General features: G+C 44.9%; 2 protein-coding genes across 15 annotated transcripts in view; one reads left to right on the top strand and one right to left on the bottom strand.

The window, feature by feature from the left end:
• Window positions 1–6,346: 6,346 nt before the first annotated feature.
• Window positions 6,347–53,357, bottom strand: LOC133137890 (protein tyrosine phosphatase type IVA 3-like). 6 transcript variants are annotated; one of them, XM_061256291.1, is made up of 8 exons: window positions 53,179–53,357; window positions 43,718–43,815; window positions 34,220–34,269; window positions 17,413–17,970; window positions 16,898–16,990; window positions 10,625–10,755; window positions 7,703–7,777; window positions 6,347–7,431 (listed from the first exon to the last, which is right to left on the bottom strand). In XM_061256291.1, exons 4-8 carry the CDS (start codon window positions 17,515–17,517, stop codon window positions 7,314–7,316), a joined length of 522 nt encoding a protein of 173 aa, XP_061112275.1. In that variant the 5' UTR covers window positions 17,518–17,970; window positions 34,220–34,269; window positions 43,718–43,815; window positions 53,179–53,357; the 3' UTR covers window positions 6,347–7,313. The 6 variants fall into 6 exon arrangements, with proteins under 6 accessions (XP_061112275.1, XP_061112272.1, XP_061112277.1 ...); XM_061256288.1 differs by lacking the exon at window positions 43,718–43,815; XM_061256293.1 differs by lacking the exons at window positions 43,718–43,815; window positions 53,179–53,357 and adding an exon at window positions 34,562–34,918.
• A 6,247-nt stretch (window positions 53,358–59,604) lies between these two features.
• The window catches only part of LOC133137980 (uncharacterized), an 8,773-nt gene continuing 6,797 nt past the window's right edge, over window positions 59,605–61,580 (top strand). For 2 of the 9 annotated variants that reach the window (XR_009709650.1, XM_061256413.1), the window contains exons 1-3: window positions 59,605–59,687; window positions 60,621–60,904; window positions 61,132–61,278. Coding sequence is in view for 6 of the 9 variants with exons in the window: in XM_061256413.1 (XP_061112397.1) it covers window positions 61,159–61,278 (120 nt within the window). In the remaining 3 variants the exon portion in view is untranslated. Of the gene's footprint in view, window positions 59,688–59,829; window positions 60,096–60,354; window positions 60,472–60,620; window positions 60,905–61,131; window positions 61,279–61,580 lie in introns of those variants that run through there. The other 7 variants (XR_009709649.1, XR_009709648.1, XM_061256417.1 and 4 more) reach the window with 5 other exon arrangements.

The raw sequence follows: 61,580 nt of genomic DNA, 5'->3' as shown, positions 1-61,580 counted from the left end.
AGTACTCTTAAATAATTAAATGGGCTGTTTTGTTCAATTGAATTATTAAAGAGATGATTGACACAGATCTTATGGGTTATGGCAAGGTGAGGTACAAAAGGATTAGGTGCGTGTACGCTTAGAATGCTGGATTGTCTGATCCATATTTATTTATTTCCCATGTTTAATGTGACTGGTGGATTTAATTGCCATCAGCACACATTAAGTGTACACTCAAGTGATTAGGTATTTATTTTTTTTAGACTTCAGTCTTCTGTTGCTGTAGTCCCTCTCAATAACAAGGTGTTTTTCTTTCCCATTCTGACAAGCTGAACCTCTTGACAATGTCTGCATGCTTTTATGCATTTAGTTGCTGCCACATGATTGGCTGATTAGATATTTGCATTAACAAGCTGGTGTACAGGTATACCAGTGATCACTGAGTGTGTGTGTGTGTGTGTGTGTGTGTGTGTGTGTGTGTGTGTGTGTGTGTGTGTGTGTGTGTGTGTGTGTGTGTATATATATATATATATATATATATATATATATATATATATATATATATATATATAAAATACCCAAGTGCATAATGTTTCAGAAAACTACATTTTTTGACATGGGTTCTTTGAATACTACCAGTCAAAATTATAGTAGCTGGAATTACGTTTTTATTACTATTTGACTGTTTGCCAGCTTGCTTAAAACCACATACATACTGTTTAATGATGTGATTCTTGCTGGTAAAATTAGAGGTGGTTAAGAGTGTAGGGTGAAGCTGGGACGGATTAGCCATTGTCTCCAGTGGGACGGTGGGGCAGACTTGCTGCCAAGTCCTCTTGTGTCTACCACTGCCAACTTTTGCGGTGTGTGTGTCCTCACTGGCTGCCCCGAGTCAGTTCCACGGGCTTGGCGGTCGTTATCAAAGCCCTGCTAACCTGGATCCTTATCAAGCTCACTCTAAGACGCATCTTTCATTTGAGTCCCTATTCCCGTTGGCAGCAAAAGTAATTGAAAATGGTCCAATCAGTTTGGTATCTAGAGGGACTACTCCGATTAATTTGAAAGCGAACAATAGAGTGTTTGTTATGACTGGAAAATGGGTATATTTGTGAAATGAGAATCCCCCCCAATGGGGCATGTAAACATAAGAGGACAAACGAGCCTACAGATTAAATCTGTTTCGAGTCCAACCAATCGGCTGATCCAAATTATTTCCTTAATCATTCTTTGATGAAGAGGTATAACTGTTTAAAACCGCATCCCCCCGATTCTAGTCTGGCTCCTCCCTGCACTGCCAGTTTCGCACAATGGGCCCAAAGCCGTGGGCAGCTCGGGACCCAAAGAGGAAAACACACCCATTACCCTTTGAGAGTTACCTCTGATATTTACAAATGTTGCCCAGGACCAAGATATGGGCACATAATGCTCTCATCCTTTTCCGCTGGTCTTTCTGTGGACCTTCATGAGGGTCTTTCCTGTCCTACTTAACCAATGACTGTGTAAGCAGTGTGAATGGATCCAACTTTCGGACTAAGGGGGGGGGGGGTGGGGTATTGGTGGCAGTGGCACAGCCGGTCTGTTTGAAGACAAAGTAGCAGTTTCACGTCTGGTTCAACCCACTCCCCAGCCATGGCAACCATTGAAGGTGTGTAACGGACACCGGTGTACTGGGACCATGGTGTGTTTGTGAGTGTGTGACTGTAGCCGCCTTCGCTAATGCTCTGTCTGGGTTTTCCTGTGAGGGGAAGAGCTGCTAATGGTAGCCCGCCCTGGGGAAGGTTTTCTGGGAGAACAGGGCCTTTGTTCGAACGCTCGGAGGCCCAGTTTCCCTGGAGGCCGTACTGACCGTCCGAGCGGACCCGGTCTCCCTTCGCCACCACAGAGGGGCTTTCATCGTCTTCGGTGTGCTCACTGTCAGTCATACAAGGTCCTCACCAAGCTGTAAAAAAGGCCTGTGATTCAAATATATAAAAAAGGTTTTCCTATGGATATGAATAGGTTGCACATGTATCCTTTTGTACACATGGTCATGTTTGACTCCAGGGCTGGACAACACATTCCCTTCCCTTGCTATCTTCCCTCGAGGGAGGTATTTCCCAACAAAATTTGACGTGCAACCAGCTAATTTAACAGGTGCTCTGCAAGGGAGGATAAACGATGAACAAACCAAGATGGAACTGAACTGCCCTCACAACTTATTTAGAAAGTAACCTCGGCTCCCTGAGCAAGTATTTTCTTCATGAGTAAATACGACCTCCCTAACCGATTATTACCAATTAATCCGATTATGTTATAAAACACTGGTGAGGATTTCTTGAACCTCACTCAAAAACACAAACAAAAAAAACGTATGCTAACATATCAGAGTTAAATACTCAGTTCTTAATTCCCCCTCCCATTCTTCAACATGTACTCATGAATTATTCCCAAACTCCCATTGCATTATTGGATTTCCCTTCTTGCTGGAAGCTTGAATTTTATATCCTTGGCAGGAAGCAGGAAAAACGAGGGAGCAGGGGAAATTAATTACTCCCTCCTCTTTAATAATTCGGAACGGAACCCCACTTGGCGTGGCCTCCATATTTCATCCCGGCATTTTGAGGATTACCCCCTTAAAGCAAGGGAAGGGAGCATCAGGAAGAAAGCATACTACCCCAGGCCGGGACTAGCTGACGAGCTCGTTGGAAGCCACATCCCTTTCCGGCGGAGAGTTTCTCGCCCAAAAGGAAGTTGTGGGAGGATGAGGGGTGGACGGAAGGTCGCGGTGGAAACAGGAGATGAGCGGAGGCCAGCTTGTGTCTTGCTGGGCTGCGGCAAAACAGGAAGCGTCACCTGCTGGTTGTTGGGCGGGAGTTTGGGTTTGAGGTCCCCACCCCACACCACCAACCAGCCATCCCTCTGAAACTAGCCTCTGACTACTCACTGGTGGAGACCCATGCCATCTGATTGATGGACATCTGGTCTGGTCACAAGATCTAGTGATGGTGAAAGCATTCCTACAGCTGTGGGTTAGTCAGCCAATCAGGCACTACCTCCTTGCTGGAAATATGGCCTGCATGCTGTTTTCTGGTCACCAGTGACCACAGAGGTTTCTAGAAAGTTCTTTCTGAGAGGGGTACCATTTTGTGATGTTGTGGAGGTAGATTGGATGAAAAAGAGATGACTGTCCAGCAAGTATTAGATTTTTGAAGAAAGCAGTGTAGGCGCTACAGGATGTTTTCCTGACACACCTCTGACCTGCACTCCATTTAGAGCAATATCCTGTCCTTAGGGAGCAGTGAATACTCTCCTTTCCATTGAGTAGGACTTGCATTTTTGCCTGGAAAATGGCTTCTAATTCAATTGCCAGCCATGGCTTGTTCTTGTTATGCAATAGACCAAAGCTGTTTATGGTTTAGAGTTTCGTGGACATTTAAAGGTGTGGTTTCATGGATTTTCATTCATTCAAATCAATTTTGTATTGCAATGATTGTGTAGATTAGATTAGTATCAGTAGAGGAATGCCAATTCCCCCTGGGAAAGGTAGAGGTCGTTGAAAGAGATGACCGGCGGGGATTAATCTGTTCTGAACTGCAATTTATGATTAAATGTCACTGAAATAGAAAAAGTAACTTATAGACCCATGGTTTCAGAGGAATGTTGGCACGTTTAATAGCGAGTTTTTCATGTTGGTCCATTAGACTGTTTAATGGTAGTTGCTGCACTGTACAGCACGGTGGGGGGTGGAATTTCCCCAGCTTTGGTCACAAAGGGGCTACAGTTGCGAGGAAAGCCCATTAATTCGATACGCAAGACCTTTATTTGTGGGGGGGGGGGGGGGGGTGTATGTGGGGCAGGCTCCTCCTCTACTTTCTTGGAACGTTCTGGTTGGCTCTCACTGCCTTGGGCGAGGAGGGTGAGACGCACGGCGCGGAAACCCAACCCCGGTCCCACCGCTTCCATCGCTGGGATGAATGGGGCTCAGATCCATGGCAGGTGTCGTGGAAAGTCCCGCACTCCTCCCGACCGGAACACAAGCTTCCCTGGGACGGGTGGCCACCATCCAGCCAGTGACCTGTTACACTGTCTCACTGCAGGGGTAGGCGTATACCCCTGTTAAACGTCATATAGACACTGCTGCTGTCAAACTTCAACCTCAGCAAGCAGTTCTTATTTCTGGAGTACATTCTCCATTCCAACTATAGGTATTGTTCACTACGTCAGAGTCATAGCACAAGTGGCCTTTAAGTAGATTGTGCTCATGCTTTTGGAAGTAAATGTGAATATTATCTAAATTATTTCTGTGTGTGTGGTGTGTATAATCTTACCCTTGAATTCACTTGGTTGTGACCTTTTATAGTATTTCATAATGTGATTTGGAAAATAACATGCATAAAAATACACGCATAAGGGTCTCACTTAACTCATCTAGGGGTTCTAGACTGATTTCTGCAAGGCTATAAAAAGGTCCGTTGACTGCGGCAGTGACAGGAAGGCAGTCCCAACCCCATGCCTGCTGACACCAGTCATCTCCGCTTTGGTGCCTGGGCTCCTGTTGCTTTGAGCTGTCACCAGCCTCATCAGTGCACCTGTCCACTCGGCCCAGGGAAGGAAGCGCCCGTGAGGGAGCGGCAGAGGCATTGATCCTGCCCTGTTTTTGAGCCCAGGCGACGACAGTCACCCAGCACCATGTCCAGCCCCTCAGCTGCTGTTGGTCCGATTCTTAGATTGGACTGAAGAATTGTAGCAGTTTTTCACCAAACCATGGGGCCTTCAGCTGGATACATATGTAATTATTTTGGATTCAAATACTGTTCTATGCTTTACTGAGCTTGTCTGGTGTATTGGAACCTATGAAATCCTCTCAGAAAATACAAATGCTGCCTTTTGGTCCTCTTGGTTGGCTCAAATGCCCCAGGCAAGATCAAATTGAGCAAAGAAAAGTATATCAAATCAAAACAATTACGTATTTGACAGTTTGGTTGAAAGGCCATAGTGACATGAGTCTGTAATTAAGCTGGGATGGCCACTGCTGGGAAGCAGCTGTACTGTGTGAGATCATTCTTTTGGCGCTTATTCCCTCTGCCTCTTCCAGACAGGGTTTGGTTTAGATGAAAAAGCACATTTTATGTGAATAACAAAGGTAGGGGGTTTTGGTATTTGTTGCAGGCTACAGGCTGCACATTGCTTTTTTTGTTTTGGTTGGGGTTTTTTTGGTCACATTGCCTGAAAAAGCTGAGGGAGGTTTTTTAATCAAAGGCTGAGATCTTTGGAGTGAACCTTCATCTTCTGAATTCTTCCAACAGCTGGGTTTTTCCAAAAGAAGCAAGGTCAACATCCCCCGGTGAAAGAGAACAAAAGGTGAGTGGCAGTAAGAGGAGGAAGAGGATGGGAGTACGGAGCAAAAGGGAAACCACCCCACCTCAATGACGTCAGTGTCCGACTGGAGGCCAAACGCCTGACGGTGCTGCGTGTGCTGTTACCTGACTGGGTACACGGCCTTTTCCAGTCAGTTACATCTGAGGAATGTGGAATTGAGGGAAGCCTAGAACTGTGGTCTCTGGGGGAGCATTTCAGGTCAAAACTGGGCAGTGTCACCTCAGAGGAAAAAAACTAAAACAAAAAATAAAAACATTGTCAAACCTTTGTTATACAGTCATGTGTAAGCCAGACAGGCTGACCTATTGACCTATAACATTCATTCATGTTTCCAGGTTTTGAAGACCAAGTTTAGACATGACAATGATGAATGCAAGGATGTTAACCAACTACCTAGAGAAGGCAGAAAAAATATCTACTAACTAGGGGCTAATTCTTGACCGCTGATACACCTGTTTTAGAATAGAATCAGCATTTGAAATTCCAGGATGGCCAATTCATCATTTTATTTTTGAAAAGCGTTGGTTACATTGTCCTGCTATGAGCTTGGTGGCTCAGTTTCTGTAGCAACAGGGTAAGAGCACATCAGGTGACTGCAGCTAATCAAAGCACAGGGTCCTGGAGGAATCTTGAATGCTGGGGTGAGAAAACTGAAAAAAATGACATTACCATAGAAACTACCTCTAATGAAATTGAATATGTTAATCTCCGACGAGTTAATAATGAATAAAATCATTGTCATTTCATCTGTTAAGGTCTGCCCAGGAACTACAAATGGAAATTGGCTGCTCAGCTGAATTTGGATCCTTTTGGCCAGCACTAACACGGATATGTTGATTGCTGTGCACTGTCCCAGTCCACTGAATGCTGTAAATAAACAAAAAAGGCTAACTGCTGTTCCTCGACATGGAGTTGATGGGTCTACTGCTCAGACAATTTGTCCACAAGATGGCAGCAGTTTGTTAATTCAGGGCTTCTTTTCTATGAGGTCCAGTGATGCTGAAGAAGGTGCATACAACAGAAATCCCTTTATTAATTTTCCCCAATTCACAACAAAGCCACACAAAAGATCCACAATTTAAACATGAAACCATACTTTATTATTTCTGTATATCTGAAGTGGCTCACTTTCAAGGCGATCAAAATTCAACAGGAAGTTGCCCTGCCGCTAGCGACGACAAAGCATGGACAGAACCACTTCCTGTGCAAAACGCCAACCCGTCCCCTTGACGCATTCAGCCACTGGGGTAAGCAGTTCTAATCCTTTAGCATCTTGTACGAAAAAATGTGGAGAGAAAAATAATCTATAGAAATACACATACCCCACTTGCCCCTCCCTCGCCACCACACCAAATAATTAGACCCCCACACTCGATACATCACAAACCCCGTGCCCCCAAGTCCCACCCTCCTTGCGATAACAAGGAAGGATTTATTGAGGCGTGCAAACTTGTGAGGACCGTGACGGTGGGTTTTGTGAAAACGGCCATCTTGGCAAGGAGAGGGCAAGAGCGGACCCACAGACGACAAGAAAGGTACAAAAGTCCCGCTAATTTCGCTAATTCATTTACCCTGTGCCTGCTGGCTAACGTAGGCTAGCGCAGGCGTAGCGCAGCATTGGAGCTGAGAGTTCATCAGTCCGTTGCTCGCCCGTAGGTGGACGGGTCGGCGTTGATGCGGAGGGGGAGGCGTGCGTCCGAAAGACCTGAGAGACGCACAGCTGTCCGGGTCCCCGAGTGGGGAGGTTAGCCAGCACTCGCGATTAGCTCATACAAATAAAGACTAAATTCCTAACGGCCGGTCTCCAGCCGGACCTGAGACGAGGAAGAGTCCGTTGCTCGCCCCGGGCAGGCCGGGAGAGAAGCTCTTCGGTTCAAATCCAGAGTTCCGAGTCAAAGTGCGTTGGGGGGGGTGGGCGCCGGCGGTCCGCTTATCCAAACGAGCGTCCGGTTCGTTGGGAGGGGAGCCGCGGGGAGTCACATGATGCAGCACTTGTTCTTCAGGTGGCGGGGGTCTTTGTAACGCAGTCTCTGTTTGGGCCGGTACTTCTCCAGGTACGTCAGCTGCTTGCTGTTAATGGCCCCTCTGCGCTTCCTGCAGCAAAAACCGCACAAATTACAATCAAAAATGAAATAGACACAAACTTTGCTTCATTCATTTGCTACAAACAAATGACAATCTAATGACTGGGTGAATCCAAGTCAATATCGGTGCAAGAACACTGTCATTGTAATTACAACAGGAACGAGAGGTTTCTTCAAACATGTTGAAGAAATTCAATGTGCAGTGCATTGTCATAGTGTGCTCACAGCTCACAGCCCACACTGGCTGCTGACTGGGCTTGTGGAAAGTGCCTTGTACTCACTGCCTTATGAACTGAATGGCGTCCTCGTACTTCATCCCGCTCTCGATCAGCGCCAAGGCCACCAGCACAGGAGCCCTGCGGAGGACATGGCAGTTAGAGCAGTCTGCGTTGTGCAGGGAAACGGCATTTATACACCACGCCAAACACCGTGCGCAACAGCTCATGCGCCAACCTGCCTTCTGCAGCCATTCAGGCTGGTCTGCTGACTGCCCGGGCACCACCTACTTTCCCACAGAGCAAAAACAGGAGCGGAGAGCGCTTTGTCTCTTTTAATATACGGTATCTATCAATCTGCCACACAGATTAAGGCTTGCTTTTCCTCTTCCTCCATTAAGAATCATCGGAAAGTTTATCCGTTCAGAGTAACAAAATGAACTGTGAACGTAGTAAGGAACTGATGGTGATGTTAGGTGGCATTCCTTTCAATGAAACGGAAATATAATTTTCAAATTATAGCCTCTGAAAATAAATGAGCAGTGATTAGTAGAAAAAATACAAAAATAAAAAGTTAATCGCTGGGACAATGTTCAGCACCTCGGACAGCATAGTGCAAAATGCAGACTGTGAAATTCTGCCAACTGTATGCTACTTTAAAGTCATTGAGACACAAGGACATGTAAAGTTGAGAGTTTAGCCATAGCCTGCAGAAGCTTTGATGTTTTGGTGTGTGGGTCGAGTCTTTTACAACCTCCAGTAGTGCAATTATCATGTGGCTCTGCATCCTGCCTGTTATTGCTTCACTATTTTTGGTTCAGGTAAACGACAGAGGGTCATTCTGGGACACAAGACCCTCTCCTATTTATTTCTCTTTCCACTTTGTCCTCAGTCTTCTCCTGGCTTTGATGAACTGCAGCCGGGTTTGGGAGAGAGACCCCCTTGGTAAAATAGCTTTTATAGAATGTGATATATACGCATCAGCTCTCAAGCAACAGTGATGTGTAGTTTACTCAATTACTGACTTAGTTTGAAGTGGAACACATTCTAACTAACAAAACCTCTGCCCTGTTTTGGCACGTTCACTCCAGGTAAACACAGGATTAAAGAGATTGAAGTGTTAAAAAGAAAGTTGCAGAGTGACATAATCCTCACAAACAACATCCAGTCGGCGAATTTGAACCACTGCGACCGATGAGTAAATCAAACTTTTCAATGTGGTAGCCGACTTTTATCCTTCAGTGAATCTGGCCCCGTGACTGCCGTTTCTCATTTCAGAGCGACAGCGCCATCTAGTGGCTGTGAGCGCAGGGCTTCTGTAAACAGAACCCTGCACAGGGCCCCACGGCACTGCAACCACTCTTCTCAGCGAACAACGAGCGCATGGACTATGTACATGGAGGGCCTGTAGATCAGTGCTGGTAGCCTGAGGGTGCGGTAATGTGTCTGAAAGCAGCGCAGGGACCCTGGGACGGACTCCAGAGTGGACTCGGTGAAGCCTTCAGCCCGCTGCGACTGGCCGCTCGGCCGCGCGCGAGCGAAAGCCAGAGGCTGCCGGAGCCAGGCGCCCCGCACACAGACCATGTGAATCCAGTCAGACGGGAGCTTAATTGCAGCCGCTTTCCTCGTTTCTGTTGCCTAATAAGGACCGGGGGAGGAAAAGTGCTGTTTTGTTACAAACTCGGAGACGTTTCGCTGTTTGGTTTGGGCTCTCCGCTGGGATAGACGAGCGAGAGCTTTGCAAAACCATAAACATCTCCGGTTCTAGGAAAAAAAAAAAAAAAAAAAAAAAACCGGACTTTGCAAACACGTCAAAACATGCTGACGTACAGTGGTTGCGGTTCCACGGTTCGGGGTACTTAAATCCAAATATCTTCACATGGACCCCCCTGCCCACCATGTGAAGGGGGGGGGGGGGGGGGGGGGGGGGGGGGGGGAGGAGAGAGGCTGACAGCAAGTGAATGTTTCCCATCTGAATATTGTGAAAATAAATAAAGCCAAGCGAGGGCTGGCACCCTTTCAAGGGCTGTGGAGGGGTCCCTTAGGAAGGGTAAAGTGCGTCAGAGATGGTGTTCTGCCAATCCCCGAAACGAGGTGAACTTAGGGGGGGAAGGGAAGGGGGAGCTCCATCTTGTGCCCTGCCTGCCCTGACCACTAATAAACCGGACGGCCTGGTTCAAACGGCCAGTCTCCTCTAATAGCCCCGTTCAATTACAGTTTGCACGAATAGGAGGGGATCCTCTGGTTATAAATAAATATCAGCGAGGAACAGCAGATTCAATTAAACGGCATTAGGCTCGTCGGACGGGGAAAAAATTTTGGCCTGACTGGGAAGGTTAGGGAAACCTTAGGAGAGAACAGATGTCAATAAAGCCTTTCCTGTTTTGTCTTCAGAATTCACTCTGTGCTCTTCTAATAAAGAACAGGGTATTACTGCTGTTTGGGTGTACCTTTAGCGATAGTTGATTTAGGAGGATCGTCCAAAAGACTAGCCTTAGGGGAAGGTGTGCAGAAAGGGGCTGTGCTGACAGCAAGGGCAACGAGAGGTGTGGTTAGTGAGCACTTGGGGTGTTGGGCTGACTGTGTGTAGAGAGGTTATGTCGATAAGAGCATTTAGGATGTTGGGCTGACCATGTTTGGGAGGTTAGGTTGATGGGAGCATTTAGTATGTTGGGTTGACAGTGTGTGGAAGGTTAGGTAGATGAGTAAGCGCTTGGGATGTTGGGTGGGCTAGAGATTGGGACGTTGGGTAGACAAGTGTTTGGCAAGCAGCTGGAACATTGATTGTTTAGTACTCTGAGTCAATGGCCGAGCCCTTTTGAGCAGGTGAGGTTATGGCCTGAGAGCCATTGGCAGTATGTGTGAACTGATGACCTCCCTTTTCTATCAAGTGGTCTGACCCAAGATGAGGCCCCTCATACCATGACCCAGCTTCTTTGACTGAACCACTGCGAGTGGAGGGGGGTGGTGCGCTGCCCTTCCACTCACCGTCCCAGGCCCGCCACGCAGTGCACCGCCACACAGGAGCCCGGGTCATCGCAAAACTTGCTCCTCAGCAGACTCAGCCAGTCCTCCACGATTTTGGAAGGAGGGGGTGCGCCGTCGTCGAACGGCCAGTCCTGGAGGGGGGCAGAGGAACGGAGGTGGTGAGCTTGGTCTCAGGAGACACACACATGTTCCAAACAGTTTATTTTGGTAAGCCTCTTGTTTGGCTTATGTCTCTCAGTGTTTTCATCTCATTTCTCAGCCTCATAAAGGCTTCCTTGACTTTCACTGGCACAACTCTGGGCCTCATGTTGACAAACGCCAATAACATCATCCAAAGGCAATCAAAAGCCAAGAATCAAGATTATGTATGAAAAAAGGCGATGTAAATCCTACACTGAACATTCAATATGGATGTAAATACCCTCAGATTAAAGCTGTTAGTGCACGTTAACCTCATCTTCATTGTTTCATTCAAGTCCAGCCAGAACAACATAAATTGTGTCACTGCCCAAATACTTAAACAGCACTGTGTGTACACACATATACAGCCACAGACATGCATGTACACACGCACACAGATGCATACATACCCGTGTAAATTCTCATGCAGACACCTACGTATAGGCACGTATGCACACATGTACACTCACACATCCCATCGACACGTCAACACACACGCATACAGCTGTGTACATGCACACATGCACGTACACAAAAACAGACGCACACGCCCACACGCATGTATTCACGCACGTACACATGCGCACAGACACCCAGCCACGCGCACTTCCACACATACAGACACAAACCAGCATGAAATCTCCATAATTATCTCCCTGGGGCTTTTATCTCCTGCCCTGGAGATGCTATAACTAATGGCTTAGGCGTACGCACGCACATGCATGGACCCAGGACAACATTGCAAAAAAACCAAAAGACCTTGAGTATTTTAGTCTTCCATTTAGACTTAAAATCTCATTTGTAATACTTTTTTCGCTAAGTAAGACAAAGAGATTGCCAATGAGGCGAGACAGCCAGACTCATTTAAGATATGCCAACGGGACCATTTCACTTGACAAGCAAAAAGCCACTTAAAACAAGTTGATATATTCGACTTGAGAGAAAGAGAAGAAAAAGAAAAAAATTCTGAGAATGTTACGCTTTTTTTTTCCACATTCCAACAAAATCAATAATATCATAAGACAATGACAAAGGGGTTCAGAAATAAGGGCAAAAGACTCGTAAAATGGGCCCACATAGCCACATTGAGACACATTGGGCTCAGGTGCGAGAACTCTGACAATAGAAAACAGACAACATGCTTCACTTCTTTATTCTGGCGTGCTGAATTCTCCATAAATGGCAAACTTTAGGCTGAGGAAAAGGGACAAAGACACCAATATTACCATCGGGATTTAAGACCTTTTTAGATGCACAAACGTTTCAGTGGTGGTGTAGCCTACCTTTCATGCATCTAAAATGGGGTTAAATCTGAGTGGTAATACGAGTGTGCTGTCCCTATTCTACTGCCTAGTTGTGAGAGGAATGTTTCCTCTCTAGAACATTCCGGGCCACTGCTGCTTGTTGTGAGGGGCCGTGGCCTTAGAAAGTGAAGGGTTCGAGACACCCTCCATGCACGCACTACTGTAGTGGGACGACTGTCACCATTGCCAAGAAATGGCCAGTTGCCGTGGCACCGGCTCCCAGGGCCCTGGGGGTTGGGTACGCTGCTGGTTCTGTAATGTTTAAGGCTGTGAAGTGGGACGTCATCTGAAGCGAATCACGGCCTGGCTCTGGTGAGGTCACCCCAGAGGGAACAGCAGTACAGATCTCTATCTTCTTCAGATTTCTCAGACGCTAAGCCAGACCCCTCTAAACAGTGGGCCTGGTCCCGGTGTCAGAGTGACCCTGGATAGCCACGCACTCGGGAGTGTCACACACCGCTACGTCAAGCCCACGTCGGACTCAGCCTGCGATAGGTGATAAATGACGCTGGTTCGAGCAGACTACTCGAGAAGCGCCGTCCGCTTACGTGATGCTTACGGCTATTTAAACCACCGACCTTACCAGTTCAGGCTCTTTCTCATTGTGCTGCTGCTCTGCTGCTACTCTGTCACTGCCACTGCACTCAAACTGCCCTGCTCTGGAAATCATGCAAAAGCTGCCCTGCTGTCTGGCTCACATTACAGTTAATTAGTTAATGCTTTTATCCAAAGTCACTTGAAGTTGATTAGACTAAGCAGGAGACAATGTGGGGTAAGGGCCTTGCTCAAGGGCCCCAACAGCTGCACGGGTCTTATTGCGGCTACACCGGGGCTGGAACCACCCAGCTTTTCTGGCCCCAGTCATGCACCTTAATCACTAAGCTACAGGCTACCCCCAAGAGGATTCATAAATGAATAAAAACTTGAACTTATCAGATTTGATACTTTTACAGTCATATTAGCAACTAGGCTACATGCTGCCCCTTGTGAACTTGCATGCTGTTGCTGTTGCTCGTCTTGCATACTGTTGCTACATCTGCCATCGGCGCTGCTGCATCTGCCCAAATTTATTGTTTATTTCAGAACGTTTTTACTCTCACAACGCCACGCCAGCATCCACCTGTGAGCTCTGCTTCTCAAGATCCCCATGAGAGGGGAGGGTTGTAGTCACTCCCTGTTATTTCAGCTGGCTTTCAGAGACAGAGCCTCCATGCCAAAGTTTGCATTCACATTAAACCTCAATAAAAATTGCCAAATTCCTCGCAAGTTATCTGACTGAACTGGGACTTTCCAAACGCATGACCTCCCGTATAAAATATACACTCTGAAGAAACCTTGTAGTGCCATAGAAGAACCCAATCTAGTTCAAGGGTTCTTTGTTTGGCAAAACGGTTCTTTGCCTGGGAGCCTTCATGCTTCACACCTATGATAGAGGGTTCCATAAGGAACAAAAACCGTTCCTCTACGGAGGCGAGCCTAAGAACCCGTTTTTTCCTGAGTGTACCTGAATGTTATGTTATGGCTGTGATATTTATATTTTCCTTGGGAGAGTTGAGCTGTGAAAGCCTGCACGGCAACCAAAGCAACAGCGTGGCCCCAGAGACCAGAGGCCCCAGGCAAACAGCAGAGCCGTGATAAACACCAGCACCCAGGAGTCCTTCACTGCACCGCACAACAATGAGAAAAAACCACATCACTTTCCAAAATCACATTTCTATGGGTTTCAATCGGACGGGAAGACCGTCCAAACTCAGAACAGAGACACGACTTTTAGAGTGGGTTTATTAGCCACTTACGGGCAAGACCATAACTACAAACTTTAACCATAACTGTTACCGCTAACAAGCTGCTGTCAGGGTCCAGAAACCAAAACATTGCTCAAGAACTTCGCCCACCAAAATAGCAGTAGGATAGAACACCAAAACATAATGTTTTACTTGCAATTATTACTTGAATTTATAAACATAATGTTATTATACTATTTAAAAATAAAATTCTTGCATAAACAGTATTTTGATGAATTTCCGGAAAGAATCACATGCACTAATATCTCCTGTGCAAAAAAAAATTAAAGCTGAAAAGATTTAACAAATGAACCCCTGACAGCGGAGAAAAACACAAGCTTTGCTCCCATGTCTGCTCCACCAATCCATCCAGTTAAAAATAACACTGAAACCACAAGACTCGGGAGGTGAGCGGACCCCTCCCCCCTCCCCCGCGTCTGGAATGCCACGGGCGGGCTCTCCGATCCGCAGCGGCGTTCCGAGACGCGCTCGGCCCCGGGGCTGACGCGGGAGATCCGGAGCGAGGGTCTCCGTTTCCCAGAATCCCGTATCGGGTGTTCCCTCGGGAACCCGACGCCGCTTGGACAGACGTGCCTCCTCTGCACCTGTCCCAAATCTGCGTACGTGCCTTCGCGTGTACGTGTGTGTGCGTGCGTGAGTGTGTGTGAGTGTGTGTGCGCGTGAGCGTGTGTGTGTATCTGTGTGTGTGTGTATGTGTGTGTGTGTGTGTATGTGTGTGGGGGGGGGGGGGGGGTGCCTCTCCTCGGATGCCCCGCAATGAACTTTTTCAGCGGGATGCCTTCGTGGTTTCGGGCTGCAAACCCCGATCAGGTTTCACCCACAGAAGCTCCCGATGGCATGCGGACACCGTTACTGTTACTGAACGGGTCAGTTGAATCAAACTTCAATCCAAACCTTATCTGTAAACAAACTAATAAAAGGTCTCCGGTTTCGGCTCTGTACACAAGGCCTCTTAGTGGCAGGGCGGTTATCCAGGGGTTATTAATTTATACAGCTGTACAGAAGCAAGCACTTCTGCAAAAGTACTTTTCTCAAGGGTAAGCAACTTCAGGGTCGCTCTCCTGCTCCTTGCTCTCCTCTCTCATATGCAGTGTGAGCACAAAAAAAACACACACACAGTAAAACAAATACAACACCCACCATCGCTGCATACTCAAACACAGTATGAACAGTATGAACAGGCGCTTATTAGCAGGATATAGTGATGGTACAATGGTGGTCATGATAACTTATGGATAGCACACTCTGCTGAGGACTGCATGGAGGTACGATGTACACACAGTCCATACTGCTCACAACTAAGACCTGAAAAATCTGTTCACGGGTGTTTTTTCACCTCAATTTGGAATTTCCAATTTGACCTGTTGTGCCACCCGCAGAGCTACTTGCAGGACTTTTCTAATTGAGCCACACAGTGCTACAGAGGACCCGGCAGCGACCCCGCCCCTCTCCCCGCATGTCTGTGCAAATGAAGCAGTAACTCGGTAAAACATTCCACTGACACTGAAGTAAAAATGCACCGATTTTCCAAAGTTGCCATGGAAATGGGACAGGATCAGAGGGCGATAGCAGAACAGCCTGTGCTAGACGTCTCTTGGCTGTGCTTCTGCCTCTCCCCCCCCAAACCGCAATCCGGCAGCCTGTAAGGGAGTGGAGAGGGGCACACAGTGTACTCCAGATAACATCGGCCGATAGGTCAGATGGTGAGACACAGTATGGGCTCGATGTGGCTCCTTTGAGAACACGATTCTCCTTCGGCGGAAGACAGGGAAAGAAACGAGAGCGGAGGCCGGGGCGGGAGAGCCGTGGCCTCGTTCGCTGGGAGACCTCCCGGCTGCCATGGCAACGGCGCAACGTTGACGGCACAAATTGGAAACACGTGCGGCCGCCTGGAAGGCCAGCGACGCGCTGCTGTCGGGCGGGGCACCTCCTCCGCCATCACGCGCTCTCTCTCTCTCTCCCTCCTCTCTCTCTCTCTCTCCCTCCCTCTCTCCCTCTCTCCCCCTCCCTCTCTCCCTCTCTCCCTCCCTCTCTCCCTCTCTCCCTCTCTCCCTCCCTCTCTCCCTCTCTCCCTCTCTCCCTCCCTCTCTCCCTCTCTCTCCCTCCCCCTCCCTCCCTCCCTCCCTCCCTCCCTCCCTCCCTCCCTCCCTCTCTCCCTCTCTCCCTCCCTCCCTCCCTCTCTGTCTCTCTCAATCCCTCTATCCCTCCCTCTCGCTTGCTCATTCACTCGTTCACTCCTCTCTCACTCCCCCCTTGCTCCCTCTCCCTCCCTCGCTCTCTCTGCAAACCTCTCAAAAGTCTTTATTTTCTTTCTTAAAACAATGCCTCGCTCGCTGCCAAAGTGCCGCGACTGGAAATTGACTCAGTGCTTATTCCACTGACTGTGACGGGATGCCACCAATTATACAAAATGGGGGGGTGAAGAATTGTCCCATTGGTGGATGCCGGCTTTGGGAGAAATGGGGCATTGAGGAAGAGTGAGGAGCACCTTTGATCCTCTGAGCAAGTAGTTGCCCCAGTGAGTAAAGATACTCATCTCTTCCCAACCCGTTTTCTCTCCCTCTATCAACTCAATCCTCAAACGACCACTGCCAGTGCCCTATGTTGTCTGGCTGGTCTTAGAAGCGAGCGGCTTTTACAGCACAGAATTAGGTCGTCTCGTTTCCTTCTTTTCAGAACACGTTTCAAAGGCCATCTTACCTAAACGGGTTGCATATCAATCTCCTGTGGGCGTAGCGCTTATTCATTAATCCTGTAAACAGCCATAGAAAAGTGTGCTGTTTGCCTTGCGGGCAGGACCGCCTTCTTCCTCGTGCTTATAACCCGTCCGTACCTTTTCTGCTCTCAATCCTTAACACCGCGGCTTAACACTGCAGCGTGTCAGGTCTGAACGCGCTTGCGGGCTCAGCAGAGCTGCAGAGGGAAGGCTGTACATGTGGCGTCTGGCTCGGTGTCTGGCTCGGTGACTCGGAGACCGTACTCACCACCACGGTGATCCCGTCCCTTTCGAGCGGGGCTTTGTCGTACGTGATCTCGCACACTCTGACCACCGTCGTGGCGCCATACTTCTTCAGGTCCTGCGAGAGGGAGGCAAGCTGAGTTAACTGTCCGGTACTGGAGGAAAGAAAAACACCGGCCTTGCCTTTAAGGCCTTAGCCTCAGCAGCGGGTCGTCAAAACAAATGACAAAGAACCGCCATCGGAAAACACGTGTCTGCCGCTGTGCGCCGTCGCTGTTATCTGGGGCAAACTCCCCACTGGGCGGGCACACTTATTTTTCACCTGTGCCATGTGACGGTTGTGCTGGGTCAGGTTTCCATGACGATGAGGGGTTTGCAGCTATCGCTAAAGCTTTTGACAAGCGGGCCGTTTCCTCTTAATTGGCTTGTGGTTCGTGTGGACATGTGAGCGACTTCCTATTTTCCATGTGTACAGAGCGCTTATGAGTGAGCAGGGCTCAGGCGGAGACACAAAATGGCGGCGCGAGAACGGCGGCTCACCTCGATGAAGCTGCTGAGGGTGGAGTTGGTGGGGTTATGCGTGATGAGGAAGCGCATGTTCTTGTAGCACACCTCCACGGGAGCGGGGCGGTTCATCCTCGCCATGCCGCCTCGCGAATCCGTCCGTCCGTTTCCAGAACCCCAAAAATAAATAACGGACTCCCCCAAAAGTGCTGCTCGCCCACTATTAGGACCCCCCACCTCCCTGCCGAAGTTGCCCGTCTTGTGTCTTTCGGCGGCCTCAAAAAAAAGAGAAAAGGGAGGAGGCTTTTTCTCCGGTGGACGCTGGTCTGTTCTCGAGTCTGGGGTGAGGAGGACGGGGTTGCGGTCGGCTGGCTCGCACTGGGCTTGACCGGGCGCGAGTTACCCCATCTGTGTGTGTGGCGGGAGCGGACTGCGAGAGGCGGGAGCCCGATGACAGCAGGCGCCTCTTGGCATCCAAAGGTCAGTGCCGGGCGCTCATGCCACCCGGGCTCAGGCGCTGCGATGTTGGGCGTGGCAGTAATCACCACTGCCCTGCAAGAACTCCATCAACGTCCGGGCGGCCAAGGTGCGGGTCTGCAGGGAGAGAGAGGGGGGGGGGGGGGGGGAGAGAGTGCTCGGTGAGATACTGGGGCTCAAAGGGTTTCGCTCTCACCAGTGGCAACCGCTGCTGAAGACAAACTCCAGAAACTGTGCGGCTGCAACTGACGGCTTAATGCTAAATCATTGGGGGGGGGGGGGGGAGAAAGCAGCTTGATCCGTTTAATTTGGAACTTTTTTCGGTTTTATGGCGACTTCAAAGCCTGAAAGCCTGGCGAAATCAAAGAAACATGTCCCAAAACAAAAGACGTGACCCTTAAGCTATTACCGCGTAATGAAAACCTGAATTCAATTCAAGCTACGGAACCACTTCCGTGTGGCTGCAACACGGTAGAATCCTACCTGTCAGTAAGAGAAATAGTTTTAAGCATGACAGTACTTACTACTGGTCTGAGAAAACAATAGATTAATGTGCAGAGAAAATGAGCAAAACATAATTGGTTACAGCTGTTGAGCGTTTATAAGTCGGGTATGCGTTTGCTTGCCAAAAGCAACATCTTTACAGACTGTACAATTAGCTGCACTGTACATTAGTGGAACAGCAGCTACATACTGTTTGCCTGTCCTACATTCTGCACGTTCAGGCACTATACATTATAAAACTGAAAAACAAACAACCCTGTCCCCGTCGTTAAATGTGACATGCACCAGAGCATATTACAAGAAGGAAAATCTGTTCTTGCAGATATATATCAGATCTCTCCTCCAGGAAATGAAAACTAGTCAAAAGCACACTCATAAATTTGGATTCCTACTCACACACCGCCTGCAAAACTTTCCCAGCACGCGGATGAAAATAGCAGACGCAAATCCAACAGAACACCCGAGCTCACCTCCGCTGACTTGTGGAGCCGGAAAGCGACTGGAGCCGAAACTAAATACACAGTTCTTTCTCCGGCGTGAAACTGGCGTGTCCCAAAGCATGCGGGCTCAAAACCGGGGAAGCCGAGACGCGGCTACGGCGTTCCTTCCCCCCTCCCCGTTTTCCCGCTGTCCTTACCTTTGCGGAACGCCGCGTTATGCTGGGGATTAAGCCGGCAGCCGTGGGGGGAACCGCGCGGAGCGAGTAGTTTCTGCCGCTAACGCTAGCGCTAATGACTCTCGCTGCTCTCAGCCGGCTGAGGCTGGCCTGGCTTGCCATATGACACTGACAGCACTGACTGCTCGTGTCACAAACAAATGCACCCTCAGTGCTCTCAGGAGCACGTAGAGCCCACCCCCTCGCTGGATGTGCAGCACGGCGCTTGCTTGTGCGCTCGCTTCGCTGTTGGGGAGAGGGGGGGGCTATCGCCTTCTCCACAGCAGCCTGCTTCTGCTGGTTAAACTGCAGAGACGCACAGTTCTCGCAGGAATAAACTGGACCACACCAGCAGGAAGGGAATTAGGTTCCGGTGATTTTAATCTTCCCGTAACCCCAGCTAATTTATTGAAAAAAAAAGGCTTTGAATTTGGCTCTATTTACAACTTTGAAAAAAAAAAAAAAAAATGCTCTGTGGTTCGTTTCTGGTGGCACAGAATAAACCATGGAAGGATTATTGTGAACTCCAGGGTAGGTACATTCAAATGAAGATATGATTACAAATAAATTCACTCAAACGTGTTTAACAGCCAAGACCTGGCAAATCTGATTGAGAAAATACTATATACCATTTAATTCAATGGTATTTATATAGCGCTTTTCACATGAGATACAGAAACAGAAAGGAAGAAAAAGAAGAAAGAAAAATGTGAAATACCAGCCATAATCCCCTAAATAGTAGCGCAAGGTAAAAACTCCCTAGTGGGGAGAAAAACCCTCAAACAGTGTTCAGGAAAACTCCCTGATGCGAAGAAATCTAGGGAGGAACCCAGCTATAGGGGGATGCCCAACCTCAACTGGCCTATATATACACTAGTTCCACATGTCCGTAAGAGATTTGATGCAACTTGACCCCTGGTACTGTGGACGGAGGAGGTTGTATCCACAGTCTGCATGCAAGTTGGCAGCCATTTTCTACGCATCATGAAATAGATTTCCATGCTTAGCTTATGGGTTATGTATCTACATACAAAGATGGTACTAATCTAGTATTGCAGTCAGTTTTGATGCACTTCACTTCAGCTTCCTTTTATAATGCAGTCCTCAGGAATGATCATTCTTGGAATGAATCAGCTCTCGCTCAGGAAAACAGTGATAAGTAAAAGATCAAAGACAACGCTTTTAAACTGGCACCAACTGCTTTCGATGATTCAGTTGCACGTGAGCGATTGGAAGCATTAAAAAGTTCGCCCGTGAGCCAAACGGAGCAATTTGGGCGTAATGTTTTAGATAAACAAACAAAGACGATGCAGAAATACACGCCTGAACAAAAAAATTATAAACTGATAAAGTGAAGTCACGGAAATGCGTCCCTGGAGACGGCGCTATGAAATCCTGCCACGGCCAATAAGCTGGGGCGTTAATTGGTAGACGATGTTCTGGCTGTCCTCGTGGGCACGTAAGGGCACAATTGATCACAGAGAGACTGGCGTTTAGCACCTGATAAGATGAGTAAACAGCTTCTGCTGCGCTAGCAACGCCGCCACACGCACCTGACATCACGCCTTGGGAACGCGATCGTTATTCGCCATTACACTACATGTAATTAAAAAATGAAGTCTAAATGTGAAATAAATACATTTGCATCAAGCACTGGCAGTCAGGCAGTGTGCTCATGTCCTGTGTCTTCTGAATAAGACTTGAAAGGATTTATAATCCTGAAAAGGATTTATTCTTATGCGTGTTTCTATTGGAAACAGACTCGCTCACTTACAGCCAGATGTCTGTTTTGTGTTTGCATAACGCATTCAAATGACGTTTGCAATTTCTCAGTAAAATACTATATTTGATGCACTGAAATGGTCTGTCATTTACTTTTGAAATATCCACCGAAATAGCCAAATGCCTGTAAATGGTACACTGCCTAATCTCATTTTGGGCATAAAACTACACGCTCTTAGCCAACTAGCTTGTTTGGAAATGTAATGGAGCCACATGCACTCCTTCAGTTTATTTATTTAGCAGATTATCCAAAGCGCCACAGATTAATGGATCTTCGGTAGCTGTATGAACACAAGCACAGATACAAAATAATATACGCAATGTGGTAAAAACAGTGCCAACAAAGAAAAAGTGTCACTGCGCTAAGCAGCACTAACCAACAAGGGGAGACCCACTGCACCTCCAGCTCACTGACGGAGGCACCTCCAGCTCACTGACGGAGGCTCCGCCTTGTTGTTTTTCCTGGGGCAGCTTAATACCTGACCGACGCCGTGGCAACAGGCCACACTCTGGCTTCGTAGGGCAAAGAAAATTAGCGCAGTGCCAACAGTGTGAATGACCGTCCACTCACGTAATAACATAGCACGGCTCCAAACAGTGCAGGGGATCTAGTTTGAGGTCTGCGTTACAGTTCTGGAAAACTTCACCAAGACAGGCTATTGAAATTAAGCCCACCCAAAGAAGGGTTGCCCAACTCAGCGGCCGTGAAAGGAATATCGCTTCATCCTGGATATTTCAGACCGCCGGGGACCTGAGACTGACGTCAAACAGGGAAAGGGGAGAGAAGAAAGTGGCGTAGCGTTAAGCTTAACAAGCGGAAGGGATGTTCGGAGCTTTCTGGGGGGGCTTTTCGAGTTTAAAGAGCTCTGTCGGAGCTTGGTGGTGCTGTCAGGGCATGTCGTTATGAAGGGGGGCTGGCTCAGCACAGGGGTCTCGGGGGTGCAAGCTGCCATCTCGCCCACAAGCAGGCTCCTGTAGCACTGTCACATGGGCTCAGAGGGATACCACGTCCCTGCTGCTAATTTATTTAGCTATATTTAGGTTATTTATTTCTTATTTTGGAGCACTGATGGTCTCCATTGCATGAGGGAAGTACCTTGTCTTGCTCGCTAAACTCTGGGGGCTGACGGGCAAATGGCGAAAGCCCCCAGTGGCTGCCATCGCATGGCGAGCGGAAATGCAGGCCTTTTCAGTCCGAACGACAGAAGCAGGATTGCTCACGCCGAAGCCAAAACACAGGAGAGGTGCAGCTCTCCATGGCTCGACAATTCATTCCATTCATATTTAAGCTGCAATGTGAATATGTGCAATTTCACGGTCGCTAAAAGCCACCATTCTGGCTTTTTTTTCCCCCCACTGAAAGAAAACAAAACCGAAATGGAGACGTGTCTGGCTTTTGTCACTCTGTGCATGCACTACAGACGTTGACCAATCAGAAGTATCCTTCTTGACACACAGAGCAGGTAAAAGCAGAAGAGGCCAGGAGGACAGAAGTGGCTCATACAGTGAAGAGGAGAATGTGGACATAAAATGAAGACATGGCAAAGAAATTGACCTTTTCAAGAACGGATTGTGCCTATTTGCACAACTTACATTTGCTATTATCACATTACTGTTAACCTACGGTAATTTTAAGACAGCACCTGAGTTACCAATTCGCTTTTGTCATTTAACCAATAGGCTGTCGGCCTGCTTTGGAAAATGGGCTGGGTGGGACTGCAGTGGGAAGTCCATTCCACCATCGGAGCCCCAGAACAGTCCTGGAAGTGCAGGCACGTGGGGGGTAGGGGCAAGGCACCCATAGGTAGTAGAGTAATGGGCAGCTCATAGCCTAATAGCTAAGGTGCATGACCGAGATCTGGAAGATTGGTTGTTCAAGCCCCGGTGTAGCCACGATGAGATCCGTGCATCTGTTGGGCCCTTGAGCAAGGCCTCACATTGCTCCAGGGGGGAGTGTCGCCTGCTTAGTCTAATCAACTGTAAGTTGGCTTTGGATAAAAGCTTCAGCTAAATAACTTATATAGTATAGATAGCTAAGTATAGAATGTGGAGATCTGGCTGGTGTGTGGAGTGTGATGATCTTCTGAAGATTATAATGGAGCGGTCCTTTTAGCTGCAGAGCTCCAGTGAAGGTCGACTTGAAGGGGAGTGACATGGCCGAACATGGAGTTCTGAGGGAGGAAGATGGTCCAGTCCAGACAGGAAATGACCAGCAGGAAATAAAGTCTTAACCCACAATCTCATTCTCTTCAGCAGCACTTTCTCTCAGACAAGTGACGTTTCTCCTCCTCGTCTTCAATCGTGTTCATTCCACATAATCCTGTTCTAAATAACCTTTTTAGTCATTTAAGATTTGACTTTTAGATTACGTTCGTTCCAGATAATCCTTTAGAGTTAAAGATTTTATTTGTTGTGAGTTTATGTAGATTCTACACAACGGCAGCTGTTGCAATGCCTCTGTTGTTCAGCTCCAGGGATAATAGACCAATGAGCAAGGAACAAAGGAAACAATCAGTTTCATCTTTACACCCAGTAAGTATAGTACAAGCATATAGTCCTATGATCCATCTTTGAAATAGGCCTACTGATTACATTTTTAAGCACCTTACAAGGATATGGCAAATGTTTGTGTAATGCGCTTGCTGTTAGTTATATCGTAATTGCATAACTAACAAAACAATAACAGCGAGTAGAGCCTGTGTCGTGCTTCTCTCTGCCCATGGGACCCTCCTGTCGGGGTTAGCCAATGGCCACTCATCAGGTTTGGGGAGGGTGGACGGAAAAGGAGGGGCGGAGGGTGACCCGCGCGTGTAGTCGAGGGGGTCTGCGACAGACAGCTCAAGGGGACTTGTTTTGACACAGCCCCCTTGAGGCACATGACCGCAGAATGAGAACGGGCCCTTCTCAGCCCGTGCTTTCCTAAATTTACTATTGCCAGCTGCTTTCACACGCATTCAGAGCTGCTTGAAATGAGGAGGGCCTAAGATAACATGGGGACCCGGTGCTTTTGAAAGGGGCTGTTTTGGAAACCGTAGGGGTCTTGATAAAAGTCGGTCTCACCTGGATTGAGCGCCATTTTGACTGCTCATTATTAAAGTAGATTAAAAAGATTAAAAGTCTGGAAATACATCACGTGAATTTAGCTAGTAGCTATATTAATCAGGTTAAATAACCACAAAAAATAAAACTTATCAGAACATTGTATGCCATAGGAGGCTACATCCATGCCAAACACCACAGTCTCTTAGCTGCTATACACCAGTAATAAGATCTCATACAAAAAGGTTCACACAGAACACATGGCCCTATGAACTGTTTGAAACTTTAACCTTAGATGCCGCTAATCATTTGTTCACTCATCTTGGAGATTTTATGTTGTATTACCTGAAATTAACAAAAAGCTGCTGATGCTAACTTCTAATAATATAGCCACCCATTCATCCACGTAAGCATCTAGCTAAAGGATAGTACATATTTAACCACTGTGGTCCCAAGCATGGTACCTTCATCCATGTGCCAAACTTAATAAAAGAGGGGAAATTCCATGGTCACCAACATTACAACTGCATGATAATTGAGTGGTAAAATCCAATATAGCCACATAAGAGACTGACATATGCTTTTTTTAAATAACTGTTATCAGTCTCTATTATGAAGCTGTATAGGGCTTTACCGCCCAAATATGCAGCAATTGTGATGTCCAGGACAGTTTAGTTGTGTTTTGACATTTGCTGGTAGTAATGAGTGATGAGACCTTTTCACGTGGGCATGGGGGCGCATTAAGCAACTGGAAGGTCACGCTGGCGAAAAACAAACAGGCTTCACTGGTGCTGGCAGTAGGACACACCGCGGTGGGGCCTGGGGGGGATGGGGCTCCAAGACGGGTTATGCAACACCCGGAGCCACTTTTTCCGGAGGGCAAATGACTCATTGCGCATTGCGACGGGCGTGAAAGGGCAGGGTCCCCGAAAGGGCCCAGGGGGGGGGGGTGCAGGGAATTGCAAGCGCTGCAGGAATTCTTGAAGCGACACAGCAGCTGAGGTGCCCCGCTGTGCTAGGCTAAGGGCCTGGTTAGCGCGCGTGATGCAACTGCGCCACTTTGTACACCAAGCGGCCTCCGTGTCAAATTAGACCCCTTTGAGAAAACTGCTAATGTTGAACCTTGATGCCGTAAAAATCAATATCACTATTTTTCACCTCCTTGAAAGTTTTCAGGGAACTTGTTTGACTGGATAGAACTTATGTAACCTGACCTTTGACCTCAACCTTTCTGGTGTGTCATACTCCAAATGCCACCATACAAACAAGCCGCCTGCCGCTTCGCCCCCTGTTTCCCTGGCGCAGACGATTTTGGAGGCATGATTAGTCATGGGCGCTTCAAAAAAATGAAACCAAACTATTTACATTGAAAAATACGAAATAACACTTCAGAGGAAGTTCCTGCCAGCTGGGGGAACTGATGCGTTTCATAAATTTCACAGCTGCTCTCTCACTCTCACTCTCACTCTCACTCTCTCTCGCACACACACACACACACACACACACACTATTGCACACAAAAAGAGAAGTAAATTAGCTGCAGAATGCACGGGTCCACAGGCTAAGAGAGAACAGCACAGGAAATGTTTGAATAGAATAACCTCAGGTCTGCCACGAACAATAAGAAACTGTATCCCCAGTATAATCAACACTAGCTATTAAGTTGTTATGCAATGTCTATTTAGTTTCACATCCATGAAAAAAAGCACCAGAAGCTAGTCTTTTAATGAAAGGGTATGCTTTGAGCTCCAAGGTCATGCGCAAATGTCAAGCCAAGCACTCCTACACGATTACAACGCAAAACAATGTTTCCGTAGGCCTATCGTGAAATTGTACCTAGTCTCTTTACGACCAAGCATGTCCAAGCTAAAGAACAGCACAAATTGTGATTTTTGTGGTGAAATTACTGTGAAGCCTCAGAGATGGAGTCTGATTTCAGGACAACTTCTCGTATGGTCTAAATTCTTGAAGGTTTAAACAGCTGTGAAACAGATTAATTTTTAATAACCCGAGTGGCTGTTCCTAATAAAACAGGGTGGGGAATTGAGACCGCTCCCTTGACGATCTATCCTTCGGTTCATGATGAACTTTCAACAATGCTCGTTGGGGGGTCAGGGGTGTGGTGGAGAGATGAGCACACCCCCCTACAAGACATAACACCGCTCCAATTACTGTGTCTGAATCAAAGTCACGTGAAGTCTGCACACAGGTGCCATTGGCCAAAGATCTTTTTTACTCCTCTGAGAGAAGTGGTATCCAACCCCAAAATGGAATATCCATTCTGCACACAGAGTTCAGTGAAAGTCAGTCATGTTGATTATGACTGGGACTAAAAAGTGACTGAGGTTTATCAGTTACACCCCCAGGCCTCCATGGGCCACACTACTATACACAGTGATCTTTCTAAGCACAACGCAGCTTACTTCCTGCAGCTTCAGCCAAATGTGCAGAGATTTAGCTGTAATATAACTGGAGGGTTTCCCTCCAGGGAAACTGAAGTTGACCTCCCAGATTCTGAATGAAGGCGGGGGAGGAGAATCTGACAGTCATTCCAGCAGAGCTGACCACAAACGTGAAGGTAAACAAGAAAGGGCAGAAGGTCCTCCTCACCGGAGTCAAATTGAAAGAGAGCCTCGGGCTCTGTTAACCTGGCCTCGCCCAGGTCTTCAGCCTCTGTTGGCTTAGTCCGCCGCGAGCCTTCCAACAGGTCTGAAGTTCAAACGTAGAAATGTCAGGATAAACAGAGCACCGGCCAGAGGAACCTCAATGCTGATGGTCCCTGCTTCATTTCCTGTAGATTACGCTGAATGTTTATAAAGCACAACGACTTATTCACCCCCCTCGTGGCCCAAGAGAGGTCTGAAGCAATTTCCCACGTTCAGAGTCATTTCCAGAGAGTTCATAAGCAAAATCATAAAAAGGCAACCTTCGAATATCACAATTTTGCTGATTGTTCCAGTTTAACTATATCCATGTAGAAGACGATTTGTATTTTCCAATCCACAGAGTAGATGGAAAGCCATATGGGGAGTCTACTACTTTGTTGTAGTTTTTGAAAGGATATCTCTCAAAGATTTACTGAGGCTGTAACTGTCAGTTCCTCTCTTGGCTACCTCTGAATTCCCTCACAGCCACACTGAAAGCGTGACTTCCTGTCAGAACGAGCGTGTTGGCTTCCACCTTGCTCATGCGGAACTTTCACAGGATGTTCGTGGCGTTGCCTTCTGCCTGCTGCTATTTATGAGTTACAGCAATGGCCACAGAAACATTTACTGTAATACTGTCAACAGATGCAAATGCTGACTGCTAAATACATTTCAGCGCAGTGTTAGCATGCTGCGGGATGGGCCGTGTTGTAAATGTAGCTAAGGTTACGCAGTTCACCCTGCATCAGTCCATCTGCCAAACAGAGAAATAAATATGTGTGGTGATACAGTACAAACGCAACAGCAGGGATACAGAACGAAAACAGCAGAATCCCATATCGATAAATGTTAGAAGTCGTAGCTCATTTTTACTGAGCCTGGTGTCCTGTAGTGTTCCCATTCCCTTCACTGTCCTGGCATCCCCTCAGGCCTGTCTGTTCTTTTGAATAAAACCATTTTTCCTCTCGAAAGCAAAGCTGTTTAAACGGAAAACAAACGTTCACCACAACAGAGAAGAAGAAACATTTAAACTCTCACCACTTAACTTATATTTCATATGGTGAAGGCTTTGTGTGGAAACAGAGGCGAATGGGAACTCTGAACCTCAAAGCAGAGTTTCTTTCTTTCGGTAATATACAGAACTGCACTATGTATCCATATCCACGCACATATGTGTGCAATCACTGTGGGATGCAGTTTTTTTCCCCATTTGTCAGGTCTCATTGGGTATAGAGAATGGCTAACACATGATTTGATCCAGGCTGCTGCCCCTTTTATGCTGGCTTGCGCACACACACACACACACAGACACACGCAGACACACATTTGCTTAGACAGACAGACAGACAAACACACACACAAACACACATACACCCACAGACAGACACAGACACACACACACACACACACATACACCCACCCACCCACACAGACACAGACAGACACAGACACACACACACACACACACATTTGCTTAGACAGACAGACAGACACACACACACACACACACACCCCCACAGACAGACAGACACATACAAGTTTTCCCCACATGAGATCCCTGAATATTTTGCCGTGCCCCCCACCCCACCAGCTTCCTCCTGATTGGGCTTCCTGTCATGTGTATGCCTCAGTTACAGGTCACCAGCTGCTGTCACTTAACCCTTTGTGCCCAGGTCCTGTGCAGCACTGGGCATCAGCAGGGTGTGCATGGAGGGAGAGAGGCTTCCATTCCCACCGTATTTACTCAGACACGTTTCACACAGCACACTGCTGCAGGAAGTAAGCTCTGCTCTTTATAAACCATCTCAGCTTGCCCCAAGTGCTTAAAACCACAGAGTTAGGGGCTGACCCAGAAAGCCTCCAAACCCTCAGAGGCCATTTTAGATTCTGGCCTCATACTTCTCCAAATAAGAGTGTCACGCGTCATGGGTCTAATATCCTCGTTGTGGATATTCAGGCCTGTTTGCAAAAATGATTTAGCACATTATATTCAGGCTATGCTGTTTTGAATAGGCTATACGTATTTTGTTTCATGCTATTTCGATTATAATCGAAGCCAGTATGGTGGTCCCATCAAAATCACTCTTATAAAAATGTTCTTAAAAAAGACAGTGTTTTATGTGGCACCACTTTTCTTTAAAAAAAAATCTGTTTGGGGTTATTGGAAGCCGAAGGTTTTATTACATAAGAGAAAATGTAACTACCAGTTGAAGGACAAAAGGATGTCTATTCAATGTGACATCACTGCATGGTGCTTCATTGGTGGTCCCATAATGCACACTTAGAAAGCATTTTCACAATAAAATGGTAACTTCATAATGCATAGAACTGCAAACAGGGCATATAAATGTAAAATCATCACAATGTCCTTTAAACACATCAAATCATTGAAATTGCTCTCGGCTTTCTAAGATTTAGCAATGAGAAATATATTCTTAGAAATTACCCATTTGAATGATTTTAGGAATAATGGAAGCAGACACTGCGGATAAATTCAGGAGGCTCTGGGATTTCGGAAATTAGGGGCAATCTGCCTTCTGCAACAGCTCTACATGAGAATGCTTCAGCTGTTGCATCATACAACAGCTGACACGCATTAGCATCACAGTTTATTTCACCAGTGTGCAGCGCAGACGTGATTTAGCAAAACCGCACCCATAAAACCTCGCTCAAAGTAAAATTACACGGGGAAACGTCCTGCTCTTTAGTGTCCTCACAAGACTCCAACTCCCAGGACAGCTTGCATCGTCCGACTGCTGCTCGGGGGGAAAAAAAACAACATCTTAAGCAATATTTCCCCTAATTGCTCTCTTTTCAGCCTAATTTGGGATGCCCGGTCATAAGCCCAATTTCATTTTCGGTCTCCTCGCTGCTACGACCCGAATCAATCCGCACAGTTGCTGCTTCTTTTCGGTGCTGTCCAGTCAGTGTATCCGGGACTTCACTTGCAGTCCTGTGGCAGGCAGCAAACGACCAGTCGACCAGGAGAGCCGCTCTCGCCCAACGGGACAGGGACAGCACAGCCAACTGAGGACCTGCCTCCCTGGGTGATGCTATGCCACCCTGCATGGCCGCAGACCACAGACCAAAGTTGAAGGTGCCACAGGTACAAGTCCATAATTGACCACAGGGCACATCAGAGGACTAAAACCAAGTAAACCATCAGGCCAAGCCTTGTGGCAGCCCCTGTGCGTATGTGTGACTCTTGAAAGACAGACAAACTCAAAATTAGAAATGAACACAGTAGAACAGGCCACATTCTTCCACAGATAAAATTGGGACCAACTTGTTTCCATTCGGTGGCCCTGGAAGGTCAGGGTTCAGATGCCGCAGACAGTTTTCCGTAACCTGCGGTGCCTCCACTGACCTCTGACATATCTGGGCCGCCTAATCCGGCCTACAGTATGGCATTGTAGAGGTTGTCTTACCGCTTTGAAAAATCTGGTAAGCGCTTCTAAAACTAATCTGTTAGGCCAGTAGGCCCTACCAACTAGTAGGCCATGGGCAGTCAATTCATAATGAAAGAAAATGATCACCGGCAAACAAAAATGCAGTTCTTTCTGCAAAATGATGCAGGACAGGTTGCAGTGTGCTCGACAGGACGTTCCCGCCCACCATCCTCCGGTGAACACCCACCACAGCCCTGATAGTTTTCCCCCTGACCCTGGACCTCGGAGCATATGCCCGGGCAGATAAGCCACCCCCTGCTCCAAGCCGCACTGGGACGCCACCCTATTGGTGGTCACCGGGCCCAGACGTGGCGCACGAGCAGGAAGTCACCTCCGCAGGCAAACAGGAAGGGGGCTGCTGCCCAGCCTTGTTCATCTGCTCGGGTGACGCATGGACCCAGCTTTTGAAGTTTTACCATCGCTGCCCCTAATCACGGTCAAACACTCTCAGTCACATGACACAATTCATTCAACTTCAGACAGCCTTGACAGTGAACACATTCTAGGCCATGTTAGGTCTTGATACAGCTGGACAGTTGCAGAAGCTGTTCAACAGCAACGACAATGATCCACCCTGGTTTCCTCATTTTAAAGGCATTTCCCCAGCTATTATGCTAATGTCAAAAACTAAGAGAGACTGCTGGTAGGTACGCCATTGAGTCATGAGTAAGGCCCCTAACAACATCCTTTGCAGCAAAACCTGGCAGGGGTGAAGTAGATTTCACTTGACTGCACATTTCCTGAATGGTGATGTCACCTACCAACTTTCACCTACCCTAATTATATGCATCATATTCAAAAGAAAACAATAAACCAGAGATGATATGTTCTACCAGAGGCTGTGCGCACCACCCTGGAATTGAGGTTAATTGCTTGGTAAGCAGGGACCAGTGAACCCATACTTATTACTTTAAGTGGGTGAAACGAATCCACTCAGCAACATCTAATGAACAGGTGTTAGGTAGCAGGGTCTTGAGTCAGTTCATTATAGACGAATGACCAACACGGTGCATAAATTTGGAGGGAAAGCAGTCTAGCAGACTACAGCCTGAAATTATGATTCACAGACAGCTCTCTCTGTGAATTTTTATTTCAGACTCAAAACATATTTTGTCTCCATCCTTTACGGGAATGTATGGGAAGAGCCAAGCCGGTCTTTTTGAAGCGGAAGGCTATAATGTTACACAGCGCGTTTCTCCACTGTTTAGTTCACCACATGGTACTGTTCACTCTCAGGCCTTCCCACAAAGCTTCCAGAGGCAAAGCAAGCTATGAATTAGGCGGAAAGTTACTCTAAAATTAGGGCAGTAAATGAACACCCAACACGCAGGCACAGGCAAGCGGACACTCTCACTAGTGCGCACAGCATTCAATTAGAAATCTAGGCAGGAGGCTACCTCCTGAGCACAGGTGAGACATGGATGAGACCTAACCCAGCAGTGACGTAGGTACGTCATATGGTCCCGACCATGAAAGCGGACACCCAGTGAAGAATGCTCACCTCTAGCCATCGTGCATTTCAAACCTGCCCTGTGCACCGGGCAAGCCAAAAGGCATGATCGAGGACCCGTCCCGCCCATGGACCAGGGCAGGGGGCAGGGTGAACACATCGGAATGGGGTCTCCAGCTCCTCTGCTTCCAGCCGAGCTCCAAAGCAAATATCCAATGTCGGCCCCACCTGCTCACTGCCACTCAGGACACCTGCAGACATGCGTAGGACCCGGCTGCAATCCGCGCACATTGACGCACGGTCAGCTGCCTACTTCGGTTTCAGGGTGCAAACACCCCTAAATTAGTCTCCGCTCGTGGGATACCTGCTCTGACCCCGACGGGCCCCGCGGCCGACAGCGCCCTTAATGACTGTTTTTGCAGGAGGCGCTCGGCGAATTCCCCGAGCGGGGGTATCATTAGCGCTGAACGTCAGCCGGTCGTTACCTGCCGAGCCTGTTCTGCGGAGAGGCGTGCCGCGCTGGGTTTGTGTACCTGGCCCAGACCGCGCTCTAACAGCCCGTGCCTGCGAGAGGCCCTGCTGAGTTTCGGTGTCGAGTCCAGCGCACGTGGCATTCTCGCGCCCCTGTGACAGGCGTACACACTGGCATCCGTTCACGCCCCCCCTCCCCAGAGAGTCTCCGGAGGGCAGTCCAAATAGGTGCACGGGTGTATGATTTCCACTGAGCAGCTGCACTGAGGGCCTCTTTCCATTGTCGGAGGCACGATAACTGACAAATAAGAGAAAAACAAACACTTTTTGACAATGATAAACATGGCGAGTGATCGAATGTGAGTTTTGCACTAAGTAAACTCTGAGAGGAGCTGCAAAAGCCTGTCATTAAACCATCACCATAACTTTCTCTGAGGTATCCTGTTGTTCAGAAGTTGTTCAGCTCATATCACTACTGCAGTGAAGGGGACTGTAGGTACAACATGAAGAGGCAAAGTCTTGCAAATGCGCATCCAACTTCAGTGCATTACTCCACAGTAGCTTTGCAAGAACATGGTACAGTGTTGTCAGAGAGCACATATTCCTTGCAAATACACTTAGAAATGAAATCTGTGACTATATGTTTTGCCTGTAAAAAGATGTAAGAGCGAGGCGTACAACATGAGGCCTGAACTTTGAACCCAACTGACTCAAGCAATCTTCCCCTAGCATCTCCCCTTCGCAAGTAGAGAGCGGGCAGAGAGAGATAGATCACCACAACCTCAACTCTGCGCCGAGCTCCTCACAGACGATAAACGCAATCATTCCTTTTCTCCTTTGCCTGGCGGTGAAAAAGTCCCCCCTGCGCCCGTAAGTCAAAGAGCGTTGCGACTTGGCGGGGGCCCGGCGCAGGAAGCGTTTCCTGTCATTGTGCCTCGGAGTGGTCCGGGGATCTCCTGAGGTCAGCCGGCCCGTTATGAGCCCGGCGGATCCTCCGGCATGTCGTTAGTCTCCCACAACGTCGAGGGTCCCCAGGGCAGCCCTGGGACGAAACTCCCCACCCCGCTTAAATGCCAGTTGTCCGTGTTGGCCGGTACTCGTTATGTAAGAGAAAGACGTCCGAGAGAAAAGAATGTAGGATTTAATATACGTTTACGACGGACTTGACGGAGCGTAAATCTCTAGTGGACGCTTTCCGCTGACTTTGGACGTCACCGAAGGATATTGTACGGGAAGTGAGCTCATTTGCCCAAACCGATTTGGATTTTCCCAGTGAGGGTTCTCTTGATAGTTTAACAGTCATGATACACAACTAGTGCCAAGGTAACAGTCAAGACAAAATTGGAGAACTCATTCTAATCGGAGAACTCACTCAGCTAGTTCACTGCTGCAGCTGTTGTTGAAGCGCATTTTTTCACAATGGGGATTTCTAAACATTATTTGTTGACCTGCTGCATTGCTCCCCGGTCAATTCGAGAGCACATGCATAATAGCGCACAACCGGTCGGAGCGCAGCCATCCAGCTGAGCGCTGTAGTTATTCTCACAGTTTCTGCTAGTCACACACGTCACCGATTGATCACACGTCACCAAGTCAGTTTTTTGACTGTTGTATGCCCCAGCAACAGTCACCCCATGCATAGGTACCACTATGTACAGAGCTCATCTGAGCCAATGCAACAAACACTGTGAGAATGCTAATGCATTACATACAGTATGTTTACAATTCCTGGAGTGAACTTATTTTATCAAGGATAATTATGATTCAAGTCAAAGAATATATTATCATATTAATGTCATTGGACGTACACTTTTGAAATTAAGGGATATGATATGCTAAAATTGTACATTACCATGTATAACTAAGCATATATTTATAATACCACACACAAGCAAACGCACACTAATGTCAGCAAGGTAAACCAGTTGTTACAAATTAATATCAGTAAGATTAAGTTAAGTCCATTCTCTAGCTAAGCCTGGGATGAAAGGGGTGAAAGATAACATAAAATATAATAAAAGAAAAAGGATAGACAGTTGTGATCTATCCATAATGATAACAATTTTGCTAAAATCTGCCTCAGCCACAAGTTTGTGTCCAGAAGACACTTTTCAGACACCTGCAACGCATCAAGACATAACGCTCTGGTCCCATTACCAATACGCATAATAAAAGCAGAATTGTGCAACACACTACTGAGATATATGTTATGCATTACGCTTTAAAATAAAGTTTGTGTAGTCAACTGTTCAACATTACTGCTCAGAAGAGTTTCCAAGTAAAACCATAGTCATGATTCGATCATAATTTTTCCAAAGGGTACACGTAGGTCAACAAGATTCAAAGTTATGACTTAACGACTTAAGCTTACCCTGTTGACAGTCCATGGAGTAGACAAAAACCACGCACCGCTCTCGAGCTCTGCAGAGAAAGGAAAGAGAAAAAAATAAGCCAAATCCTGTTTTTATTTTTGGGATATCCCTCGGATACGCAGCTGGGAGCTCTCAACTGGCCCGCTCACGTCAAAGGCTTTCCTGCTCGGGACTCGCGGCTTGACCTAAAAAGTTTCAGAGCAAGAGGGGGGGGGAAGGAGAACCCACTAGCGCTTTCTGAAGTCGTGTGAGAGAATCTCTCTTCCCCTCTGGCTATCCTACACCCAGACACACACCCACACACACGCACGCGTTCGTCTGTAATTAAGGCGAGATCTCACCTTGGCAGCGTGAGGCGGTCCAAATGGGCCGGCGTGGTCAGGGCACTTTCCGATAAAGCGCTGCTTTACAAAAACGCTTCCTGACTCTGCGTGTGTATGTGTTTACGTATGTGCGTGTATGAGAGAGAGTGAAAGAGCATAGCACGGAGCTGGCCAGTGTTATGATGTCTGTGTTCAATTAGTGCCCTTAATGCCAGCTCCTCTGGGAGGTCGACCGGGACCAGCGGTTTTTTGGCTCCCGCGCAAACTCCGAAAGCTCTGGCCCTTTTCTTCTTCGGACCGGACCGTCGGTGGTCTGCCAGGACCTGGAGCGCTCCAGCAGGGCCAGACAAAGGGAGGGCCTTTCTGACAGATTTAGCGCCCAGGGCTAGCGTGAGCCCTGGCGGGGAAGGGCTTCGCAACAGTCAGCCTCCACGCCATTACAGCATTCCTCTCGCAGCGGAATCCTCAAAACAAGCCTTACAAGACGGCCTGACAGGAACACTGCCACCCACGCACATTATGATTTATACAGGGAGGGAGGAGGGGGGGGGGCGTACGCAGTTTCATTAAATCTGAACAGTGTCAGAGCGACGTCAGACAACCAGTCGCATTAGAGCTAGTTTATTATAAACTCTGCATGAGAAGCGAGTCACAAACCCATCTATAAAACCGAAAGGATGTTTAACAGGCCCGGAACAGCTCGGCTTTACTGTAGAGAAAAATACCAAAATATGCATGCAGCTTGTAGTCAAACAAGGATCAAGACCTCCTGGAACAGTAGTTTGGAAAAATTACTGCTTGTTTGGAGGTCTGTTATGTGTGCGTGTGCATGCACATGTGTGTGAGCGTGCTTGTGTGTGTCTGGTATGTGTGCGTGTATGTGTGCGCATGTATGTGACGGAGCGCGTGTATAAGGGTGTGAGTGTATGTATTGTTTTGGTTTGGTCTTTAAATTTGATTCAGTTTCCAGCAGGAGCAGTTTTGGCACAGAGAGGGGTTTCAGTTTGGCTCAGCCTAACCCCTTCCTCCTCCACCCTCTTTTGGGTCGGGCCTCCCCGCCGCCTCCGCTCGAATTCTGTCAGTGAACGGGGGAGTCGCTGGCTCTCCGGAGAGGAAGCCGCCCCACGCCCCACGGTAGCCCTGTTTACGTCAGGGCCTGCGGCGGTCGGGCACAATGGCAGATGTCCGGGGCTCGGACACCCCTCGCAGGCCACCTGGAACCGGAGGGGGGGGGGGGGGGGGGGTCTTTGTGCAGAGGGGTGCGGTGCAGGCCCCCGGGCTGGAGGAGGAAGCCCTGCCCGCACAGGCCTTTTCCTACGCCCCCGATTTGGGAGCGGCTCGGGAGGGAGGGGGCCGGACCGGGACCCTCTGGGACTACGGGACGATGACGGACACTGCGCTCGCAGCCGGAAAAGAGACCGTTTAAAGAAACCGCACGTTTCCGTAACATACGGCCAACGGTTCCGCACCATTTTGACAGACTAAAAACACACCTTTTCGAACTATACCTTAGTCCTCCCTCCTGATTCCCCCCCCCCTCCTTCTGATTCCCCCCCCCCAAAAAAAATTTGCACCGTCTTTTTTCTGATTTTATTTGTTATGGATTTGTTGCTTTAACCTGTGGAAGAACCTATCCATTTTTAAGTCTCTTTGGATTAAAAGCGTCTGCCAAATGAATAAAATGTTCAATGTAAAATGTAATCCAGGATGACTCGGCAGCAAAGCAAATACACAAGCAAAACGTCCACGTACTGTACACAGTCAGCTGAGCATATGCGTGAAGATTCTTGAAACATTGCAGGGAATTGAATATTACCATTGATGAATCATGTATTTGAATCATGGAGCAATGAAACCTAAGACAAATGAAATAAGGAGCTGTATTGTGTGTCCCTAACCCAGGACTACAGGGTTATTTCCAAGCCACACTGTGGTGCCTGCTAGTCCCTGACACTGTTCGACCAGATAAAACAGGTTTGGCAGCATTCCTAGGTGTGTGTGGTGGGGTTTAGGTGGGGTAGGTGCATCAATGCAAATAACACAACATTGATATTGTTGCTGGCATCATAAGCTTAGTGTCAGTTAGAAGGTTACCGCTCAGATTTAGTTAAGAAATAGGCCCAGAATATTATACTTTTTTCGTTTTTTTTTTTTTAATAGGGAAGAGAAGAGAGAACAGAAGACCAAAAGTGCCACTACGTACAGCGGTGTCATGAAATACCTACACTATGACAAGCACTAACTACTATCAGTAAAACTCAGACAGAGAACACTGCCTTTCGATATTAACGAAAAAAGACCTATTGTGACCACATAACCTGCTGAGAAATAAAACAAGACCAGGCGAGCCTGGTTTAGCTGGACACTGGTGTAGATAATGGGGAGTATGTGTGGCAGAAACTACGGTGGCTTCAGAAAGTATTCAGACCCCTTCACTTTTTGCCCAATTTATTGTGTTGTAGATTTAATTTTAAATTGATATTTTGCCCATTAATAATTTATCTTTGTTATTATGGGTTAACGAGTGAAGATTGAGCGGGAAAAAATGGCAATTTTATCCATTTAAAATTAAATCACCATAAAAGCACAAAGTTTGTAAAAAGTGAAGGAGTCTACTTTCTGAAGCCACTGTATATGGGTTGATCAATGCCTGTCAGTGCAGAAGTGGAACTGGACCCTTTCTCACTTTTTTTGGGAATAATTAAAAATACATAACATTATATTGGTAATAAAACAGCCTTGCCGTGAAATCAGAAGTGATGTTGAATATAATAACTCCCATTTAGAGCCTACATTTACTTCCTCAACTGAGGAATTTCAATCTCAGTAGGCCACTTGCATTGCTACAGAATGTTAGAAAATGTGTTTTGTGGCTTTAAGAGCATTGCATTGTAGGTTTGGTTGCGAGAGGGCACTTGTAACTTTTGAGAGTGCCGTAGCGTGTGGAAACAAAAAAGCCACCGAATAAACACCATCTCCTTCACGGAATCGACGCCATTTGTCTCTTCACTCACTTAACACAGCAGAATGAATGCGCATTTTATTCCTGGAGTTACCTCAGAATTCGATGAGGCATCACCGCGTTAAGAACCTGGAGTTTCTAAGTCAGTTGAAACTTCCCTGAAGCTGACAGCGGCCAGGAAGCAAAGTCAGAAAGGCTTCCAGGCTTCGGAAGGGGTGTTGAGCAGCTCCACGCAGTGGTGCCTTCATTATGCTCATACTAGCTCATTTCCTGTGGGTCCATACTTTTGATGTGATTAACCACTCAGATCTCAGATTTTTCTTATTTTCCTGTCATCGTTTCTTGATTCACCAACCAAAAATAAATCCGTAGTTGTATATTTCCCAAATTGTGTTTTATTTAATGTGGTTTTGTGCTGATAAAATACTGTAATTTAGCCTACACTGTGAGGCAAATGCCTTGTTCAAGTTGCACAGTAGCCTAGGCCTAACATATTGATTATCTGCAGTTCACTAAACAACAAGCATTCTGAATACTCAGTTCATGTGATATTTACAGCTATCCGTTACCTAACAATATGCAGACTTTTAATCCCAGTTTTAAAAATAGAATACTTTTGGGATATTATTGAACACTGGTCAATCATGACCATTAGATGTAAAAGTCAAAAAGCCAACATCACAGTATTTTTAAATATTAAAATGCTATTTTGGCGAATCATTTTGATAAATGGCTCTATTTAGCATCCAGTATGGAGTCTGAGCATCACTGAAAACCGATAATACACAGACAACTTCATAATCCTCAGCCTTCCTCATCCTAACGGACAACCTCAACGAGGCAGTCTGCAGGGAATGCTAAATTAACACACAGGATGAACTGTTTGTGCTACCGCGGGTATCATTAATGTGAAATTTTCAACAATTTGTAAGAATTTTTCACTCATGTTACTGCTATTTCAGGAGTTTTCAGCGCTGGATTTATGAATGATAAACAGGCTTCTCCTCAATGTTCTGATCGACGGTGTGATGAGACAAGAGGTCTGCAATCCTGAACTAGTCTTGACACAGGTTTCAGAAAGTTTCAGAAAAACGAATAAAAACCTCATTTTAATTTGATTGCAATAAAATATCATAGGTCATATATTACAGTAAAACTAATAGTATGCAATATGAATGCAATCCAGCCCAATGTGTAAACCAAATTGGCTATACTGAGATTACCAAGATAAAGATTACACAGACTTTTATTCTTCTGAAGGATGGTGATCGATCCTTTCGATGGTGATAGATCCTTTCGTTTCATCCACATCAGTGTTTTTGCTTTTATCTGTGATCAGTGTAATGAATAGGAGTAAGAATTAAATGTGACCAGACCTTTTAAGGCAGAGGTTGTCGCTTAGCCAAATTAGGCCCTCAGCCTGGCTGATCAAGTGGGCTGTCCAGTGCCTTGTTGAATGAGACCACCCACCAGCAGCTAGCCATGTCCTCACAGAAATAGGAAGATCAAAGTAGCTTCTACGGTAACGATTAGCACTTTCGCCTCAATTAGTGTCACTGTCAGCCCAGTCAAAAAAAAGACAGTTGAGTACCTACAGCCCCAGGACAAATTAACTATGGCCCCAATAAGAGCTCTCCAAAGACAAAAACATAATGTAGTTACTGTAATGGAATTTACAAATGAAAAGCCTAATGTTAGATAAATATTCCATCATAATATGAACAGTGAGAATATTACCCCGCACCCTCCCCCTTACGCCGCAACCACCTGTCTCAATGGTGTCTCTCGCCCGGCGTGGGACCACTGTCAGATAATATATGCCACTCCTTAAGTGATGGAACCTCGGCCTCTTGGTTGGTTTGCAGCATGTGATGGGTACATTCGTCATTTTTATGTCAGAATCCCTCTGCGAGAGGCTGTAGTATTTGGGTTTGTTTTAAAAATGTCACACAATGCATTTATTATATCTTACATCACAAATTGATTAAAAAATGGGTTTTTTTTTTCAAGGCATTCTGATATTACCCATTAATTTCAGGTAGTGGTTATAGCTTCCTCATACGCGTTCCCACAGCCCTAGTTTAGTTTTGGCACACCAGAATCAGCCTCCGGGTGGTATTTATCCTATATGATGTCTCTATGCCAGGCCAGGCAGCTAGATGAAGGTTGGATGGGAGCTGCTGAGAACTGGAAGTCCAAAAATATTCTTACTTGGGGCTACAGGGCAGTGAATTATATCCATTGGGATGCATTTCCAGGAAATGTTCAAAAGCAATCTCGCAGGCATCTGGGCAGAGCTGGAAATGACAGGGCTGCAGCTCTCGGGAAAAGGGGCAGGGGAATCTGGGAGCCTACCCTCCGCCCTGTGTGGCTCCGGCTCTGTATTTCGAGGTCCTGCTGCAGCTTTTCGTCAAGCCTCCACCTTGCACGTGGCCTGCTTTGACAGGCCCGCCTCAGACGAAAGGGCCACAGGGAACCGGAAGGGTATTTCTCTGCCCTTCCACATAGTGTGAAAGTACACATTAAGACCGAAATTAAACAAAATAAAAATTTGCCTTTAAAATGATCCAAAGCGCATTTTTCTTTGGGAGAATCTGTCAACAGGTACCGTTGTGTCTGCAAAGGTGATACAATCTTACAATAAGGCTGGACTGAACACCAAGATACGTTACCGAAATCTGAAGCGAACGAAATCGCATACAATTAAAACAAACAAACAAAATAAAGGGAACCAACCATTTCCTACATTGGGCATTTAGTCCCAAAATTGAGTCTCTCAGTGGATGAAAGAAACTGCTTTGACTAGGAAACCATCCTTCAGAAACCCATACATCTCTTGCTGACATTATAAAGCCCTTATTTATACAACCCCTCCGGAGCACGTTTCTTGACATGAATCACCGCAAAAAAAGGCAGAGCTTGAGGGCATGTTTAGAAATTACAGGCAAGAAGTCTAAAAATAAATGCAGCGTTTATTGTTGACCGTCTTATATTACAGAAAACCTTTGATAGCCTGAAGGACAGAGTGTATGTGAGCTATTCTTCCTGATGCTTTCTCGTGGTGCAAAGAGCGATTCGCTCACCGAAGCACGCATTCATCACTCCTGTTCTACGCCTGCACTGTACACGTGAGAGACTCTGGCTTTCCAACACCACTTTAGTGCACCGAATACATGGCCCCGGGCAATCAGCACGGGTCTCCCGAATTCAAATTGAGGCACTTAAGAGCCAACTGTTATCCTTTGTCAAAAAGGGCCTTCTAATAAGCACAGCTGTACTCTGCTCAGAGTAAGCAGCCTTCTGACCTAGCGGTGTTTGCATTGTCTCCTCTCCTGCACCTGTCACCTGTCAGTGCCACAGTTCCGCAAACAATTTCAGCCAAAAAAATTAAGTGACAGAAAAAATATAAACTGCTCAGCCATGAAATGAAACAACATGCTACGGTCAGTAATCGCATAAGGATTTCTGCCAACAAATATAGCATTTGATATAGCTAAATGGATCTAGCCATTGTGCTGAAGAGGTAAAGAAGGTCTACAAAACACTGGGATATATAGTAAAATGTATCGAGTACAAATATAAGGAGCTTATATACATGTGAAACAATGACGATGTTAGGGCACAACTATGTGCAGTTCTGGGTACCACACCGTCAGATACACAAGTTCTTGAAACATACAAAAAAGGCCAACTAAACCACTTGGTTATTGTTAGGAAGCTTAAAGCTACATGCCTATCTATTAAATCTATTCAAACTCAGCAAAAGGAGGCTATTGGGCTATGATTAGCGTTACTGCTCGTTTTACATGCTTTGGGAGGTCCAAGAAAAGTGGGAGAAATCATCACCAATTAGACTGGCAGTGAGGGGTCGCGACCTCAGGAGGCACCATAGTGCAGCCTATAAACACATCGGAAGCTTACGCTTGGTGTGTGGCCAATTACAACTTATCAGCCCTGATCACATGACCTATGGCATTTAGGGGTCAAGTACTGCGAGATTCCATCGGTGCGGCAGCTTTGAAAATCGGAAGCAGGACATTGTTTATTTGTGAAGTTGATAAGGATCACACGCACAGGGCCGAACTCCAAAACAAATTATATCACTTGCTCGCGGGTCTTCGTGTCTTTGCACAAGGGCACCTCAGCTCTGTGCGTGAGTCCCATCCCCCAAAGGTAAAGTACAGGAGATTTCATTCAATTCATTCATTCAATTCTTTGTTCATTGTTCGAAGTCAGCTTTCATCACAGAGAATTCATTACATTACATTACATTATTGGCATTTGGCAGACGCTCTTATACAGTTGATTAGACTAAGCAGGAGACAATCCTCCCCTGGAGCAATGCAGGGTTAAGGGCCTTGCTCAAGGGCCCAACAGCTGTGTGGATCTTATTGTGGCTACACCGGGATTGGAATCACCGACCTTGGTGTCCCAGTCATTTACCTTAACCACTACGCTACAGGCCGTCAGGCATGTGGTTTACAGCAAACAACCTAAAGCAAATGGTGTCACATTCATGTTGGAGTCACCGCAGACACAATTGTTTGTTTTGTGATTCATATTTTATTTGCCTTAAAATTAGTTCATTCCAGTCGCATCTCCATGTTTCGCTAAAGTTCTCTAACATAAAATTGATGCAAAAAATTTTCCTTTATAATACCCAAACTTCCAAAATACATTTCATGCCATATAGCCATACTAGAGGGCATACTGGTAAGCTGGTAAACCTAAGCTGAACTTGTCCCTGCATTGCATAAATGACGATAGTAAGTATATATTTTCTGTTTCTGGATAAGGTTACTTCACACTATTGTTTGTTCAGGCAGAACAGAGTAGGATATTTTGGAGTACTGCAAGTTCCTTCAAACAAGCATCGTGTTAAGCTCTCTGGGATCGAGTACAAGCATTGCTGTTTGTCAGGGGCCTCTGTAGCAGAAGCGTAGAAGTTAGAAGAACAGATGCTTGGAGGAAATGTAATGTGTGGTGCTGTTGCAGCTGAACCCTGACCGAACCCGAACCGCACGGTGAGATGAGCAGTCGCAAACGTCACTCTTCCAGGGAACAGCGCGGTCTGGCTCAGAAAACGAGGTCACGTGGAACCATTTCATCAGGGCTCCTCTTCAGGATAGTCCTCTTTAGGGAGTCTCTGCAAAATTATCATAGCCTCTCAGAATGGCCTTCCGTTTCAACAAACGCGAACACTCCATGAGACGGCTGCTCTTGTGTGCCCAATTACTAAAGCAGAACCCGACTGAGAATTTCTGAAGAAGGGAGACGGAGGATCCCTCTGTCCATTTGTGCGTTAACCTCCCCCAGAATAATACCCCAACGGCCAGACATTTAGATTCATTCAGAGGACATAATGCGAGTTTGGAGACTAGTAAAATATACTTTATAGTATATTTTTATAGTGGCAAATTAAAATGGTGATGCTCCACAGCTGCATACTGTATATTGCAGAATAAGCTGGGAACATATTTTTAAACATAATTATTCCTACACTGACATACTTAATGCAAATGCAAACAACAACATGCCATACAAATCCCATTCCTAAACTATAACAGTGGGCGGTACATCTGGGAATGTAGTTTGGTGAAGCAAATATATTTATCAGAATATGGTTGACTGTACACAGTGTACACAATCCAATTGTCCCGCTGTGACGTCCACACGCACACAGGAAGCACTGCAACTGATCCTGTATCTGCCCACAACAAACTCACCATTTCCTGCTCTCTAAGATGAACAGCACACTACAGCACAAATCAAAGGAGAGGCGTACATCCTACAGACGATAAGTGGTAACATGTAGGCACCTGGGAGTAGCTATGGTGTGTTGTAGTTACCCAAGGAACCATGGCTGACTCAAGCACAGCCTACTTGATTTTTGGCCATTGTGTGTCACCACAGTGGACTCAGTCAGACCGTGAACCAGCCAATGTTAGGCTACACTGATTCACTCATTCCACGATATCTAAGCTATGGTGGCCACAGTTTAATCTTTTACCAAATAGTTAACACTGCAGGCCAAGAATATATGTTCAAGACCCAAATGTAGGTACAAAGCTCAGAAATGGGTTGGTCATGCTTTGGCTAAACATAAGGAGGTATTATAATGGTCCGCAAATTGATCATCATTGATCAAATCAGGTGACTAGCTTTAAGATTTAAGACAAGTAAAATTACTAAAGTTACATCTTGGAACTTACCAGGGAAAGCAGTGTTTCCTTCCAGACTGTGCACTGTTCACACTTTGCCTCACTTTCAGTTCTCAGCAATTAGCACCGCACCAGCTAGCATTCAGAACCTATGCAAACAGGACAAAATGGTGGCCGTGTTTAAAAAAGATATAAAAATAGGTATCAACATCAGAAAGTATGCAGACCCCTGCACACTTTATTGTGTTGTATATTTAATATTAAAAGGCTCAAAGTGAGCCTCAATAATTGTGAAATTCAAGAAGCTTGGAACCACTAGGACTCTTCCTAGAGTTGGCCATCCGGCCAAACTGAGTAAACGGGCAAGAAAGGCCTAAGTCAGGGAGGTGTCCAAGAACCCAATGGTCACTCTAACAGAGCTTCGCAAGTCCTCTGCAGAGATGGGAGAACCTCCCGGAAGGACGACCATCTCAGCAGCACTCCATCAATCAGGCCTTTATGACAGAGGGGCTAGATGGAAGCCACTCATGAGTAAAAAGCATAGGACAGCCCGCTTGGAGTTTGCAAAATTGACTTTTGAGAGCATGAGGGAATAGATTCTCTGGTCTGGTGAGACAAAAATGGAACTCTTTGAGCAGAACTCCAAGCAAAATGTCTGGGGAACACCAGGCACCACTCATGACCTGGCTAATAATATCCCTAGGTGAAGCATGGTGGTGGCAGCACCATGGGGATGCTTCTCAGCGTCAGGGACAGGGAGACTGGTCAGAATTGAGGGAAGGATGTGGTACTTGAAGAAAACCTGACTGGGGCGATGGTTGACCTTTTTAGCAGGACAATGGCCCAAAGCTATATCCAAGACCAGGCCGGAGTGGCTTCAGGCCAAGTCTCTGACTGTCCTTGAGTGGCCCAGCCAAAGTTCAGACTTAAACCCCATAGAACATCTGTAGAGAGACCTGAAAATATGTTTTCACTTTGTCATTATGTTTTTGAGTGTAAACTAATGGGCAAAAATGGCATAATAGATCGATAAATTGAATACTTTCTGAAGCCACTGTGTATTATTTGACACATACTCAGTTTAGTGATGAAACTAATGTCAATTAACTTTTGTATAATTAACAGAACATATCGTCACCCCTTATGAATATTCTGAGAAAGCATCTTTGCTCAGTTGAATAAAGTAACAAAATCTATATTTGCAATGTAGGCTAAATCACAAATGGAAACTGTGTCACACTCTAAAAAACATGGTCACATCACATCCCTTCCTACATTGAGTAATACAATGGTGCAACCCTGTCAGTAAAGGCAAAAAGTTGGTTAATAAGCTATGTTTCTTAAAGGGATAGTTCACTTTTTTATACCCAGGTCCACTGAGCTACTACCAAGCAAGAGCACAGAGGAGTGGACCGGAGACATGGCTTTCTTTATCTTCACTGATTCGGCTCCAAGGTTTCTCAAAGTGAAAGTCAGTTTCTGATATTTAATACTTTCTTACGGAACCACAAGGTATCCGTATGTCTCGTTAAAAAAAGTGGGCTAAAAAAAAACTTTGAAAAAACTGCAAGATACTGTAGAAATCTTTTTGCTTTACCAACCTAAAATTATTTTTTACTCTGAACTTTGCGATTTGACTCTGAACAGTGTATTTTAAGACCGATCTGCTTACCTATCACCAGGCGGGCATGTGGGAGAACTGGGTGTAAAAGATCACGACAAACACCAGCTTATAAAGCACACAAACACACACACAGACTGCACGGGCTGCACTTTGGCTGATGCAAAACATCATATCATGTGCACGGCTAATTGCTCCCAGGAGAGCGCTCTTCAAAAACACGCTTGGTCCCCGATACCCAGAGGCCTAGTGGGTGGGGGCGTGTTACTGCCTCTGCTTTGTCTCGATAAGGGGCTTGCGTGGGGCCTCCGAGAAATCAATCTCGGAGGCATAGGTGGCGGTGAGCTACAGGAACAATGCGCTAATTTGTCAACATCCTGACCGGCTCATCAGTCTTAAGGCTGGACATCAACTGATCAAGTAAGAGAACTTGCCACCCTTATTGGAAATAAGGCAGTGCCATGTTCATGCAATTACAAGACTGGGGACTAGAAAAAAGCATGCTTAGTATGCCATATTTCTAAAAGGTCCCATTTTGCGGAAAATGACTTTCCCTTGCTAGGTGTATTATGAAGGAGTTGAAGGTGTTATAAAAACACTGAGTGTGTAAAATGCTGAGTCCCCAGATGAATCCACACAGTTTGTATAAAGAAAATGTGCAGACGAGCTCTTTGGACTTCCGTGAAGTTATGACATCACAACGATATGCTTGTTATAAACTGGATAGTTTTGCATGTCCACACAAATGTTTCCTTTTAGAAGAAACTAAAAATCTCGCAGACTTTTTTGAGAAAAATACAAAATTCCCTTCCAGAAATACAACTCTACAACTGATCTGACATACAGGGAGGATACCCACTTCACAGTCTTCTGGCTGAGGAATGGTTGGAATGTCAGTGGATCTATTGATATTCATATGATAATGGGGCTTTATTGTGTCTCACCATTATAAGCCTTCTGAAATTGCTTTTGCTGCTTAAAAGCTGAAAATGGATATCAGCTGTGGGTGTGTTTGTTTCAAGGTGCTTTGAAAGTCACACAATATAGGCATACAGCAACCTCAAAGAAAACGCGATTTCAGGCCACTAATTGAGAAGCAAATGTCAATCATTACATTACATTACTGGCATTTGGCAGACGCTCTTATCCAGAGCGACGTACAGTTGATTAGCAGGAGACAATCCTCCCCTGGAGCAATGCAGGGTTAAGGGCCTTGCTCAAGGGCCCAACAGCTGTGCGGATCTTATTGTGGCTACACCGGGATTCGAACCACCGACCTTGCCTGTCCCAGTCATTTACCTTAACCATGACACCACGGCACAATCAGGGTGGGCCTTGATCTGAGAAGCATTTTTCAAGAATATTGTGGTTTCTGAACTGCTCGGTTTAACCACAGCATGCAAACATGCACCATGCAATATTAAACAGGGTTTTTTTTGGGATACCATTTCAGGTTTAGCATCGGTTTTTTAATCATCCGGATAGTTTGTGTGATGAAGAATAATTTCGAAGAGCGTTGAGAATCTACTAGTTTTACAGTGGCTGGTATAGGCCTGTCTGTCTGCAGCTGAAAGCAGATGCATCTTCAGAGACAAATACTCTGGGCAAATACTATTTTTCAATCAGTAGGTGGATACCAGATTTTCATATATTTCAAATCTATGCTTGCGGTTTGAAGCAAAAATTATGCATCACAGTAGTAAACAAGCCCACTGAAAACAAACACCTTTGTATATTCCCCCAACCAGCAGCAGCTGTGGCTTAAATTAATCAAATTGGCTGAGTTTATTTTGATTTTATCAGATGAGCACTCATTCAGAAAGCTTTCTGTGCACCTGTACACAAGCCTCAGATTTCTTCCTGCAACTGTACTGGACACCCAGAAGTGGAAGTAGTCGCATATAGCAAAGTTGATTTACTTGTGAGTGGCATCCAGCCAATCAAAACCTGTCTGGGCCTGCACTCTTCTGATTTGCACTTCATTCACAACAGACAAGTGCTCAGTCCCCTGACGAGACAAAGTCATCAAAATGAGTCTTAGAAATGCTCATTCTTTCCACAAGTACATGTAAGTAAAACAAGACACTTGCAGCACAGACAACTGCTGCTGCCTTTAACCACAGGGATGAGATACAGCACTGACGTAACATCAATATAAAAGAGAAATATCAAAAAGACATCATTTCCAGTAGTCGTCGTGGATGTTGTATGTGAGTTTGTATGTGACTAGAGAATTATCAGTGCTGAAAATTGATCATATTGCTTTGATGACTCGTCTTTTAACCTGTTTTTTCATGGCTTTTCCATCTTGCTCAGGGACAGTAGTTGAAAACTTGCCGGCTAATACTGACAGATTTACAGTAATGTTGATTCACGTGCGCTGTCCCTGTAACAATAAACTTGTAAATAGTGATTTCCAGCAACCCCCACCAAGGCTCAAAGGCATCCAGGGGACTCCCACCATAGATTCAAAAGGGTCACATTTAAACCTACACATCCATCAATTTTGACCAGGGACCCCCTAGAGTACCTGCAATGACCCCCAGTAGTCCACAGACCCTGTATTGAAACCCAAGGCTTTAGGATAATACAAGCTGAGAAAATGGAAGGGGACTTCTGAATATCCTCATCTGCTATCTGGAAATAAGTTCTGCATGTAAAACAATTTCATGTTTGGTGAAGAACCCATAAAAATTTAACTAAGCCCACTGGAGACATACACTGTGGACATACACTGATGAAACATTATGACCACCTGCCAAAGATGCTGTTGGTCTTCCACGTGCCGCCAAAACAGGTCTTATCTACCAAGGCATGGACTCTACAAGACGTTTGAAGGTGCCCTGTGGTATCTGGCACCAAGAGGTTAGCAGCAGATCCTTTAAGTCCTGTAAGTTGCGAGGTGGAGCTGTCGTGGATTGGACTTGTTGTAGGCACTCACCACGGCTGACCGGGACTACTCCACAAGCCTTACCCTTTCAGAGATGCTCTGACCCAGTCATCTGGCTGTAATGATTTCACCAATAAAGTCGCTCAGGTCTTTACACCAGCCCATTTCTCCCGCATCCAACACATCAACTACAAGTTTGCTTTCCATCTAATATATCCCAGACCTTCACGTGCGTCATTATTAAGACATAAACAAAATGATTTGCTTCATCTGTGAGTGGTCATAATGTTTTGGTATACATCAGGGAACCAGTGAGCCTGTGTACAGTGATTCCTCAGGCTGACAAGCTGTCGATCATGTAGCAGCAACCAAACATGAACAAGTTAACGATACAGAAATTCCTAAAAAATATATAAAAAAATTTAAAAAGAAGGTCTCTCCCAAGTACTTTTTGTTCTCATGAATCCATACTGAGGAGATGCGGTTCTGGATACTTGACCAGAGGAGCAGCAGTTAAAATCCCACATGGGACACAGAGGTTTAAAGGGCAGAGACGCAAGAGCTTCATAAGACATTGTCCCAGACAAGAATGTACAAGAATGTACAAGAATAAGGGCGGAAGACATTTTGTATCTTCTAAGCCAAAGAAATGTCCAATGTTCACTTGCACATTTCTTTTAATACCAAACCAATGCATCCATTACTGTTAGCAGTAGTGGGAAGGTTCAATGAAGTGTGCATGAACGTCCATGAGGCGTGTCAGAGGGTTAGGTTATTTTCATCCCCAAACATTATGTGACAGCTGTCAAACAACAGGCACAACAAACAGCAAGGCTGGCATCTATCTGCTGTCGTGTGCAAAACAGGATATGGTGAAAATGTGTAGCCTTTCATAGTGGCTGGAATTGCCTCATTTTAACTCCCTCAAAATCACCCAAATGCAGTTTCTCCAATGTAAATGTACAACATACACTTTGCCCATCACATCAGAGATGTCAGTTTTTGTGTGGATATGTAACATGCAGTTTCTTTCATACAATTAAATAGTAAGTTAATGTCAACCTGAGCATGAAAAAATGACTATGGAATTGCCATATAGGTATATTTCTGTCTGGGTTAATACAGAATGCGGCAAGTTATACACTTGCCACATAAACACTAACAGTTTTTCATGGCCAGTTCTTTTTTGTTCACATTTGGTGTCTGCACCTAAAATGTGCAGTTCTTTCAACAATATTCACAAGGATACACAAGGATAACACTCCAGTCATGTTGTAAGTTAGCAAAAGTGCTGTGTATAAATTGACATTTAAAGAAAATGGTTTCAATGGTAAGCAAATATTTACACAAGAAAGTTGGTAGGTGCACCCCTGGCAGGTGTTTAAAAGGTAAGTCTTTATAACTCAGTAGCCTACTTATATATTTATATACTTAAATACATGGTACAGTTTAAGTTGCTCTGGATATGACTCTGCTAAATGAAGGTAATGTGGTTAGGCTGAAGTTAGCTGTGAAGTAACTAGGTTACTACTTGGCAGGGAGATGTTCCCTATTCTGGTGATTGGATTGCAGCTCATTTTTATTGAGTGAATTGTGGCTCCCAATTTCTTTAAATATTTCTTTACTGTCATTTTCAAAAAGGACAGAATTAATTAAGGCAGGCATATAGATGTATCAAATGCAATAAATAAACAGACAGTGCCCTCCAAAATCTTTGGGACAAAAACCCAATATTTATTGATTTGCCATAATTTTAGATTTGGAATCACACAATTAATATGTGGTTAACAACATGAGGACCAAAGTTGTGCCAATGAAAGTCAAAGAAGACATTATGAGAATAAGAAATAAAGTTTGATACATTGGCGAAACCTTCGGCTTACCAAAATCAACTGTTTGGAACATAATTAAGAATAAAGACCACTGGTGAGCTTACTAATCGCAAAGGAACTGGCAGGCCAAGGAAGACCTGCACAGCCAATGACAGAAGAATTCTCTCCGTAATAAAGAAAAATCTCCAAACATCTGTCTGACAGATCAGAAACACTCTTTATGAGTCTGGTGTGGATTTGTCAATGACCACCGTTAGCCGCAAAAACAGGATGGCCAGGTTACAGTTTGCCAAGAAGTACTTAAAAGACAACCACAGTTCTGGAAAAAGGTCTTGTGGACAGATGAAACAAAAATTCAGTTATATCTGAGTGATGGCAAGTGCAAAGTAAGGAGGAGAGAAGGAACTGCCCAAGATAAGAAGCATATCACCTCATCTGAGAATCACGATGGTGGGGATGTTATGGCTTGGGCACTCATTGGCCTCCACTGGCTTCCTATTGCCGCACACATCTGTTTGAAGGCCCTAGTGTTGGCATTTCAGGCTGCTAAGGGGACTGCCCCACCTTACATACAATCCTTGATCAATCCCTACTCCCCAGCTAGACCACTCCGGTCTGCCAGCTCTGGTCGCCTTATGGTTCCCTCTCTACGTGCACCTGGCGGTCGAGCTGCACGTTCGCGCCTGTTTTCCGTTCTGGTTCCTCAGTGGTGGAATGACTTGCCTACCACTGTCAGAACAGCAGAATCCCTCCCCCTATTTCGACGCAGACTCAAAACCCACCTTTTCAAACTCTACCTTAGTCCTCCCTCCTGATTTCCCCCGCCCCTCCTTTCTAATTTCCCTTTCCCTTGTCTAACCCCCCCCCCCCCCCCCCAAAAAAAAAAACATTTTGCACTTATGATGTATGATGACGACTATGTTTAGAACGGCATTTCATGTGTATTTCCCTAGTTCTGGATGTGATGCTTTGCCTTATGGTACAACCTATGCACTTGTAAATCGCTTTGGATTAAAAGCGTCTGCCAAATGACAAAAATGTAAAATGTAAAAATGTAATGAAGGTGGGGGAACATGTTTACTATTTGCATGCCCTTATGGGATTTACACAAACTGAAACATAATCATTTTTACTTTGTAACTATTCATAACTATACCTATTTTTGTATGTTTTCAATGCAATAGATGTGTATGGTAAATTGTGGCATTACATAAGATTACATTATTGGCATTTGGCAGACGCTCTTATCCAGAGTGACGTACAGTTGATTATACTAAGCAGGAGACAATCCTCCCCTGGAGCAATGCAGGGTTAAGGGCATTGCTCAAGGGCTGTGCGGATCTTATTGTGGCTACACTGGGATTAGAACCACCAACCTTGCGTGTCCCAGTCATTTACCTTAAGCACTACGCTGCAGGCTGCCCCTAACATAACAGCAATAAACAACCCCAAGCCATGTGGTTCTCGTGATACCCATTTCAGAACTGGGAGCTTTCAGCCCAGACATATCATGAAATCTGCACAGTTGGTCATGGATTATTCCTTACTTAATCTGTGATTATTCTTCATTGGCAGAGGAATTCTCAAATGTCTACATACATACAAATTAGATATTCAAAATGTGACTGGGTTTTTTTTTCTAGATGAAACAAACTGTTCAACACATTAAAATGATATTGGGTGACCAAATTGCCAAATTCAAACATTTCTCAGAGGTTGACCATCTTTTTACCATCAAAAGTTGTTTAGGCATTGGGTAAGACAATCATGTTAAACTCATTTGAAAATTAAATGAGACAGAATTTAAAACCCTAGTGACACAGCTGCAAATTGCTCTCTAATCTCGATCAATAATGGGAATATGCAGGGGGATTTATTTGGACAAATTCTTGAAGTATAAAAATTACTTCCATGTCTCACATAAATGGCAAAATAATATGTCACACAAGTTGTCACTAATGCTTTCATTGCAGTGATTTATCATATGAACAAGTTTGTACACATCAATATCAACCCACAAAACACATAAAACAAATAATTATGAAATCCCATGATATTATAAAACTGTTTATTAGAACACCAAGTAGTGGTGTTACAAATTCACTTTGAAGTCAATTAATATATTCTGATGAGTGCTCTGGTTTAATAAGATTAATAGTAAAATTAATAACAGATGATTATCATACAGAAAAGGGAAGATAATGGGATAATAAGAGGCCTGAGAAAAGAGTAGAGACCGTTCATTGCTGGGAGGAGGAAATATCGCCAATAAATTTCAATAAGACCCCAATCAGTAGGCTAATATATATATATATATATATATATATATATGACTATTAAAAAACCGCAATAACACCACTCCAAATCACTACACAAATTTAAAAGACGCCCAAATAAAATTCCAACACTCCCATATTAATTGTTGCATGGATTACACACCTCTCCGTCACAACGTCATACTATGGTTGGAAGTAGCCTACGTGAGCAGGCGTCATACAGCGACGATTAGCGTAAAGGGTCCAAAACGTTTATTTAAGTTATGAAAATACCTTCTTATTCGAGGCATGAAATATTATATGTATGTCAGGTGCCAGTGTATAATTGAATACAACGCAGGTCGTCAGCTATTACAAAGAATATCGTAGGACAGTCTAGCCAAAGACAAAGCCATGTGTCTGGTTTTGCCGTGATCTGGTACCGGCGGATAGCAGCTGCTAGCTAGTTTCGCATAGCTAACTCCTAACTTACCATGCTTTTTACAGTACAGCGTCAGTGTTCGTCTGTAATTACTGTAGCAAGCTGTAGAACAAACCTTAAATCTATTCAATAACCAATTGCTAGTCTTGCCAGCTAGCATAGCTAAACCTGTTGTCATCCTCAAATCAGTTGGCTAAATAGCTAGCGATCTGTTGCGTTTGCATACCACTTATGTTTGCAAGCAAGCCGTTTCTCCATAAGCAGTTAGCCATTTTTGACATACGCTACGTCTGAATATGAAACATTTAAGTTCTTCATTGAACCAGGTGCTAACGCCATCTGGGTGCACACATCAAAAAGACCGAACCGCAGGAAAGCTAACGCGTCCAACTATTTAAACTGAGGCGGTAATCGTGCAGTTATTTAGTGTGCTATTGTTTATCCAGCTTGCAAAAAGGGAGTGCATACTCACCAGTTATTGTCGAACACTACATTCACCTCGCAGCCTCCAAGTGCACAGTTACCAAGTAGCAACTTCTTAAAAATCGTTTCCACTAATATCACTTGAGAATCCAAATGGGTCCATGTGATTTCTTGACCAAAACTGCCAATCTTGTCCCGCCCACCACTCTCACGAACTCTGCTTTACGATTCGGGGTGATATTCCTTTCACACACACACACACACACAAAACCCGGGACTGACACGGGGTATTTAGCACGGGTTCAACCCACGTTTGACCCATTCACACCACACTATGGTCATATTTCTTGGTGAGTACCGGGTCCAATGTGTAAACCATCGACAGTCTGCTGATGTGCTCAAAATCATGTAATCTTTCTAATTGCTTGTAAAACTAGCCCTATGTCACAAAACGTTTTAAGTAAAGCATGGCTGTTAAACATTCACCGTTCGGCTTACATATTGACGATAATGAAGATAATTCGATTCGAGTTCGATTCTAATAGCATAGGCTACATTTAGGCTACGTGAATAGGCCAATGTCCATGTCTGTATATGACCATCATTACATTTTCAATGCATATTAATGAGACGCAAAGTTTTGCTTTTTATGCAAATGTCTTGTTGCACTTTACTAATATTATTTTAGCATAGGCTTCGTAATCGCCAACATGTGACTGCAAAGTGGCTGGAACTTTTAAAAATAACCCAACCATACTCATCCATGAAAAATCTATTCAAAGTAATGTAAATACAGTGGTGTGAAAAAGTGTTTGCCCCCTTCCTGATTTCTTATGTTTTTGCATGTTTGTCACACTTAAATGTTTCAGATCAAACAAATTTAAATATTAGTCAAAGACAACACAAGTAAACACAAAATGCAGTTTTTAAATGAAGGTTTTTATTATTAAGGGAGAAAAAAAACCAATCCAAACCTACATGACCCTGTGTGAAAAAGTGATTGCCCCCTAAACCTAATAACTGGTTGGGCTACCCGTAGCAGCAACAACTGCAATCAAGCATTTGCGATAACTTGCAATGAGTCTCTTACAGCGCTGTGGAGGAATTTTGGCCCACTCATCTTTGCAGAATTGTTGCAATTCAGCCACATTGGAGGGTTTGAGCATAAGGTCATGCCACAGCATCTCAATAGGATTCAGGTAAGGACTTTGACTAGGCCACTCCAAAGTCTTCATTTTGTTTTTCTTCAGCCATTCAGAGGTGGACTTGCTGGTGTGTTTTGGATCATTGTCCTGCTGCAGAACCCAAGTTCGTTTCAGCTTGAGGTCACGAACAGATGGCCGGACATTCTCCTTCAGGATTTTTTGGTAGACAGCAGAATTCATGGTTCCATTTATCACAGCAAGTCTTCCAGTTCCTGAAGCAGCAAAACAGCCCCAGACCATCACACTACCACCACCATATTTTACTGTTGGTATGATGTTCTTTCTCTGAAATGCGGTGTTACTTTTACGCCAGATGTAATGGGACACACACCTTCCAAAAAGTTCAACTTTTGTCTCGTCAGAGTATTTTCCCAAAAGTCTTGGGGATCATCAAGATGTTTTCTGGCAAAATTGAGACGAGCCTTAATGTTCTTTTTGCTCAGCAGTGGTTTTCGTCTTGGAACTCTGCCATGCAGGCCATTTTTGCCCAGTCTCTTTCTTATGGTCATGAACACTGACCTTAACTGAGGCAAGTGAGGCCTGCAGTTCTTTGGATGCTGTTGTGGGGTCTTTTGTGACCTCTTGGATGAGTCGTCGCTGCGCTCTTGGGGTAATTATGGTCGGCCGGCCACTCCTGGGAAGGTTCACCACTGTTCCATGTTTTCGCCATTTGTGGATAATGGCTCTCACTGTGGTTCGCTGGAGTCCCAAAGCTTTAGAAATGGCTTTATAACCTTTTCCAGACTGATAGATCTCAATTACTTTCTTTCTCATTTGTTCCTGAATTTCTTTAGATCTCGGCATGATGTCTAGCTTTTGAGGATCATTTGGTCTACTTCACCTTGTCAGACAGGTCCTATTTAAGTTCTTTCTTGATTGAGAACAGGTGTGGCAGTAATCAGGTCTGGGTGTGGCTATAGAAATTGGACTCAGGTTTGATAAACCACAGTTAAGTTATGTTTTAACAGGGGGGGGCAATCACTTTTTCACACAGGGTCATGTAGGTTTGGATTGGTTTTTTTTCTCCCTTAATAATAAAAACCTTCATTTAAAAACTGCATTTTGTGTTTACTTGTGTTGTCTTTGACTAATATTTAAATTAGTTTGATGATCTGAAACATTTAAGTGTGAAAAACATGCAAAAAAATAAGAAATCAGGAAGGGGGCAAGCACTTTTTCACACCACTGTAACTATAATAACGCATTTCAAGTCAGGCATAAATTCCGTATTGAAACCTGTCATGATTGTATGGGTGTGGTGTATGGGTACTGCCTCTCCACCCCACATCCCTCCCTCCAAAATGTACCACCTACAAGTAAACTGTATTGTAGAAGGAGGGAGACTGGGCAAGGGGTTAAGAGGGATAAGGTCAGAGAGGGGTTAAGAGCTGAAAAATAGCAAGATGCAAACTCCACAAAGGAAGGGATTTGAACCGTGGACATTATGTTGTGAGGCAACAGCATTATCCATTGTGCCACCATATAGCTCATGTTATAAATCACTGTAAAAAGCTCCATGTATAAATCTCATGAAACTATGCAAGGAGGTATGAAATGAGACTAAAATGTGTATTAGCCATTAGGTCAGGGAATTCTTAATGTCCACCAATTCAATCCCCACATACGAATAGATGGAGACGTTTAGACTGATATAAGTTCATATTGCAATACATGTAATTTCTCTAATTTTGCTTATTCTTAATGCATACCATAAAAATGCCATCCAATGTAGTTTGAAGCCAATAAGAGTCAGTAGCCTACTTTAGGCTACTTTTAGTAGGGGTGGCCTGTAGCGTAGTGGTTAAGGTAAATGACTGGGACAGGCAAGGTTGGGGATTCAAATCCCAGTGTAGCCACAATAAGATACGCACAGCCCTTGAGCAAGGCCCTTAACCCTGCATTGCTCCAGGGGAAGATTGTCTCCTGCCTAGTCTAATCAATTGTATGTCGCTCTGGATAAGAGCATCTGCCAAATGCCAATGTAATAATGTACAATTCTGCATGTGTATTTCAAATACACATGATACCTTGTGTAAATAAGACAGCTTTGGAGTTGCTGCAGGTGTATTTATTCACTTTGAAGGAGGTAGGCTACTGACTCCTATGGGCTTCAAGGCTTTATGCTAAGCTAACATGCTACGCTAACATGGAATTTTAGTTCATTGGTGTTAATAACTTTTTCTTGGGTGTTTTTCATGGGTGATATGGGTGTTTGAAAACTTCTTTCATTAAATGAATTGAATAATTGTAAACAATATTGTGTTTTTGTGGGTGACATTGGCTCTGGTGGTAAGAGCAGTCGTAGGGCTGCCAGTTCGATCCCGCCCTGGGTGTGTCAAAGTGTCCCTGAGCAAGACACCTAACCCCAAAATGCTCCTGATGAGCTGGTTGGTGCCTTGCATGGCAGCAAATCGCCTTTGGTGTGTGAGTTTATGCATGAATGGGTAAATGAGAACTCTCAATTGTGCAGTGCTTTGGATAAAGGTGCAATATAAATGTCTACCATTCACCATTCTCAGTTTGCCTTTGTCCAATAGTGCAGTTTGTCCAAAGATCTGAAACCATTGAGTGTGACAAATATGCAACAGAGCAAGGGTGAAGAACCCCAGTACTGGAGGGCTGGTGTGTATGCAAGATTTTGCTGCCACCAGTTACCCTGACTCAATCAGCTAATTAGCCATATGCACCATGACCAATTCACTCGTAAAATAGACCACAATAAAGTGCTACAAGAACATCAGCTGCTGTCAATATCAGGGCATGTGGCTATAAATGACAGATCATGTAAATGATTGGGCTAATTTAATAATAAAGAGCAGAAGTTGCTCTGTAATCCAGAAACTGGTTTCTCCATCCCTGCAATAGAGGAAACATTTTCTAAACTATTTGCATACACATTCCAAAAAACTTTGCTGCTGTAACCTGAGTTACCCGGCATTTTGACTACAGCACTAACTGTTACATCCATGTCACTGCATGCAAACGATAAGAAGAGAGGTCTGGATACTCGGCCATGTGTTGTGTGCTGAGGAGAGTTTCTGACAGGAGGCAAATCTCTACCTCCCCCGACCAGGAGAGTTTAGTTTGTTTTTGTGTTCAGAGCATACATCCATGACGTTCCCTTCCTCTCCATGTTGGAGGATGTAACAACCTTGGCCAAGTACAACTTCTGGATTTGCTGAGGGAGATGAAAACTGACCTGACTAAACTGCATGGTTTTCAAAAATTAAGATACACCATGAATTATGAAAAGGTGAAAAAGTTTGATGGGTGAACAGTGCAATTTAGCTGTTTGTTTGGTGGCTGTGGGATGATCAATTAGGCACCCTGAGACTACGTTTCTTGCAGGTTTTGTCTGTCTGCATCAAGGACCCACGATTGATAGTGAATCTTGTCAGAACGACTACGGCAGGCTAACGATCTTCAAGCGATCAACACCAAACAACATGGTCTACAGCGGCAAAATGCGCCCAAAAGCTGAAGTTAGCTGCTCCCCAGTTAATCAACCGCTGGGAGAATGACGGTTAAACATGCACAAGGGTATTCCTCTTTGGAATAACCAATGAAGGAATTTTAATAATTTGGATGGATTCGTTTTATAGCCTAATTTGTTTCCTTTCTCCCTCCATAATATTATGTGTCTGTAAAGACCTTTGTAACATTTTTTTAAGGTGCTAAATAAGCATTGTTATTTTTATTATTTTATTTAAATGTATGTTTTTTCTATTATTATTATACGAAAGTTGGTATGAAATCATAAAACTGACAGAACTATATCAAGTTCATAGCTATATTACTCTGTCGTCATACCCCATCTAGTGTGGAGCATGAGCAAGTATTTCAGTCTAAATGCTTCGATATATTTGTTACAGTAAGCCTACTCTCAGAAAGAAAATGTTATGAATATACATTAATATAGTTAATTATGTTGACGTAAGTCCATGTTTATGTTAATAAAACCCAAAATTGGCTGAAATGAAAGTCCCAATGAGTTTTTATACTGATGTTTATAAAAACATGAGTTTCTACTGATGTACTTTCACTGTGAATTGTATTTGTCCGTGTGAAAAATTTCCCGCATTCCGTCAAATTACAGACCTTTATCCAAATCATCCCATACATTTGTTTTGTTTCAAATGTGTCAATCGTTTGTATTTACAATAATTCAGTAATGGATTAACAGATTAACAGAACAATAGCATGGAATGTTAAGAATCCCCAGTTTTGAACACCCTTTTCTAAAAGTGTTTTACTAAATAGGTAAAATTTTCCACATTCAAAATATTATAAGCGTATTTTATCTTTGATGCTAATGTAGTACAAAACACTATATATGCATATATATGCAGTGAACGATGATATTATGCAATCTGCAAACCTTAAACGAATAGTATAGCCCAAACTTGTGTTTGCTAAACGATTTGCGTTGTGTGTTTGTAAAAGGTGAATCATCAATTCGGTTACGGAATCGCGCGTAAAACGGCCCCATCCATTTATTGGTTAGCTATCGTATCTCTGATATTTATGCATTCGAAATGTTAAAATGTTCTCGAAAACGTAATCTAATTTTTCCAACTATTTTCCCTAGAATAACCCCAGTCGCTCTAGCGATAGAATAGTTGAAGGGGAATGGACACAGGTGAGAAAAGCAACTGCAAGATTTTCCCCAAATTGATACAAAAATCGTAGGTTTAACTCATATCATTAACTATTTTAACGACAATATCTGGTGTAATTTAGAGCTTTCTGTGTTTCTAGAGAAAAAACATTTGCTTATCTACAGAGATTTGTCTGACAACCAATAAATTGTGCCTGAAGGGGCAGTTTAGAAACATATAAAACATGCATTTGTGCAGATGTTTTGCCTTGACAGTAACAGGTATACTGAAGATTTTACTAGAATTGGGATTCAGTTCAAGCTATAAATGGGACAAATATGTAAGTTTGTTGAACGAGCGTGACAAAACCGCTTATTTGGCATTTGCTTGTTTTGGCTGTAGTAAATACACTGTAAAAACTGAGACTTGGGTTAATTAATATTTAATGAATAAATTATAGTGAGCTATACATAATAAAAAAGGGTATGTGCAGTTTGGAATCGCATTGAGTGGAATTCAACCATTTTTTAAAAATAATTTATTAATTGCATTTTACTCAGTTTTGTGTGAATAAAATTGTCAATCAATTAGTAGCGTTTAATTGTATTTCATCAGGAAAGTCAAAGATACTGAAAATTGGTCAATTTTACTCATTGGGAGATTGTTGTTTTTAGTCACCTAGTTACACTTCCGCCCAAAGCATTTCGCGCCACATGGATGGACATCATCATACCGCACACAGTGTTTTCCCGAAGGTAAGACCCGTTTCATTATTGTTGGTCAACGAACAAATTAAGTTGCAATTGTAGCCTATTATCTAGCCAACTGCAAGTTCTTAAGCCAAATAGGCCTATGCCAATTTTGCTGATTCAGTTAGTCTGTCTTGTCTTTGTTCCTACTTAAAGCATAGCAAGGACTAAACAGTGTCTGGCCGAAATATAGCAATTTCATGTGATTTTTCCAAGTGTAACGTTAATAACGTATGCCTACCGTATGTAGCCATGCCGCCTCTAAGCTTTTACCAATTTCCCTTGCCTCAACCGAAGCTTCCACCGCTCACTTTACAAGCTATAGACTACCTAGCTAGCAAATAGGTTAGCCTAGTTGATCTTAGAGACCGCTTTTCTGCACAAATGTAGGAGTAAACATTCTTACTCTCAGAGGTGAGTAATTGCTAGTTAGGCTACAGTCACAGAAGGGTAGCCGCTTCGGGAGATCAGTTTTGCGTTGCGACAGTTTAAAACAATTAACATGCGTGGTTTCATGTTATCTTTGTAATATTTTTTTTACATTAGCCTACTGTTTTTGTTTTTTTAATGGACAGTCTGTTATTGTCTTTTCTGCACACTCTGGTGTTGTTGTGCTAATCCCAACTTTATTAAGGCTCTGTCAGCCACGTAGGCTACAAGACGGTTTCATGTTGCTGTTCCCAGTAGCCTACAATAGGCTACGGCCAGGAGATCTTTCCAGTTTTTCACTCCCAGGTACTGACTGCAGCTCATGCTTTCAGACTGAGCTGCCTGTGAAAGCTGGTTTGAGGTCAGTATGGCTAGACTGATAGTGAGAGGCGTTTGCTTGCGATTACACTGAAATACTGTAGCCTAAACTACATCATTTTAGTATGTCATGCTCAGTGTCCAAATGCTACAACATATTGTTCTATGTCTAAATTAATGATTTGCCTCAAGGTTTCAACCACTGGAAAAAAGGGAAAGGACCAGAAGTCTGCAAAGAGTGCAAAAAAGCCTAGAAAGGCAGAGGTTAACTACCTCCCCCCTTACCCGACAGGAGAGAATGAAGAAAGTCAAGAACAAGAGAGGATTCAGCTGCTTACTGAAGTAAGCAAAAGGGACAACAACAAAGTGATAAAAGAAAAAAAACATTTGCACACAGAAGAAATGAAATTGTCAAACAGTCACCCAGCATAGAGGACATCAAAGCCAGATGGCCCGCTCTATTTGAGGCATCTCAAGTGAGTTACGAATGCATGCTAATTAGAAATATTCCTAATCCATTGTGAAGGACTACACCGGTGGTTTTGCATATTTGAAACAAAATGTGTGTTATGTTACTATTTTCTAAATCATATTTGCCAGATCAAATTCCAGAACCAGTATAAGGTTATTTCATGCTTTTGTAAGAACTATTATGTACTATGTACTATTATGTATTATGTACACTAGTGTAGTTATCTTTCAGATCCAGGATGAGTTTTACAGAATCACAATGGTGCACCTTGAATCAAAGTTCATGTCCAAGCTAGATGAATGCACCCCCAGGCTTCTGAATCTCTTCCACGCCAAGGGTGGAACTATGGGGTTGAGTTTGCAGGCCATTCTACTCAAGGTATCCTTCAATGAGTTACTGTATGTTCCCTAATATTTTATTTTAGGAAGGGTTAGGAATGGGTTGGAATATAATTCGCGTATTACTTACATTTACAAGAAGCAATGCTAGCCTGTAATTCAGGCTCATGTGCTATGCACTATTGCTTTGCTGGGAACAATGACTTCCTGGAGCCATAGTTGGTAACCTCAGTAATGACAGGAAGTGTTTCAATAGACTGGTCCCTGAAACAGCACATCAAGGGCCCTTGATGGGGTTTCATATAACAGTAAAAGAAGACACCTAAAAATGTAATCTTTAAA

The sequence above is a fragment of the Conger conger genome, chromosome 9, assembly GCF_963514075.1.
Source record: "Conger conger chromosome 9, fConCon1.1, whole genome shotgun sequence".
Lineage (NCBI taxonomy): Eukaryota > Metazoa > Chordata > Actinopteri > Anguilliformes > Congridae > Conger > Conger conger.
This window is presented reverse-complemented; position numbering and strand designations above follow the sequence as displayed.

Coding starts and splice junctions, on each gene's coding strand:
- LOC133137890 (XM_061256291.1), bottom strand. CDS start 17,517: ATGGCGAGGATGAACCGCCCCGCTCCCGTGGAGGTGTGCTACAAGAAC. Junction 16,991..17,412: donor CCCTCAGCAGCTTCATCGAG/GTGAGCCGCCGT, acceptor TCCCTCTCGCAG/GACCTGAAGAAGTATGGCGC. Junction 10,756..16,897: donor GGGACGGGATCACCGTGGTG/GTGAGTACGGTC, acceptor GCCCCCCTCCAG/GACTGGCCGTTCGACGACGG.